The following is a 71,679-nucleotide window of genomic DNA, read 5'->3' as shown; positions in this document are numbered from 1 at the left end:
ATTAATAAAAAATCTATAAACAATGGTAAAGTCTACATTTTCCCATTTTCTAATTTTCCACTTTTCTCTCCCACCTCACTGCCTCTTATTCATTCTAAGAAGATTCCGACTGCCTTGGAATATTACATCACAAAGGATGCCCATATTGTCAAAAGGCAAGGACATTCCACAGATTTGGATGAATCTATTCATTTCATAAAAGCATTTTATTTTATTTTTTAGAATTGGAAGGGACCCCAAGAGTCATCTAGTCCAATCACCTGGGGTTCATCCAGTCCAGCCTTTCGCATGATGAATTCTGCATATAAGTTAAATAAGCAGGGAGACGATATACAGCCTTGCCGTACTCCTTTTCCAATTTTGAACCAATCAGTTATTCCATAACCAGTTCTTACTATAGCTTCTTGGCCCACATAGAGATTTCTCAGGAGACAGATGAGGTGATCAGGCACTCCCATTTCTTTAAGAGCTTGCCATAGTTTGCTGTGGTCGACACAGTCAAATGCTTTTGCGTAGTCAATGAAGCAGAAGTAGATGTTTTTCTGGAACTCTCTAGCTTTCTCCATAATCCAGCGCATGTTTGCAATTTGGTCTCTCTTTCCTCTGCCCCTTTGAAATCCGGCTTGTACTTCTGGGAGTTCTCGGTCTACATACTAATTACTAATTATCACATACTACCAGTAATACCACATGCTAATAGAAACATGAAATAATGTGCAGCACATCAAGGTCAATTCATCTCATATGACCTTCACTTGTATGGAATGGAAAGTATCAATATCCATAGTAAAAACTATAGTCAAATCACTGGTCACTCGTCGATGGATCACTGGAAGAAGGAGAATAATGGGAATTAGAGAGTATTTCATCACAAAGAGCAGCCACATTCTCAAAGGGCAGGGACATTCTGTTGGGAGTGACAAATCTTTCCATTTCAGTTCCTTATCTTTCAGATTTTAGTTCTCCACATTTCCACATCAGCTTGCAAATTCATGTAATGTTTGGCTGGCGGGTATATCTGGCTTTCTAAACCATCTTCCATTGTATTATATTGATTTTATTGATGCTGTGTTATATCACACTTTTGCAAGTCACTGACGGTGCCTTCATTACAGATCTATAGTCACCAGGCGAAAGCCTTCCTCTTCTCCAAGGTCTTTGGCTAATGAAACTATCCATGGCCTTTTAAATACTGGGGAGGGGGGATTTGGGTGTTGTTGTTGTTGTTGTTGTTGTTGTTGTTGTTGTTGTTGTTACTATGCACACGAAAGCTCATACCAATGACAAACTTTGTTGGTCTCTAAGGTGCTACTGGAAGGAATTTTTTTATTTTGTTTCAACTACGTCAGACCAACACAGCTACCTACATGTATTTTTATATTTTTAATATTGTAATCCACCCAGGGATCCTCAGATGAAGGGCGGCATGGAAATTTAATCAATAATAATAAATGAATAAATAATGCATAAAGGTAAAGGGACCCCTGACCATTAGGTCCAGTCATGACCGACTCTGGGGTTGCGGTGCTCATCTTGCTTTATTGGCCGAGGGATCCAGCGTACACTTTCTGGGTGATGTGGGCGGCATGACTAAGCTGCTTCTGGCAAACCAGAGCAGCACACAGAAACGCCATTTACCTTCCCGTCGGAGCAGTACCTATTTATCTACTTGCACTTTGATGTGCTTTCAAACTGCTAGGTTGGCAGGAGCAGGGACCAAGCAATGGGAGCTCACCCCGTTGCAGGGATTCGAACCCCCGACCTTCTGATCGGCAAGCCCTAGGCTCTGTGGTTTAACCCACAGTGCCATCCGCAAGGGAAACTGCTTTGCAAAACTGTGGGAAATTGCATACAAAAATGTGTATATTGGGGTAATTTCACACTAAAGTGTTGGTGAATTTTTGTGGGGACTTAAAAACAAACAAATTTGTAACTGGTGTGAAAATGGGGAGAACTAAGCTTTGAAATAGTGAGAAGCTTTTGAGAAAGACATGGGCAGATGCATTGATCCTTACAGAACGTCTTTGCCCTTTTAGAATGTGGGTGTGCTTTGTGATGGAAAAGGATATTCTAGGGCAGTTAGAACCCATTTGGAATGAGCAAGAGGCATTGAGGTCAGTGAGAGAGGGAAAGGGGCATGCACAGGCAGTTGTTTATAGATCAAGAAAGGATCTTGTGTACACTATGTTTTTAGGCATTATCTGTGTCCTTTTTCACTCTTCTACCCAATCCATTTTAGTGTGCGCACTTCCAATTTGTTTAATTTGCCTGTGCACAAATTTCTGAACACACAAAATATCCTGCAAGGAAGGGAATAAAGTTGAACGATTAGTCCCAATACCACTGGCATTATTGTTATCTAAGACTGCAATCCTGTGCACATGTATATCCATCATCTGATAATACCTGCCCAGGCACAGCCAGAAATCCTTCGGCAACCTCCTCCTCGTCAAATCCTCCCCTCTTTCTCTGTGCCAGTTCTACTTCCATGAGAATAACTGTAGCCTGCACAGGATGCAGGGAGGGAGAAGCTGGCAGGTTGTGAATTCTCCCTCAAAGACAAAACGTTTGGCCTCCTCTCTAGCAACAGTGGCAACCGTGATCCTTACCCTGCTTTGCCAAGGTGAGTGTGATGTGCAGAAAAGTCACCGTAGAAGTCCCGTCACTTTCTGATTTCTCCAAATCATAATAATACTCTCTTTGGTGACCCCACTGCTGTTCCTATCACATTCTCTTCCCGTCTCAAGTGAAACTGATGAGCCTTGTTACATGTTCTGTTCCTGTCTTTTGGGCTTGGTGATAGGGGTGGGGGAGAAATTTGTTTAGAAGAGGCAAAATACAGATTATGGAGGAATTTGTATGGAAGACAGCAGGCAAGTGGGGGGTCAAGCTGGGGACAAACTAAGGTTGATGGGGAAGGGCCCCATTATTCCTAATGGACCAGCCTCCACTGCTCCTGTCTGTTTGCTTTGAGCAGCCCTCAGTAGAGTCTAGGAGAAGCAGACCAAGCAGTGGTCTGGAGAAGATAACTGGATCAGGGTATGGACAGACAGGGAGTGTAAATCCTACCAAAGCGCAGGAAGCAAGAGTGATCAGAGAGAAAAGGTGTTCAGCACCCTGGACAGTTCCCAAGAAAGTTATTATTAAAGCAGTGGTAGAGTGGTTCTGGACTCCAGATCCCATCATGCATGACTATAGGCCATGCCAGCTGGAGTGATGGGTTCAAGAACATCTGGAGGGGACGTATTTTGTATGCCAAGGGTCTTGGTTACAATCACCAGCATCTCTACTTAAAAGGTATCAGGTTGCATACCTATGCCTGAGATCCTGTTGAGCTGTTTCTACTCAGAGCAGACAACAGTGGAGTGGGTGTAGCAGAACTCTGGAGTTCTGCTCAATTTTCAATATGTACTATAATCAAGTGGGGTAAAAAGTGTGGTAACATTTGCACCATCACCAGGAGGTCTAAAATGAAACACTCAGGATTTAGGGAAGGTCTCTTTTTGGTGGCTGAGTATATTCACAACCAGGTGGCTTAGCTGGTGCTCCTAGAGCAAATAATATAAGTGGAGTAAATGCTTTGGGGACTGGAAAAGGTGAGGGAAGGAAATGGTCCTTAGCCCTGTTCTCAGTTACAAAAAATGGGGGGGGATCTCCTCTTGTTAAACCCAGCCAAGGCCACAAAGGTAGACTGTAACGGCAAGAGGAAGTGGTAAAAAGACTACAATAAAATTGGCTCTGTGCACATCAAATGGAGAGGATCTAGCTATGGCACAGAATACAAAATCTGAGTTTTCTTGGTGATTTTTCAGGGCACACATCTTGAGTACCCCAGTTGCTTAGTAAGTATCTGTTTCACAAAACAGTTTGAAACTTGTCTTACTGTCATGGGTTTCTGTAAAGAACTATAGGAATGGAATCTTTGGCGAGGCTGCTGATAACTCTTTTGTGGTATCTCAGACCCTTTTGCAGAATGGCAGCTCCTAGAGGAATGCACAGCTAGACAGAAGCACACTGAATTTATGTTCTCAAAATTTTATTTGGAACCATGAGGGCTAGAAACCTATTGTTTGAACTTTGAAAGCAGAGGTTCTCAATGTTGTAGCACGAAAGTGTCTCAGGAGCTTACACATCAGCTTCATGTTGCCCCCTTATTGTACTAGACCCTACTATTTTGCCCAGAGCTGGGCAAAAAAAAACAATAAAACAATAAAAAAAACAAAAAATTTAGTTCTAAGAAAAAAGGGGGGACAGTGGAGTGTGTAGAAGGCAGCTTCTGTGAATGACACTCACCCCAAAAACATTCTGCTTTTCCTTGCTGGAATCTGAAATGAAGACCAGTGGTTGATTCCTGCAGGCTTCTCTGGTCCAGTGAGTGAGACTACCCCAAGAGGGGACACATAGTGGTGACATGCCCTGTTTTACAGAGGGTAGTCCCCACAATGTAAAGGCATCCTCTGTTTGAAGGGCTGCCTGGTCAAACTTCAGTTTAAAGACAAAGAAGGGAAAGCAGGAGGGCCATTGAAGGGGCAACTGGGCAGCAGACTAAGCAGGCATGCAGCTCACCTGGTCAAAATCCTTCTGTCTATGGTAAGATGCACTTCTGTTTCAGTTACAGTCCTTGTTTCTGCATTTGCATCTATAAATATGCATTAGCACATGCAATTTTGTGCAGAGGAATCTCCTCTTCCGCTCTCTTTCTTTGCCATATTTTTGGAAGTGCTGGATTAATTGGTAGCCTCTGGACGCTAGTTAATTCCCCCCCCCCATGCACACTTTCTGACAGGTATGCTGACCAACAACTTGGACTTTAGAATCACAGTGCCTGACAGCATCTCTGCACAGCGAGGCTTCTGCATCCACATTCCCTGCAGTTTTACTACTCCCGATTGGTACAAGCGCAGCTCTGAGCCACTGTATGGCTATTGGTTTAAGATTACGGATCGGCAGACCTATTTGGCAGGGACCAACATCTGGGTCCCGGGTGAACTTAAGGCCAGCAATGATGAAAGGCAGAGTTCACTTAAACTTCATTCCACTCATATGAAGTTATCAGGGGATCCAGAAGAAGGCGACTGCTCATTTACCATCATCAATGCTGGGCTGGATGACCAGGGCCGGTACTACTTTAGAATTGATAAAGGAGAGAGCTACAGATACTCTTTCAATCCTTCCAGTTCTCAAACTCACACTAATCCTAAGGTTGTGCTGACAGGTAGGTGGCTCTCCTATTAGGGGCATGCATAGGATTCAGACAAATCCCAAAGCCTGAGTTGAAAGCATCCTGCTTCGAAATGATTTGTAGTTTGTCTGAAGCAAAGCGGCGGGATCTCTCCAAAGAGCCCCAAGCCAAAGCAACAAACTCTGAAGCATTTCATGGTACGGTAATTCAAATATCTGAAAGCTGTGCGGTCAGTGTGTCTGCAAACATGGAAACACTTCTCCCCCAAGCTTGCCATATAAGGAAATTGCAAGGCAGGGGAATGGAGAGCGTTTTTGTGACTGACATGTCTACTCGCAGGTAAAGAGGGCTTTCCAATCACAGTAGTTGCAAGGAGTAAGATGTTGATGCAATGTACCACATTGTCCTTGTTTGTTCTCTGCTCTTTTGCTGGTTCTACTCATGGTTCTTGCCTGGGACATGCTGGACATTGAAGTCCTTCTGCCTCTGGGCTCCATGCCCTCCCACCCACTCTGGTGAAATCAACTTTGCCCTTTGATTCCTATCGAGCAAAACACAACCTGGAGCTGTTTCCCATCCCATTTGTCATATTTCTGTACCCTCAGCACCCACAGTGTGAGAAGGACATTGCCCTCATGTCCTGCTTGTGGGAGTTTTCAGAAGCATCTGGTTGGCCACCCTAGGAAATAAGGTGATGGACTTGATAGGCCATTTAGTCTTGAGTTCCACTGAAATTAATGCTGCTTAAGGAAATCACAACTCATATTCACATTTATTTCAATCAAACCAGAGTATGACTAACTTGTCATGGATCCAGCTCAATATTTGTCCCCCCCCCCTTTTTTTAAAAAAGAAAAGAAAAGTTGTTGGTTTCACTTTGATCTGATGTTTTTTATCACAGTTTTAATGTTTGATCTGTCTCTTTTCATTACATATGGTTTTATAATTTTATTGGCAGCTGACTTGTGAGTTCATTGAACGAAAAGACCAAGTAGAGATTGAGTTGAGTTCAAATAATAATAAATATCATTGTCCTGGGATTTTGCTACATTAAGGCGCATTGATGTGCACATAATGGGCTCGCAAATGTGTGGCCAGGAGGCTCTTGAAAACAAAAGGATGACAACCTTGATGGGAATATATATATATATATATATATATATATATATATATATATATATATGAATATACTTTTTATTAATTTTTCATCATATATAAATTTCATTACATTCCACATTGTATATTTTAACATTCTTTCTTTTTACTCCTAAGAGTTTACTTCCATTCTCCTTTCTTCTGTCTCCTTCAGTCATCTTTATCTTTCACTTCATTCTCTCATCATACATCTTCATCTTTTTATCTCACATCTTATCTGTTATACGGTATATATACATACAGCTCTTGTATACAATATATTGTACAGTATATAATGTTATGTATTGTATACACATACCTTAAATTCTTTTGTACATTAATTATACCGGGAATATATATAAAAATAAAATAAAAATTGTCCAGATGCACCTTAGAGACCAACTAAGTTTGTTCTTGGTATAAGCTTTCGTGTTGTGCATGCACGTAAAAGCTTATACCAAGAACAAACTTAGTTGGTCTCTAAAGTGCTACTGGACAATTTTATTTTTTGTTATATATTTCAACTGTGTCATACCAACACGGTTACCAACCTTGATGGGAGTTAAGAATGGCAAAGTGACGATGACTGAGAAATCCCATCCTCAAGGCAGGGCTCATGTGTCTTACTCTATGCCCAGTGAAACTTCTTCTAATTCCTCCCTGGGCATTCTCACTCGTTTAGGTCTGAAGAAGCCCAAGATCATAAAGCCACATGAAGTGATTTGGGAGAAGCCAGCCACTTTCAGATGTATAGCAGCACAAATGTGCCCAGGGACTAAGCCCCAAATCACCTGGCCTACAGAGCCTGATATACACCCTGTTTACACAACATCTTCATGGAATACTCAACAGAGCAATTGGAGCTCGACCTATGGAGTTGACATCACCTTCAAGCCCAGCTTAGCTGATAATGGCATAGTCCTTACCTGCAGCATCAAATACCATTTCTTGAAGAAAGCAGTCCATATAGCCACCCGCCTTTCCTTTGGCTGTGAGTAGCTCTTTGTTTTCTTTCCTCTCCCTGCATCCCAATCCACAAACTCTCAGCAGCTCCCTGAAGATCAGATGCCCCCCCACCCTGTTTTGCCCTTTGGTTTCCCACTTCCCCCTTTTTGGTGCCCTCAGCACCCACATTTTGACAAGGGGGACCTGAATCACAGTGTTGCAGTGCACCTCATCCTCTAAGACATCCCTTGGGCCACATACAAACCTCTGCCTAATCTTATGCAGAAGCAGAATAATAATAATAATAATAATAATCATAATCATAATAATTCTTGCAATTTTCAGTCCAAGTGATTCTTTGAGAAGGCAGAAGGGTTGTTTTTTCTGCCAGTTTTGAACAGGATTCATAATGGCATTTTCTAGGAGAATTCAGATCAACAAGAACACAAGGTTACCTTTCCCTTCCTATCTCAAAACATGAAGGAATGTATGTAGTCATTTGTTCTTGCCAGCAATTTTAGGTAAAGGTAAAGGGGCCCCTGACCATCAGGTCCAGTCGTGTCCGACTCTGGGGTTGCGGCGCTCATCTCGCTCTATAGGCCGAGGGAGCAGGCGTTTGTCTGCAGACAGCTTCCGGGTCATGTGGCGAGCATGACAAAGCTGCTTCTGGCAAACCAGAGCAGCACACGGAAACGGCGTTTACCTTCCCGCCGGAGAGGTCCCTATTTATCTACTTGCACTTTGAGGTGCTTTCGAACTGCTAGGTGGGCAGGAGCTGGGACCGAGCAACGGGAGCTCACCCCGTTGCAGGGATTCAAACCGCCGACCTTCTGATCAGCAAGCCCTAGGCTCTGTGGTTTAACCCACAGCGCAATTTTACACATGCTTAAATGAACAGGGTACATTGTCTGTGCTAAATTGAGATGAAACCATTTCCTTCTCTCTCTTTCTCTGGGTGCCTTCAGCCTGTATCTAGCGTATTTTGTTCAAGGGATTCAAGCACATACCGGTACCAGAAATCTAGGTTTGCACAATTAAAGGGATTGAAGTGTTCTGCCCCCTAGTGGAACAAACACACTTTTTTTTAAAAAAAAAAAAAAGGAAGACTACTTCTGCAGTCCGGAAAATGATGGGGCAGGGGAATGCACTGGAAAATGTATGATGTGTGGGAAGACTTCTAAGGAACCAAAAGCCAATGAGGATGAATGCAAAATGAATGCTCAATAAAGATCAGCTGTAATTTAACCGAACCCTTGCCCACTTCTCTCTTGGGCCCATCTGTGCTATAGATTTTTTTTTAAAAAAAAAACTATGATACCACTTTAAACAGTCATGGATCCCTCCAGAGAATTGTGGGAGCTGTACTTTGTTAAGGTTGCTGAGTATTGTTAGGTGACCCCCCTATTCCCATCCCAGAGCTACAGTTACCACAGCAGTTTAGCAGTCAATCCCTCTTCTCAAGATACTCTGGAAATAGGCAATAGAACAAACAAACAAAAAATACCTCCATCTCTCCCCCCCTCTCCTTTCCCCCACCTACAAGATGTCTATGACAAAAGTGTCTCTCACCAAATGCAAAGAAACTGTGAAAAAGATTGTGAATTGAAAGTGGAGACAATAGGTGTACCTTTCCTTGTTTCTCTGTTTGCTTTGTAACACAAATAAACCTTAATAAAAATAACTTTTTTTAATAAAAAGTGTGATGTGCACATCCACATCTCCACCCCCATCGTTCTGCGGTCCAATACCGAGGGCCTTTTGGCAGTTCCCTCGTTGCGAGAAGCCAATTTGCAGGGAACCAGGCAGAGGGGCTTCTCGGTAGTGGCGCCCGCCCTGTGGAACGCCCTCCCATCAGGAGTCAAAGAGAAAAACAGCTACCAGATTTTTAGAAGACATCTGAAGGCAGCCCTGTTTAGGGAGGCTTTTAATCTTTAATCGATTATTTTATTCTTCTGTTGGAAGCCGCCCAGAGTGGCTGGGGAAACCCAGCCAGATGGGCGGGGTATAAATAAATTATTATTATTATTATTATTATTATTATTATTATTATTATTATTATTGCATTCTCAATACCACTTTAACAGTCATGGCATTGCCCAAAGAAGCCTGGGAACTGTAGTTTGTTTAGGGTGCTGGGAATGGTAGCTCTGCGAGGGGCCTCCTAACAACACATAGAACCCTTAGCAAACTACAGTTGCCAGGATTCCTCAGAGGGAACCATGACCGTTAAAGTGGCATAACAGTGTGTGGCTGTGACCTCTGTATAAAACAAACTTTATTTGCTTCCACTGCCCGGAAGCCTCTCGCGCTCTGTTGTAGCATTGTAAGACATGTTAATAGTTCTGAATTTGGCTCATTCACCCCGGCTTGTGGTTGCTTTTCAGATAGGCCTATAGCCAGCACCATCCTGCCTCATGCTACATGTGAGAATGAGGACCAAGGCCACCTTTGCACCTGTTCTTTCCACTGCTGGCCTCCACCAACACTTACGTGGGAAATGGACGGGGTAACCGTCACTGGGAACAGAAGCACAAGTGACATGGAGGTCTTACACTGGACAGAGGGCAATATGGCTACCAGCACCCTGCTGTGGAAAAGGGCCTCCATTGACCACTATGAGCCCTTCATCACCTGCACGGCAACCAACCCCTTTGGGAACCAGACAATGGTGATCCTACCTGGGTCCAACGGAACAAGTGAGCATCCCCTGCCCCAGACTTCACCTTTAAGTCATGGGCATGCTAACATTTACAAATCTCCAAGACAGGCAAACTTGGGTGGGCAGTCTTAGGCAGACCTTTCCTGGGAATAGGCACCACTGAACATAGCCGGACTTCCAAGGAAACATGCATCCGATTGTGCTGTCTGGCTTCATCCAAGGCAAGGATGGGGGACTTTTCTCAGCCCAGGGGCCACATTGCCTCAATTCAGAGCTTTGGGGGGCCACATGACAAAACTCAGGAAAGCCAGAGGGAGTGAGTTAGGTGGGGCCAAAGTAAAACAAAATGGGTGGGGTTACCATTGTGACCTTTACCATTATTTAGTTGGCTTCTACATAACCACCTCCCCTTTCAGGGACCATATCTTACAGTTAGCGCTGATGAAGTTTGTGTAAGCCTTTCTACAACTGCTGGCAGTGAGGGCAATTCTACTGCCCTCAACAGGGTTTCTAAATTGCAGCCTGTTAATCTGGTATGAAGGTGATGCTTTGTGTGAGATAGAATTAAACATGCCCCCAAATGGAAAACGAGTGAGATCCCAACTAAAGAGGAATGGCAACTTAAGCTGACAGAATATGCACAGCTTACAGACTTAATATATAGAATAAGAGAACAAGAAGAACATACATTTAGAGGAGATTGGAAAATGTTTATTGAATACATGGGGGGAAATTGCGTATACTTGAAAACGTTGGCGGCGTTAAGATAAATTCAATGATGTAAGTAAGTTTGGATGGATGTAATAATGGAATACTGAATGGTTTAGTTTTTGTAAAATATGCAGGAGTTTATGATATGCAAAATGAACCATGGAAAGAGAAGAAGGGAAGCCATTGACATTTTAGCAATCGGTATTCAGAAGCATGACTACCCTGTGAACAGGGAGTCAGAGCATAGCCATTGATAGTCTTCTCCTCCATGAATTGGTCTCATCCTCTCTTAAAGCCATCCAAGTTGGTGGTTATCACTGTGGCAGTGAGTTCCATAGTTTAACTATGCACCCCCATCGTTCAGCCCGGACACTGAGGTCCAGCTCCAAGGGCCTTCTGGAGGTTCCCTCAATGTAAGATGCAAAGTTACAGGGAACCAGGCAGAGGGCTTTCTTGGTTGTGGTGCCCGCCCTGTGGAACACCCTCCCATCAGATGTCAAAGAAATAAACAACTATCTGACTTTTAGAGGACATCTGAAGGCAGCCTTGTTTAGGGAAGTTTTTAATGTCTGGTGTTTTATTATATTTTTAATATTCTGTTGGAAGCTGGCCAGTGTGGCTGGGGAAACCCTTCTCCCTTACCTTTTCTCCAAACTAAAAAGTCCCATACTTTGGAAACCTCTCCTCATGGGAGAGTTGCCCCTTCACCATTTCGGTTGCCCTTTTCTGAACTTTCTACAACTGAGAAAAACTACTCCCAGTGTGCATGCACATGAAATCTCATACCAATGGCAAACTTAGTTGGTCTCTAAGGTGCTACTGGAAGGATTTTTTTAAATTTTGTTTTGACTACAGCAGACCAACACGGCTACCTACCTGTAACTACTCCCAGGTAAAATCTTCCCAGCACTGGAAATGCATGTATATTCGAAAAATGAATCATGAACAGCACATTTCACTGAAAATGAAATGCTTGATTATTCTGCAGTTTTGAAGCCAAACCTTTGAAGTTCATTTAATGATGACAATGAACTCAAGATGATAAATATCTTTCAGACTTTCCAAGATATACACACTCAGATACACAGAGCAGTTATCCCACAGGCTGCATTCAGGGCTCCCCTTGATTTAATGATGGCTTTAATTAATCAAGCAACTAATCATAATTAATTGATAATCAGATTTAACTTGCAGGCAGTTCAGAACACAAGCACAAGATATGTGCAGCTTGCAGGCTTAACATATAGAATAAGAGAACAAGAAGAACATACGTTTTGAGAAGATTGGAAAACGTTTATTAAATATAGGGGCGAATTGTGTGCACTTGAAAAGGTTGGCAGCATTAAGATAAATTCAACGGTGCAAATAAGTTTTGATGGATGTTATAATGGAATACTGAATGGTTTAGTTTATGTAAAATGTGCAGGGATTTATGATTTGCAAAATGAACCATGGAAAGAGAAGAAGGGAAGTCATTGATATTTTAAGGATGTTTAATTAATACATTCCTTCATGGGTAATCTCCTGGGGCATGGTGGCCAGAGGCAAATGTGGGTGTGATCCTTTCCTTTGTACAATGGGCTACATTCCAGCCACACAGCAGTCAGAGGTGTCTACGCAGACATGTGCAGGCACATCTCTCCATCCAGGCAAGCAAGAGGCATTCTCACAATTCAAGCGGCATTGTTGGTGCCCATTGGGAGTAGTAGGATGGAAGGCAAGGAGACCGGCAGCAGGTGGCGCCAGAGCCAATGAGATGCAGAGATAAACTCAGCCTAGTTTTGCTGCCATCCTCCTCCTGGATGGGATTAACGAGGAGGAAGATAACAGTCAGGTTGCAGGTAGGAAGGCAGGACAGCTGAGGGGAAACTGAAGGCAGAGTGAGGCTGATGGGACAGTGCCCCACTTGCTGCAATGAACCGGCCTCCACAGAAGTCAAGGAAACATTCTAGCCAGGCATAAGAACCCAAGGAGGGTTTCAAAGCAGCGTTGGTGAGGATCATGGACTAGGGAGAGCCCCAATGGTGACATCGAGAGATTGGGGTGGAGGGATACATTCGGACCTGGGTCTGAGCTTCCCCTCCCCAGTCTAAACTGCTTTAGCTGCTTTATATTTATGCTAAATTTAGTGGTTGGGACCTTTTGTTGGTTGGCTGGGCTTCCTGTTCGTGATGGATTTGATTCTGGTTTTACAGAGCATTCCTGGAGGCCAACATAACTTACCCCTATTCCAAACTCCATTGAGGGAATCTCTAAGGAAGGCTTGCTGAGCCAGTAGGTGAGCAAAAGCCCATGTTTTGGGCCCTAGGTCAATGTGATCAAGGTTTGGAATAGGTAGAGGTCTCTTCATTTTGTCCCCTATGCCCATTTGGGGAGGACTTATGACAGCATAAGTTGCAGCAGGTGAGCCCCTATGCTGAGTCAGGGTGAGCCCCAACTCAGCATGGAAAGACAAAGATCTGTTAAATCTCTGGCCTCATGGCAGATTTGCATTGTACTGTTATTATTGTGTGAGGGTTTTTTGTATTTTCCTGGTGTATGTCAACTGTCCAGAGAACTTGATTGGATGGGTAGCATATAAACACATTGAATCATCTTCTACAGACAGCTCTCCAGCACCACCTTATGTGAAAATGAAGATTCCTTGGGTCATTTCTGGGATCACTCTTGGCTCCTTTACTGGGCTGACTGTTGTTGTGGCCCTGGTTTACCTTGGCACAGGTGAGTAATGTGGAGAGCAGGCTCTATCCTCTCCTCCCTCAGTTGTGGTTGAGTGAGACAGGCATGTCATCTCCCAGCTTGCCTATCCATGGCATAAAGATCCTTAGTGGGTATTTACCCCTGAGGTGACCCATCTCCTTCTACACCAGGAGGTGTCTATCACCTTCCCCAATCTCCATAAATGTATCACTCTGTTTCCCTGTAAAATATGACTTTGGTTTTCATAGGTCAGAAGGAGCCAAGTTTTGCTCAGTTCCGGGGCTGTCTTAAGCATATAGGGCACCAGGGTGCAAAGATTTGCCTGCCCCCCCCCCCCGGTTGCCCAGTCCCAGAAGTGCAGGAGAGCAGAGCCAGCTGGCCGCCTCAGCATCTCACTGGCTTGGTCGCCTCTGAACTTGTGGCGCAGAGCCGCCCGCAGCAGAATAGCCCACTGCAGCACTCCAACCGACGCTCTTCAACAGAGCGGGCTCTTCCCCGGACTCAACTCTCAGGCCCCGGACTCTCGGCCTGGCGCCCCTGAGATCCCTGCACCCCATGTGCCTATGGGTAAGACGGCCCTGCTCAGTGCAACCTGGGAGAAGGAGCAGCTTTTGTTTTTGACCTCATGGGTCGCTACAGGATGGGAGTAATCACAGGGATGACACACAACAACGGGGGGGGGGGGGACACATAGTCCAGGGGGAACAGACACATCCTCCCCCTTTCCTGGGAAACAAGGACCCTGAGTCAGGCACAGCAAACAATCATAAGAAAACAAAAATAATTAAAACAACAAATCCAAGGACAAAGTTCATACATCCGGAAAAGCATATTACATCAAAACACTAACCAAAAACAAGTTATGCAACCATTACCATTTAAAACACAAATGACATCAATACCCCCCCCCTCCAAAAAAAAAACAACCACAGCAACATGTGACCGGGTCAGCTAGCAGTGTATATAAAAGCCTGAGGTATTTCTGCAGGGTGGGGGGTGGGCCTGAGCATAAGGAATGGATTTAATACCTATGCATTTCTTCCCTCCAGTATCCGGTCGTCAGATTTACAGGCATCGTAGAGATGCGGCTGAAGTTTCTACGATGGATGCTGCCATTTCCCATTCAATGCAGGTGCAGAATTGAGTGGATCATATGAAATTAATTTACCATGACATGCTAGCTATTGTTTCATATTTGCATTCACAGCCCAAATATGCACAGTAGAGTAACTTCCCTGTGCTAACAAAAAAGAAAATCATTCCAGTAGCACCTTAGAGACCAACTAAGTTTGTTATTGGTATGGGCTTTCGTGTGCATGCAGACTTCTTCAGATACACTGAAACAGAAGTCACCAGACCCTTATATATAGTGAGAGGGTGGGGAGGGGTATTACTCAGAAGGGTGGTGGGAAAGGGTGATTGACTGATAGCTGTTGACGACTGTTAACGACTGCAATTGGTCTTACAGGAAAAAGCAAGCGGTGAGATGGCTAAAAATAGCTTTATCGTGTATAACAAGATAAGAATCCAATGTCCCTATTCAGACCAGGTCTCTCCATGGTTTTGAGATACCTACCTGTATCTATCTATCATCTTTCTATCTATCATGATGATGACAATGAGGAAGTTCTTCCAACATATTCCACTTGGAATTTCCACCTCATGTCTCTCAATTTTCTCTTCAGGCTCCACAGCAGCAAGACAACGAGGCCTAGATCAACAGGCCTTGGTGGCGACAGAACCCACTGAACTATTAGCACTGATTCTCTTGTTTCTTTCAACGACAATAAAAGAACCTTTCTAGCCCTTATTCAAGACACTAGGGACTAGCGCCCTTGCCCTGGAAATGTTGCATGTACAACTTTCCTTCTTCCTTCAAATAAAACCTTTTGGTTATTCATGTATAACCTCTTCATTTTGCCTTTCAAAGCATTTGAGGCATACATTCCCACCATGTGTTGGACAGACCCAGCAACATTACAATGAAGGAGGGAAGGCCAGCAAGACCTGAAGCAAAAGACCTTGATCCTTTGAGGGCTGTATTTTCTCCCCCATTTCAGTCACTGCAAATTCTAGAGAAAGTTATTTGCTTTGTGTTTTGCCCGACTTCCTTTTGCCCTTCAGTCTTCAGGCCCTGGCTCCGCCCACCCTCAGAATGTGGCCCTCAAAATGTTGGTCACATAAAATCCGCTCTGTGGGCTGAAAGGCATTATCCACCTTTGCTGCCCAAAGCACCACTGCTAATACATACAAACCTGCCTTTCTTCCACATAAGGGACTGGGGTATTCAGGGTGAGCCACGTAGGTGGAATCAATCTCCACGACCACAGTGTTGTGCAGTACTGCTGAGACCACATGGGGTGACAGATGAGGTCCTTGTGGTGCAGACCAGTGGTTGGAAATACTACGGTGAACCTCTCCAGAGTCATGGAGGACTTGACAAGTCTGCACATACCTCCACTGAAGAAAAGTCCACTATCTTCATTACTCTTAGACTCGTAGACTTTTCTTTAAATCAATTTTTATTAGATTTTCACTTAGAAATCAATCATATCAAACCAAGTATTCCAAATTATACAAATATATATCTATTAAACCAAATATTATGCCAAATTATAAAAAAATTACTTCCCCATGCTTCAAATTCTGAGGGTTCTGAATATCGATAATTGCTGCCATTCTAATCAAAGCCTCTCCTGGTATGCCCTACAGAGGACATTAAGGTCCACAAACAACAATACTCTGGAGATCCCGAGCCATAAGGTGGCTAGATTGGCCTCTACTAGAGCCAGGGCCTTTTCAGTATTGGCCCCAACTTGGTGGAACGCTCTTTCCCAGGAGACCAGGGCCCTGCGGGATTTGTCATCTTTCCGCAGGGCCTGCAAGACAGAGCTGTTCCACCTGGCCTTTGGGTTGGACTTAGTCTGACCCCTGTGTTTTCCTCCCTCATGGCCTGGATTTATGGACTACTTGAAATGAGGCTGCATTTTAAATTTTAATACTGTATTTTCATCTGTATTTTAATTGTTTTTATGTTTTATTGTGGTTTTGTTGGTGTGAGCCGCCCTGAGCCCGGTTTTTGACTGGGGAGGGCGGGGTATAAATAAAAATTTATTATTTATTATTATTATTATTAATTCCTCCGGTTGCGGATTTGCAGTCTTTCCAGGCAGGGTCAGCCAAATCCATATATTAACACACATCTTATAACAAACCCAAGGCTCCCCCGCCCTTTGACTGCTTTCCACTCCCCGGCCTCCATTTTTAGCGAGCTCAATTAAAAGTGTGCCACAAGTCGTAAATCTTCTTAAAACCGTCCACAAAGAATTTTAACAACCTCCAGCCGTTGATATAACCACCCTAGGGAAGCTTTCATCTTACAGGCTTATCTAAACAAATTCAAATAAATCCTCTATTGTATATATTTCAATGTCCACACAGTTTATATTTTTATAACTTCTCGCTTGTTCTAGGTACTTTAGACAGTCCATCCAGGGAAGGTGTTAAGTGTAATCTTGAAACATAAAAATAAAAAGTTCGCTTCCCTTTCTGTTTGGTCTAACATAATATTTTCTTTCTTTAATACAATATTTCCTCGACTCTTTTATCATTCAAAAGCTGGATTTTCTGGCAGTGTCCTCCTCCTCTGCATTTGAAGCATGTCCATGAATTTAAATCCAATTATTCCTCTTAAATCATGGACTCGTGCACGAACAGGGTGGCCTCCAGGAGTTCCGGCCCCCACGGGTGCTTGGCCCAGCCCCCCCCCCGCCCAAAGGGTCGGAGTGGGTTAAGGGGCACCTGCAGCCCAGCGGCCCTTCCCGTCATCCCGGGAGGGTGGGGAGACTGCCTACTCCCCAAAGCAGCCGCCAAATTTCCCTGTGGGAGTCGGGAGAGATGTTACGGGTCAGCCATTTCTCCCGACGAGCACAAGCGGAAGTAGACTCGTAGACTTTTCAGCAGCTGTTACACCTAGAAAGTTCTTGAGCTTTTTTAAGGAAACCACCGAAATTGTTGAGCTTCTTTTAGACAAACCCCAAAGTTGTTGTTGAGTTTTCTTTTACAAAAACACCAAAAAACATACAAACATGTGATTTTTCAATTGACTTGCCTAAGATCCAGGACAAAGCACCTTTCAGGAATTCCTCCCCCACCCCACCCCCCAACATCAATTACACCTTTGAAATCCCAGTAATGTCCAGGAAACTCCAGACACATGGCAGCCCTATTTACCATTCATTCACAGTTAGTTGTTGTTGTTGTTGTTGTTGTTGTTGTTGTTGTGTCGTTTAGTCGTGTCCGACTCTTCGTGACCCCATGGACCAGAGCACGTCAGGCACTCCTGTCTTCCACTGCCTCCCGCAGTTTGGTCAAACTCATGTTATGTATAGCAAATTTTTACCTGAGTAGAATGTGTGCTTTTATTTAAAATGCATCTCTGGGTTATTTGTGGGGCATAGGAATTCATTCATCCCCCCCCCAAAAAAAATAGTCTGGCCCCCCACAAGGTCTGAAGGACAGTGAATCGTCCCCCTTCTAAAAAAGTTTGTTGACCCCTGCTCTACCCCTTCTACAGGCACGTCACATAGTTTGATTCCCTATGGCTCAAAGAATACTGGAGACATATGTCTTTGTAATATGTCTTTGTAATATGTACTTGATTTAAAAAAATACACAGGCAGGCCATGGGTGGAGACAAACAGGCACTCTTGCAGGCGCGGTAGCATTTATCTATGTCTAGTATTTCATGGGCTGATGAGATTTCACACTTGACTCCTGAGACAAATCGAAATGATTAAGATGTACCTATTAATTCTGAGGCAGAATTTCAAATCTTTTTGCAGATTCATTGGGGAGCAAAATTTCCCCCCACTGCTAATGCAAAAGAACAGCTTTCATACATAGTGGAGGTCCCTTTTTTAGCACCTGAAAGCTGCTGCATGCAGACCATTACTCAGAATGTGAAGCCATTATTCAATCTTGTATATGGAAACAGAATCTCAAAACCCCCTTCTCCAATGTTGAGAATCACCCCAGATTTGAATGGATGAGATGGTCTATATGCAATTTTGTAAGGGTGTCCATTCCACAATGTCCTGTTCTTTCACACTTTAATCTGCTTTGCAGCTTTACTTCCTGTTTGATCAGAGAGTCAAACCATAGTTCTGCCCTTGAGGGCACGGCTTTCCTCCTTAAGAAATAGCTGGGAAGAGAGGACAGCAATCTAGATTAGCACTCTGGTGTGACAGTACATTTCTGAGCACAATTCAAAGTGTTTGTGTTGATCTTTAAAGCCCTAAACAGGCTTGGCCCAGTATACCTGAAGGAGCAGCTCCACCCCCATCGTTCTACCCGATGACAAGAAGCCAAGTTAAAAGGAACCAGGCAGAGGGCCTTTTCAGTAGTGGCGCCCACCCTGTGGAACACCTTCCCATCAGATGTCAAAGAGATAAACATCTGACGTTTAGAAGACATCTGAAGGCAGCCCTGTTTAGGGAAAATTTTAATGACTGATGTTTTGATGTATTTTTAATCTTTGTTGGAAGCCGCCCAGAGTTTCCCCAGCCATGTTGTTGGACTACAATTCCCATCTCCCCTAGCTAGCAGGACAAGTGGTCAGGGATGATGGGAGTTTTAGTCCAACAACACCCAACAGTTTGTACCTGGGTGAGGCACAGGGAGAAAAGGGAGTGGTTATGTTGCTGTATGATATTCTATTGCTCTAGATTGGGAGCATAGGTGCCGACAATGCGGGGCCCTGGGTGCCTGGGCACACGAAAATTTTAAATGAAGGGGCTGCCCCCCACCCCTGATTCCAATTGGTAGCATGTGCATGCCATGGGGCGTGTGTGTGTCATGTTAGCACGCCCCCCCCCCCACGATGTGCACACAGGGCAATCCAAATTAACATATAACAAATACAAATATCCAAATTAGCACATAACATTTAAAAACAATTCGAAGCAACCCCACCCCAAATAAAACAACACCCACCCACCCAAGTATTTCAATGCAATTCCTCGCATTGGTTCATTCACCCAGTGCAGACACTTTGTAAGGAAGGGCTGTGCTTAAGGGCAGAATTATGCCATGTAGGTCACACGTGGTTTGGTTCTCAGTTCAATAAAAATGAAACGTGTTGTGGCTATTGAGGTCTTGCAACTCACTGTAGACATGACTGCATGACTACCACCCCACTTCCAGTACTTGGAACTCACTAACAGATAACTAACTGCCTGTGCTCTCTCTGATCATTGCTCCATACTTTTCCTGCAGGAGGGAAGGGCCATAGCTCAGTGGCAGAGCCTCTGGCTTGCATGTATTCAATCCCCAGACTCTCCAGGTAGGGCTGCCTGGAACCCTGCAGAGCCTCTGCCAGTCAGTGTAAACCACACTGGCCTGGACGAGGCAATGGTCTGGCATGGTATAAGGCACGTTCCTTTGTTTCTATGAATCTCCTGGGAACTGAGCACTCGGATGTCACAGCTACTGATTTCCCTGCCTCATTTGTTGCATCACTGTCCGGGTTGTGCAAAGTGAGGAACAAACTGTTGTGTACCTCGGTCTTTGTTGCAACCGAGATTTCGCTGTCTCCCTCCTTGTATTTCTATAATTCACTGGAGAGGAGACGGTCATTGAATACATCCCTGGCTAAGAACCAGCTTGTCCTGAAGGCATTTGGAATCTGCACATGGTGAGCCAAGGTATGTGCAGGACCTGTGGCATGTAGTGGGCTTTTTTCCCCTTTCTCCTCAAACTTGAAGGCGGGAGGAGAGAGCTGTTGTTGCACCCGTGATTCATTTCTGCTCCCCTGTGGCTCCTGATCCAGCAGGTGCAGAAGGCTTTTGCAGTCTTTCAAATAATTAATTATGTGGATCACAGATCCTGATCCTCATTCCCTGCTTGTGGGCTTCCCAGAGGCATCTCATCAGCCACTGAGGGACACTGTGCGCTTGACTGGGAAACACATTTCATCTGTCCAGTTCAGTCGCATTTTCCGAACTGCAGGGGGTTGGACAAGATGACTCTTGGGGGTCCCATTCACCTGTACAATTCTATGGTTCTGTTAAAACAAGGGTGCCGCAGGATTGGATCCTCTTGCTTAACAGCTGTTAGACAGGAGGCTCTGATCCTGTGTAGCACTGCATCACAAGTGGGTTTTTTGGGGGGGAAGCTGTTTATCAAGCAGCACCCACACCCCACAGAATTGGTGCCTCAGCAATTGTTAAGCAGAGGCTTCGATCCTGTCGAGAAGGAAAGAGAAGTATCTTCTCCTGAGAAGATGCAGCCCCTCCGGTCAAGGAGGTCACAGACTCTCCCACTCAGTTTTCCTGCCCTGTCTGCCTCTCCATCTTGCCTGGTGGCCTGCGCCCTGATAGTCACCCTGGGCATAGTTGTAACTTTGTAAAGGTGGCATGCAAATAAAATGGTTGATTTGTTGATTGAATTTCACCAGAATCTACCTTTTTTTCAGTAGCATCTTAAAGACCAACTATAAAAAAAGCTTTATCATGTATAATGAGATAAGAATCCAATGTCCTCTAGGCTCAGCCTAGAGATTAATCATTGGATTCTTATCTCATTATACATGATAAAGCTTTTTTCAGCCATCTCACCCCTTGCTTTTTCCTGCAAGACCAATTGCAGTCCTTAACAGTCGTTAACAGTCGTCAACAGGTTTACCACTCCTATCAGCCAATCACCCATTCCCACCACCCTTCTGAGTAATACCCCTCCCCACCCTCTGACTATACATAAGGGTCTGGTGACTTCTGTTTCAGTGTATCTGAAGAAGTGTGCATGCACACGAAAGCTCATACCTATGACAAACTTAGTTGGTCTCTAAGATGCTACTGGAAGGAATTTTGTTTGTTTGTTTGTTTGTTTGTTTGTTTGTTTGTTTGTTTCAACTACATCAGACCAGCACGGCTACCTACCTGTACCTTCTTTTCAATAATTTTCAAGTGAAATTCATCCTCCCTCCCCACCGGTTAATGTATACCTGAAGGAGCATCTCCACCCCCATTGCTCCACCCGGACACCGAGGTCCAGCTCCGAGGGCCTTCTGGCTGTTCCCTCCCTGCGAGAAGTGAGGTTACAGGGCAGAGGGCCTTCTCGGTAGCGGCACCCACCCTGTGGAATGCCCTCCCATCAGATGTCAAGGAAATAAACAACTAACCAGTCAGGTAAAGGTAAAGGGACCCCTGACCATTAGGTCCAGTCATGACCGACTCTGGGGTTGCGCGCTCATCTCGCATTATTGGCTGAGGGAGCCGGCGTATAGCTTCCAGGTCATGTGGCCAGCATGACAAAGCCGCTTCTGGCAAACCAGAGCAGCACATGGAAACACCGTTTACCTTCCCGCTGTAGCGGTTCCTATTTATCTACTTGCATTTTGACGTGCTTTCGAACTGCTAGGTTGGCAGGAGCTGGGACCAAGCAACGGGAGCTCACCCCGTCACAGGGATTCGAACCGCCGACCTTCTGATCAGCAAGCCCTAGGCTCAGTGGTTTAACCACAGCGCCACCTGGGTCCCATAACCAGTCAGGTGGGCAGCATATAAAATTGTTGTTGTTGTTGATGATGATGATAAAAAAAACCGGGGAATGGTCGCAAAACTGCACAAGGCATTTTTGGTTCTGCACCAGCATTGGGTGGCATCTGCGTCACCACAAACTTTGACTCAAGGACTCATTTTGGACCAGCTCCTCTGACTTTTCAGAAGATGGGGAAGCTGCCCTCTCAGCCCACGAAGGGGAAGTTGTGGTCTCTTCTGAGCTCAGTGTTGTCGCTGGTTTCTCAACTTCCAGAATGTGTGGTGCTCCAGGCATGGGGTGAAGGGGGGCCTTGGGGGAGCAAGACACAGTCAAGCTTGGCAGCCCAAAGAGAACATCACATCAAGGAGTTGTTGTTTTTAAAGAGTCAGGCACAGATTGTGATATTGGAAGCGTTTAGATAGCTCAGCTTGTATTGTGTTTGCACGTTAGTAGCCCAGGCATGGTGAGTCCTCACAGATGCTCAGCCTAGAGATTAAACCAGGTGATCACTGCCATCTCAAGAGTTATTCTTTAGGCCAGTTGTTAGAAGCTGCAGGATTGGAGAACGCTCTTGTTTTCAGTTCCTGTTTGCTGGTTTCTCGCAGGGACCTAGCTGACCATTGTGAGAGCAGAATGCTGGACTTGACGGACCATGGCAGGCTCATCCAGCAAGCTCATCTTATGTTCTTATATGCAATTGTTCTGGCATTCCTCATCCAACATACCTCATTGAATTCAGGAGGACTTACTTATAAGTAGTAATTCTAAGATGCCATTAGAATTGTTTCAGTGGTTTGCTTCATTACAGGGTGTGGGCCTTGCATTGTAGCATTGTAGAAGTGGGATTGAATTTAGGCCTACAGTTCTCAGGCAAATTCTCCTAACACGTTTTCTCCCCCCCCAAAAAAAAGTGTACATCAGTCAAAATGGCATAAAAATGTGTTAGAAATTCACACTAAAATGCTCGAAAATTGTCATTTTTAAAATTGCTGCAGAAATGTGGAGAACCAAATTCAGGACCAGAAAAATAAGAAACAAAAAATGCCAGATTTGGTATAGCCTTCCATCCCTAGTCATACCTAACCTGGGGCCATTCATTTCAATGGGTCTACTCTGAATAAAATTTAGTTGGATACAACTCTCAGTTGGCACATGTAAAATACAGTGGTACCTCGGTTTTCAAACGTCTTGGAAGCCGAACGTTTTGGTTTTCAAGCACCCAAAAACCAGAAGAAATTGCTTCCATTTTCAAACGTGCCCCAGAAGTCGAACGGCTTCCACTGTGGGGGTTTGTTTGTTTGTTTCCCAATTTTCTCCATTGACTTTGCAGACTGCCCTTTGCGCCTCGGTTGTCGAACGTTTCAGAAGTTGAACTGTCTTATGGAACGAATTACGTTAGACAACTGAGGTACTAGATGATAGATAGATAGATAGATAGATAGATAGATAGATAGATAGATGAGAGAAGCCTAAGAAAGAAATCAAAATCTAAGACTGAAGATGCTCAGTGATCACAGAATGCTGAATGTCCACTGTAGGGAGAGGGGAGCTGGAAGGAGAGGAATGGAAAATCTTGAGAGAAGGAATGGCCAGCTGGCTGGAACACTGACCAAGGGCACTCCACACTACAACTGTTCTCACAGGTCCCACTCATTCCCATTGATAGCATATTGAGGGTCTCTGCACTAACTGGTACCACAGCAATATGGCGGCCCCCCACAGATGTTAAGTCAGGTTTGTTTGTTTTAGCGTATTGCCAGTAATCCAAGGTGTGAGATTTAAAGCGGGGAGAAAGACACTAAATATGGCCTGTTTCCTTTTCTGCAGACATCATGAACTCCTCAGCTGACCAGGTTGACACCACATCGGTGGAAGCCTCCATGCGCCACATCGCCATAGTAACCAACGTCATCATTCTGATCCTGGGCGTTAGCGGCAATGGGCTGGTGGTGTGGGCCGTAGCCAAGCGGGAGAAACGCAAGACCTTCACATCCACCTGCTACCTCAACCTGGCTGTGGCAGACCTCCTCTTCTCTGCTGGCCGTATCCCTGCCCTTGTGCAGGAGATCATGCACGGCAGCTGGCCCTTTGGCCTCGCCTTGTGCAAGCTCCACACTTTTGCCCGCTACCTCACGGTCTTCACCAGCGTCTTTGTCCTCACCGTCATCAGCGTACACCGGTGCCTGTTGATCGCGAGGCCCATCTGGGCCCGCAACCACCAGGGCCCTCGCTTTCAAGTCCTGGCATGCGCTGGGGCGTGGATCCTAGCTCTCGCCTTCAGCGCCCCTTATCTGGTGGTGCGCCATCTTGAAATAAAAAATGGATTGGCCTACTGCGTCTATCGGGGAGATCTCAAGAGAGCCACAGACCTGCCCCTGAGGCTGAGCAGGTTCTTTGGAGCATTCCTGGTGCCCTTCATCATCATCGCTGTGGCCTACTTGGTTCTGATTTGCAAGCTCCGCGGGCGGCGCTGGGAGGGCTCCCACCGCACCTTCGGTTTGGTGGCCACCATCGTGGTGCTCTTCTTCGTCTGCTGGCTCCCCCACCACATCTTTGTACTTCTCAGCACCGTGTCAGAAGAAAAGCACATGTGGGGGATTGGGCTCAAGCTGTCGAATGCTCTGGCGTACCTCCACAGCTGTGTCAACCCCGTGCTGTATGGCTTCGTGGGGTATGTCCGAAGCAGGGGTCTCCGTCGGCGGGCTTCTTTCTTGGGACTCTTCCGCAAAGCACTAACTGAAGAGGATGAAGTCTCCGCTGGGGCAGAAGCATCACGGAGCCTTAGTCAGAAGGTCTGAGAAGCAGTGAAAGGTTGGGACATTCTTGCAGGGAAGGCTTTGCCATGAAATCCCCTGGCTACTTTACTTTCAGAAAAGATGGGAGGTTGCAGTGCCTGTAACAAGAGATCTGGTGATCAGGAGAGCTGACTTTGATTCTGTACCTGTGACTTCCTTGATACTCAGAGCTGGATCTAGGCTTTAGTGTGCTCTCGAGAAAGATGACCTCTGCAGGCTTCTTGCCTCCACCTAAACACTGCCCAGTGCCCATTTTCCTCTGCATCTGGGCCTAATTTCAACCACTACCTAGAGCAGTAGGCAGACTAAGGCAGCTGCCTCCAGAAGCAGACATTAGGTGTTATGAAAACTGTGTTATTTAGTTTAATCGTATTGTATTTTTCTGGCAGAGAGGTGTGAGATAATTTTTGTTTTTTTTGCCTCTGGAGCCAAAACAACTTGACTAACCTTGGAAACTTTGCACCTTGATTTAGAACTGAGGGGTGTGAAGCATCTGCCTTGGGCCACCAGGTGTCTTGGGCCTGCTCTGGCCCAGAAAATAATGGCAAATATATTTGAAGATGACTATCATATTTCCACCCAGTCTCCTCTTATCCAGGCGAAACATACCCAGCTCTCTCAACCATTCCTCATAAGGCATGGTTTCCAGACCCTTGATCATCTTGGTCGCTCTCCTCTGCACACGTTCCAGCTTGTCAATATCCATCTTAAATTGTGGTGCTCAGACCTGGTCACAGGACTCCAGGTGTGGTCTGACCAAGGCAGAATAGAGTGGTACTATTACTTCCCTTGATCTGGACATTATACTTGATGCAGCCTAGAAGAACATTAGCCTTTTCTTTTCTTTTCTTTTTTTGCTGATGCATCATGCTGTTGACTCACGTCAAGCTTGTGGTCAACTAAGACCCCTAGATCCTTTTCACATGTACTACTACCAAGCCAGGCGAGCCCCATCTTATATTGGTGCAACTGGTTATTTCTTTCTAAGTGCAGAACCTTACATTTGTATCTATGGGAAAATGTTTCATTACTTTTGGCCCAGTTCTCCAATCTGTTAAGGTCGTCTGGCATCCCAGTTCTGTCTTCTGTAGCATTAGCTACTGCTTCCAGTTTGGTATCGTCTGCAAATTGGTCATAGGGCTTCAGTAAATTTTGAAATCAAATTGAAATTGGATTTGAATTAACTCTTGGCTTTAATAGGATGCATTTGATGTGAATTTAATTTTGGCTTGTTTTATATTTTGGTATTTGCTACATTCTGTTATATTGACTTCCATTCCAATCTGCTAATTGAGTTGTTTTCTGTTTTGCTGTCTTATGCTATGGGCTTCCCTAGGGAAAGCAAAAAAGCAGGATATAAGCAGCGAATAAAATGGAAGAGAAAGGACATTCTGGAAATTTCAGCTTAGTGTGAACACGTGCAAAATTGCCTTTGAAGAAGTTGTCTGTCCCCACCGCCACCTGGTTTCATTATCCCTTGGCCATCTGTACTCAGGGAGATGTGCGTTACAGCTTTCTATCCTCTAAAGGTCACTCTCCTATCCTTTCAGGACTATCTCGTAAACAATACACAGTCTAGACAGTCTCTTTCCAAAGAACAGATATATTATATTATCCATCAACCTAATTTGTCATCCTTTTTCTCTTTCTTAGAAGGTTCAATTACTGCACACATAAATGTCCTACTCCAACTACATTCTGCCTCATGAGGCCTTTCCATTCCTTTTGATAAGGCTTGATCCTGACCTGCATTTTCCTGCTGCCTAATCCCTGGGTCACTGCAGGGCCCATCATGGATGCAAGGATATATCTTTGGAAATGGCAAGGCAATATGTTTAGCAAGAAATGCTTGCTCAAAGGCATTTCTGTTATCTCACCAAATCATCTGGGGCTGTACTCTGAAACATTGGCAGGAGGTTGAGAATAGATTTTTTTAAAAAAAAATCACAGAATTTGATTCTGTGGGGACCTTGGGTGGAGGAATCTATCCGTTTCAGTTTCTCTCAGTTTCTCATTCCCACCCCCAATCTTAAATTAAGATCTTCACATTTCCACCGTAGCTTGCCATTTTTTAAACACAAGAATGCCCCTGTCAAGGTGGCCAGTATTCAGGGGTCATGTGGGGTTGCCATATTTCAAAAAGTAAAAACCAGGGCACCCCGAAAATTGTTGAGTTGAGCTTTTTTAAGGAAACCCCAAAAAGGTGTTCTGCCTTTGAAATCTTGGGAAAATCCGGGTGTATGGCAGCTCTAGGTGGGGGCAACTGAAGACCAACATATGGAGACCATGGGATGGGGGGAGCACACTGCACAGACCAGGTGCCCTTCCCTATACCCTGGACTTCCCTAATTCCTCCAGCCCCTTTTGTAAATGTCAGAGTAATCATAACACGTTCTCTGAAAATGCCAGCTCAGCAAACGCTCTAATCTCCTCATAATTGCTATTATACAACCTCACCAGCTAGGTAGAGTGCCTGCTTTCAGAACTGGGTTCATATTGCCACCTAGAGGCAAGAAGGACCAAGGAGAAATCCCTTCTGCCGGTTCTGTGTTCCTCGTTCATGGAGAAAAGTATTTCTGTACAACCACATCGTGAACTAGAATACACCATTACAAACAGTGCGGGAAATCGTTCAAATGACTGGCTAATTAAGCAGCTGCAAAGGTCTGTTGATTAAAAGTATTCAAGGTGTGCCCACAAGTCAATAGTGAGCATGCATGCCAAATCTCTGCTGGAAGAGTCTTCCACAGCGTTGAGGCCAGTGACATCAAATGCCCACCATCTAGTTGAAGCCAGCCGGACCTTTGTAACATGGGACACACACACACACACACACACACAAAACCCTCCAACATTCCTCAAATCAACTTCATTAGTGTAACAGAATGAACTGTGTTGATGGTGGGTAATGTACCATTCTTCCTGGTCAATGGCGTAAAGGTAAAGGCACCCCTGACCATTAGGTCCAGTTGCGGACGACTCTGGGGTTGCAGCGCTCATCTCGCTCTATAGGCCGAGGGAGCCGGCGTTTGTCCGCAGACAGCTTCCAGGTCATGTGGCCAGCATGACTAAGCCGCTTCTGGCGAACCAGAGCAGCGCACGGAAACGGTGTTTACCTTCCCGCCGGAGTGGTACCTATTTATCTACTTGTACTTTGTGCTTTTGAACGTCTAGGTTGGCAGGAGCAGGGACCAAACAACAGGAGCTCACCCTGTCACAGGGATTCGAACCACCAACCTTCTGATCGGCAAGCCCTAGGCTCTGTTGTTTAGACCACAGCACCACCCACGTCAACGGTGTAGCCTGACTAATAAAAATATGCAACTAGAAGGGCTAGAGGAATTCAACTGTTGCAAATCTGGGATCTTGACAAAATATCAAATTTCATTTTTTGCAAATTAAACAGTGTGCAAAGCCCCTGTCATTTTTAAAATTGCTGCAGAAATGTGGAGAAACAAATTTAGGACCGGAAAAATAAGAAACAAAAAAATGCCAAATTTGGTATAGCCTTCCATCCCTAGTCATGCCTAACTTGGGGCCATTCATTTCAATGGGTCTACTCTGAATAAAATTTAGTTGGATACAACTCTCAGTTGGCACATGTAAAATACAGTGGTACCTCGGTTTTCAAACGTCTTGGAAGCCGAACGTTTTGGTTTTCAAGCACCCAAAAACCAGAAGAAATTGCTTCCATTTTCAAACGCACCCCAGAAGTCGAACGGCTTCCACTGTGGGGGTTTGTTTGCATGTTTCCCAAGTTTCTCCATTGACTTTGCAGACTGCCCTTTGCGCCTCGGTTGTCGAACGTTTCAGAAGTTGAACTGTCTTCTGGAACGGATTACGTTCGACAACCGAGGTACCATTGTACTAGATGATAGATAGATAGATAGATAGATGAGAGAAGCCTAAGAAAGAAAGACTGAGTTGGTTTGGGGCCCAGATCCAGGTTAGGCTGCCCTGGATCATCCCATGTCACATCAGAGCCACTCCGAAGCACTGGATCATGCCCTGAATGGACCTGTGGGGGGCAGACATAGGACATATTGATATTCACGGCCTAATAGGAAAGCTTCTCAGCAGATGTTTTCCTTTTCTGCTAGTGACGAAGAATTTTGTGTTACTCAAAACTAGACCAATATAAGTTTAATTTCATGGTCCCTTATAGAACTCCTTTTATTTTTCAGTGCCTTTGTTCCAAGTTAGTAAAATAATTCCAAGTGAAGTAAATTGGCAATGCATAATGTAGAACTTCATAACTTTGATAGTTATTTCTACTCCCTGTGCCATATGTTACCATGTTTCCTTTGCCAAAGACCAAGGTAGCTCTGACCCATCGATCCATAGCTGTCAAGTTTTCCCTTTTCTCGAGAGGAAGCCTATTCAGCATAAGGGAATTTCCCTTTAAAAAGGTGAGAACTTGACAGCTATGCTTCGATCTCTTTCGGAGCCAAACGCCCTGCACTTCTTTTTCTTCATCATCAACTCTCTGGGCTCCAAGGTTGCCCTTGGCAACTCAGAAGAGGAAGAGAACTTAACCTGTGAAAAAGAAGTCCCCTGTGGGACTCAGATACAAGCTGCCTGTGCTGGAAACCATAGCTGCCAAGTTTTCCCTTTTCTCGTGAGGAAGCCTATTCAGCATAAGGGAGTCTCCCTTAAAAAAAAGGGAGAACTTGGCAGCTATGCTGGAAACTGCTTACAGGTGGCCTTCCAGGAGAAGCAACAGCCCTTCAGAACATTTGCACAAGAGATGCTAGGAAGGACGCTTTCTTGCCCGGAATGCATCGCTTGGAAACCGTAGAGACTGAGCTGTCCAAAGAGCCTAAGGGGTGAGGAAACATTGGCCCTCCATATGTTGCTGGACTATCAGTGGCTGCTGGCCAAGTTGACTATGTTCCACCTCCACTGTCAGAGACTGAATAGCAGGTCCCAGGCTGTCACTCTAACCACTACACTACTGCTGCCTCCTAGGGTACCTCATCCTTCCCTAAAACATGGGGTGATGGCAAAGGGCAGCTTTCCCCAGAATGCTTATGGGCTTTTTGTACAGAAAGGGGAGGCAAGGGTTCGTTTGGAAGCTCTGCTTGCAAATCAACAAGACAGAATTGATTGTTCCAGGGGTGAGAAGGAGCAGCCACTTCAGGTCAACAGGGTCACTGGTGGAAAACCAGGCAGGAGCCATTAGCAAACGAAAGAGATCCACGCCGTTGGTGTTCCAGGCCTATGCAGTAGCCTCAGGGCCCAGAGACCTCCTTTTGATCTGTAGGCTTTCGAATCCAGCAGTGCCATGAATTCAAGCAGCTACGTGCTCCCACTGTTAATCTAAGCGAAGGCAGGTCCATCATGTCAGATGAGCTCACCACCTCCTCAGCACACCAGCATCCTCGCCAAGCCCTCACAGGAGGCACTCGTAACGCCTGGCTTCCTTTAGTTGTCCGCGGCGTTTTTCTGGGAACAATGCCGCGAGATCGTTTGCTCCCTCTCAGTTGGAGAGACTATTGTGCTCACATTGGCAATCATCTCCTGCCGCTTTTAGCCCCTCTGGAAGCTGAACGCAAAGGATGCAGACGATGGCTCATAGCTAACCCCCTCCTCCTCCTCCTCGCCTCCCCGCATCCATGCACCTTTCAGATGGATTTGCAGGGAAATTAAGACTGAAATGGGACACTCTCCATTTCAGAAGCTAATGAAAGGAAGGCAAGAGAAAAATCGGGGGCCGTTTGTGTGAATGCAGGGTCTTGGCGTTCTGTCGTGGATGCTTTAGTTGTGATTCCTGCATTGCACCTAGTCAAACAGTTCTTTTGTTCTATGGGATGGTGCAGCGACTATCTCTGAACAGTTTTGCCCAGAGCAACGAGGGATGCATGTCACCATTGTTTTGCAATCTGTGTGGCAAGTGTAAATGATTAAAGCATTAGTGGCAAAGGTGAGTTTTAGAGCAACTGTTTAGCATGCAGATTGTCCCGGGTTCAGTCCCCAGTATCTCCAGGTACAGCTGGCAGGGACCCTGGGCAGTGGCGAAGCTGCATGCTCCGCCACCAGGGGTGGAGAGCAGGCGGGGGGTGTGGCGTGCGTCCTGGGAACATTGCACGCTGCCTGTGGGGCGTGGTGCCCGGCGCAAAGGGGTGTGTGCGGTGTGTATTGGGGGTGGCTGTGATGGTACACCCCTCCCCGTTCCTCCACCAGTGACCCTGGCCTGAAACCCTAGAGAGCACCTGCCAGTATCTGTACCAGTGTAGACAGTACTAAGCCAGATGCTAATAATAATAATAATAATAATAATAATAATAATAATAATAATAATTTATTTATACCCCGCCCATCTGGCTGGGTTTCCCCAGCCACTCTGGGCGGCTTCCAACAGAAAAATAAAACACAGTAATCTATTAAACATTAAAAAGCCTCCCTGAACAGGGCTGCCTTCAGATGTCTTCTAAAAGTCTGGTAGTTGTTTTCCTCTTTGACATCTGTTGGGAGGGCGTTCCACAGGGCAGGCGCCACCACCGAGAAGGCCCTCTGCCTAGTTCCCTGCAACTTGGCTTCTTGCAACGAGGGAACCGCCAGAAGGCCCTCAGTGCTGGACCTCAGTGTCCGGGCAGAATGATGGAGGTGGAGACTTCAGGTATACTGGACCGAGGCCATTTAGGGCTTTAAAGGTCAACACCCACACTTTGAATTGTGCTCGGAAACGTACTGGGAGCCAATGTAGATCTTTCAAGACCGGTGTTGTGTGCTCTCAGCGGCCGCTCCCAGTCACCAGACTAGCTGCCGTAGTTTCCGAGTCACCTTCAAAGGTAGCCCCACGTAGAGCGCATTGCAGTAGTCCAAGTGGGAGATAACTAGAGCATGCACCACTCTGGCTAGACAGTCTGCAGGCAGGTAGGGTCTCAGCCTGCGTACCAGATGGAGCTGATATAGACAGCTGCCCTGGACAGAGAATTGACCTGCGCCTCCATGGACAGCTGTGAGTCCAAAATGACTCCCAAGCTGCACACCTGGTCCTTCAGGGACACAGTTACCCCATTCAGAACCAGGGAATCCTCCACGCCTGCCCGCCTCCTGTCCCCCACGAACAGTACTTCTGTCTTGTCAGGATTCAACCTCAATCTGTTAGCCACCATCCATCCTCCAACCGCCTCCGGGCACTCACACAGGACCTTCACTGCCTTCACTGGTTCTGATTTGAAAGAGAGGTAGAGGTGGGTGTCATCTGCATACTGATGAACACCCAGCCCAAACCCCCTGATGATCTCTCCCAGAGGCTGCATGTAGATGTTAAAAAGCTCCAATGGTCTGAGTCAGTATAAGGCAACTTATTTTGCCCCTCTGGGAAGCAGACAGGGTAGAGCCTGCAGCCATAAACAACGGGCCAGAGGGCAGCTTGGGTCTGATCACAAGGTGTGCAAATAAGGAAGGTTAGTTACTTAAACGTGCCTATTTTCGTCTGTGAGTTGCTGCGGGTTGGCATGCGAGAGCTACAGGAAACCAAAATAAACTGCAATGGTCTCGTCTCATGGTGTGCCGCTTTGACAGCTGGAGAGAATGAAGGCGCTGATGAGATGGTGAGATGGATAGGCACCAAGCTGTGTCCCAAAATGCTGTTGCTGGTGGAAAGAAGATGCACCACTTTCAGGGTCCACAGGAGAAGAGATGCAACAAAACCATCATTCAGTAAAGGTAAAGTGACCCCTGACCATTAGGTCCAGTCGTGACCAACTCTGGGGTTGTGGCGCTCATCTCGCGTTATTGGCCAAGGGAGCCGGCGTACAGCTTCCGGGTCATGTGGCCAGCATGACAAAGCCGCTTCTGGCGAACCAGAGCAGCACATGGAAACGCCATTTACCTTCCCGCTGTAGTGGTACCTATTTATCTACTTGCACTTTGACGTGCTTTCAAACTGCTAGGTTGGCAGGAGCGGGGACCGAGCAATGGGATCTCACCCCATCGCGGGGACTCGAACCGCCGACCTTCTGATCAGCAAGCCCTAGGCTCAGTGGTTTAACCCCCAGCGCCACCCCCAGCAAACTTTCACAGCCTTCATGAATGACTTTCAGTTTCATACATTTTATTAATCTGCTTTCAATATATACTCTTATGAAACTGGAGGGTATTACAATAATCCTGCCAGTGTTCTTATCTGTTTACAGTTTGTTTGTAAATATTCAATAAACCATTTCTATTATTTTATAAAAAGTTTGTTGTCTTGATTTCTCATTTTTCTGGTAAGTTTTGCCATTTCTACATATTCCAAAAGTTTTTGTATCCATTCTTCTTTTGCTGGGACTTTTTCTTTTTTACATTTTTAGGCAAGTAACATTCTTGCTGCTGTAGTCGCGTACATTAATAAATTTCTATACAGTTTGGGTAGTTCTGTCCCTATAATTCCCAAAAGGAAAGCTTCTGGGTTTTTTTTTACAACCGTTAATTTAAACATCTTTTTCAATTCATTATATATAATTTCCCAGCCTTCAAAATAGAGCAGAAGTGTTGGTTGATGGATATCAACATAAATTTGGCAGTTCCGTTATTATTTTCTTGTTGCATTTGTTGGTCACTTCTTACACAGCAAGGTTTCTAATCAACGTACAATGTGTTTTAAAGCAGGAAAAATCAACAGGAGCAAACATACATTTTTTAAAAAAGTACAATGGTACCTCTCGGATCCGTTCTGGGGTGCCGTTCACACCCCAAAAAGTCCGCAACTAGAGCGGTGCTTCTGCACACGCGCAGTGAAATCCGGAAGTATACACTTCTGGGTTTGCCATGTTCGCAAGCCAAAAAGACGCAACATGAACCTAACGCAACACGAGGTATGACTGTGCTTATGAAAATGCAGTTTTGTCGATATGTGCATTTATATGCACACACTGATATTTTTATTTTTAAAAAAACCTTGTGAAAATTCATTAGCATTTTAGTGTGAATTTCTTCTAAAATGCAATTTTATATGCATTTTTGCCCAATGTACACAGTCTAGCAGAATGACACATACAAAATTATTATTATTATTATTATTATTATTATTATTATTATAGCCTGTTATTTTCACCTGCATGTTCTATCTATATCCGCTTTACCCTTTACATGTTTTACATGTGTTTTGGGGGCAAATTACTTGACTGGAGCCCTGTATTGCAAAATTTGGAGGCATGTGAATTTCAAAGGAAATTCACATTTTCATAAGTACAGTAATACTCATGAGAAGAGAAGACTCCCTGGAAGAGACCCTGATGCTGGGAAAGCTTGAGGGCACAAGGAGAAGGGGACGACAGAGGAACGAGATGGTTGGACAGTGTTCTCGAAGCTACCAACATGAGTTTGACCAAACTGCGGGAGGCAGTGGAAGACAGGAGTGCCTGGAGTACTCTGGTCCATGGGGTCACGATGAGTTGGACACAAGAAAACAACAACGAATTTCAAAGGATGGCTGTGTTTTGGTACTCGGGTTCTTTCAGAAAGTGCAAATTAGGGAGGCCTGCTTTAAAATGCAAACTGAATCAAACTTCTCCCCCATCCTTATCACCTGCCTCCAAAGTCATACCCTGACAGTGCCACTCCAGAGAAAACATGTCTGCGTGCCTCTGAGGCCTCCTCTCTACACTGATGGCCCTGATTGTGGTGGCAGATGTTTCAGAAAGATGGCAGAGAAGGAGACAGCCGGTGATGAGCGTGATAAGAAAGACAGTTGGGGACTTGGTGCATTCTGCATAGCAGGAGAGCAAAAGAGAAGAGGGCTGCTGAAGAAGACTTCAGGAAGCTGGAGAGAACAGCCAACAGTTGGGTAACTAAGACCCCCCCCCCAATGTCTAAGGTATGATATCCAAGGGTATGGGAAAAGATGGAAAGGGGGGGGAGGCTAATGTGAGGTGTCTCGGTACTCAGAATGTGGAGGGTAGCAGAGGGTAGTAGCTGGATCTAAGCCCAAGCCTGGTTTCCCAGGCCAGATTTAACATAAGAATCTAGTAAATGGGTCAGATAGTCCAGTGTTTCCCAACCAGTGTGCCTCCAGATGTTTTGGGACTACAACTCCCATCATCCCTAGCTAGCAAGACCAGTGGTCAGGAATGATGGGAGTTGTAGTCCCAAAACATCTGGAGGCACACTGGTTGGGAAACACTGAGATAGTCCACCAACTTGCCACAGGAGCCTCCCAGATGCCCATGGGAGGCCAGAATGCAGGGCCTGAGTGCAACATTCCTCTCCTTGCTTGCAATTCCCAGTGACTGGCATTCAGAAATATACTGCCTTCATTACGCAGAAGGTCCCAGTTCAATCCCTGGCTTCTCCAGGTAGGACTGGAAGAGATTCCTTGTCTGAAATCCAAGCTGCTGCCAGTCAGTGTATACTAGTCTGGATGGGACCTCTATAAGTCCCTGTAGAAATTACATGGAATTGTTCCAGGCCATCTGGGCCTCTGTGAATCTCCCTTTCGATTTATAAGTGTGAAATAAATAACAACAACAACCTGTGATTGTAAGTTGCTTTAAACTGCTTTTAACATTGTGTTTTAATTGCTGTAACCTGCCCTGGGACCTTAGGACGAAGGGTGAAGGCATCTTACTATGATGGTCATGGGAGAACATAGGAATCACTGATAGTCTTCTCCTCCATGGCCATCACAACATCTTCTGGAAGCTTGTGACTTGTGTGCCTGCAACTCCAGGTTTCTTGGGGATGGGACTGTCAACTATCCACCTATCAGTTTAAATCAGTGTTTCCCAAACTTGGGTCTCCAGCTTTTTCTTTTTCTTTTTACTACAGTTCCCATCATCCCTGACCACTGGTCCTGCAAGCTAGGGATGATGGGAGTTGTTGTCCCAAAACAGCTGGAGACCCAAGTTTGGGAAGCACTGGTTTAAATGAATATTATTGTGGACGACGCTGTGCCAAAAAAATTCTGCTATGTTCCCCCACCCCCGTCCAACCGTTCTCCAAACTTAACTCAGAAATTAAGTCAAATGTCAAGTTTCACACCTCTGATTCAAAATATGACTTGGGAACTAGGATTTCTTCATGAAAATCTGATACCAGTTTGAAATCTGTACACACACCCTTGCCTATTCATTCCAGTTCTGTGATACCAATATGGCATTTGTGTGGGTGTTTTGTTTTGTTTTGTTTCAGGACAAATAGAGAGAGAGAAAGAGAGAAGTGGTAAGTGAACCTGAGAAGAGATGGATCTTCTCCCCTTCTTTCAACTTGACAATGACACAGACTTTCCATCACCCACCAACAACAACATGTTTGACTACAACTGGACAGAAGAATGGCTCCTAGACCCTCACTCTGATGATGCCCACATTTTGCAAGCAATGAGAATCTTTTCCTTGGCAATTTACACCATCACCTTGCTCTTGGGGGCCATGGGCAATGGCCTTGTTATCTTCCTCACCGGTTTCCACATGAAGAAGACAGTTACCACCATCTGGTATCTCAACTTGGCTGTGGCTGATTTCATCTTTGCCCTTTGCCTCTCCACCGAGATAGCTTACGTAGCTCTGGGTTATCGCTGGACTCTGGGGAGGCTGATGTGCAAACTCAACACCGTGGTTCCCCTCTTGAACATGTTTGCCAGCGTCTTCTTCTTAACAGCCATCAGTGCCGACCGCTACGCTGCTGCGGTCCACCCGGTTTGGGCCTTGAACCACCGTGGTCCCCAGCTTGCTTCCCTGGTGGCAGTGTTCATCTGGGTAGCAGCCTTGGCTCTCAGCATCCCGTACTTCAGCTTCCGCGACACGGAAGAGCTAATGGATGGCACTATACATTGCATCTACAGCTTCCATTTGCAGGATGAGGGCAGCCTAAGGACACACCGTCTCATGGTGCTTGCTGAATTCGCGCTCGGCTTCCTAATCCCCTTCGGCGTCATTCTGGCCTGCTACTGCGCCATCATGATCAAGCTAAAGGGGAAGATCTTTGGCCAATTTGGACGATCCTTCAAGATCATAGTGGCAGTGGTCATGGTCTTCTTCTGCTGCTGGTTCCCCCACCACCTCTTCTCCATTCTCGAAACACTGGAAGACGATAGCCTTCAAATGCAAACCACCCTAGATATTGGCACCCCAGTGGCTGAGGGCCTGGTCTGCCTCAGCAGCTGCCTCAATCCCATTCTGTATGTCTTTGTTGGGTCCGACTACAGAAAGACCAGTCGCCAATCCCTCTTCCTGGCCTTTAAAGGAGCGGTCAGCGACAAGTGGGCCTTCACACCTTCTTTCCCCAGCAACAGAACCTCCAGCTCCACTTCGGGAATGGAGTCCTGCATGGTTTGAGATTTCCTTTTCGCAAGTTTATGTGTAGTCCATGTTCCTTACCCACCCACCCACCCACCCACCCACCCAAAAAACCTCTGCCTGGTTTTGCAAACTAAATAAATTAGGGGAAGGGGTGGTGCTTCCAGAAGACCTGTTTCTTGAGCATTCGTCCTGATCTGCTTGCAGGAAGATATGACAACATTGGCTATTAAATGAGCATTCATTCCCATTTGTTTGCGGAGAGGTGAAATGATGTTGCGTCAAGGCAAGTGTTACCTTTGTTGTCCACACACACACACACACACACACACACACACACACACACACTTTGCAGGCTGTCTCCCCAGCACTTTCCTTATCATAAAAAGTCTGATCTTTTGGGGATAGGGGGTTGTTGATTGCACAATTTGAATTTGCCTGTTTGTGATTGACTCCATGGGCGTAGCCAGGGGGGGGACAGGGGGCAGCTGCCCCCCATCAAGTAAAACAGTAGAAATACTTAACTAACTGACCAAGCACATTGGTTCTGCCCCCAGTAACAAAAGTCCTGCCCCCCCCCCACACACACAACAAAAATCCTGGCTACACCCATGATTGATCCCAAAGTGCTGTCATTTTCCGGTGGAAAAGCCCTATGCAACTTGACAGTTATCTCTGTTAGATTCCAGAAATGGCCTTTTTTGGTGAGTTGCACCCAGATTTGGGAACTCAATCCCATAGCACCCTCTCAGCCAGCCACCAAACATTGAGTTCCTGGCAAGTCTTCCACCTGTGAGGTTAGCTTGTTTTATTCTGTTTTGACTCTGTTGCAACTGGCTTTTAGTTATCATTTGCTGCCTTTTAAAAATACCAAAGTCCTTATTTCCTTCTTGCAATATTCATGTTATATGATTTTATGTGAGGTTATGCAGTTGTCAGCCATCCTGAGCATTAAGTGTGGAAAGGCACGATATAAATATGTTTAATTAATCCATGAATGTCTTTTACACATGCTGTTCCCAGTGCCGGATTATAAGCTAAACAAGCTATAGTTTAGGGCCCCCCAAAAAATTAAAGGAAAAAAAACTGGATGTACATTTCCAAAATATAAGATGAAAAACAAATAAAATAAAACCTACATACAGCAACAGTGTTTTGTTTTGTGTAGACACCTGTGATGTAAGCAATGGGCCCCGCCTGCTAGCCTGCTCCCTAAAATATCACTGGTTTTCTCATTACTATATCAATTACTTTGATAAAATACATATTTTGTTATGTGCAAATGGCTTTAGATACCTATTATATCCATAAATTACCATATAACATATATTCAACACAAAAAAACAGTGTTGTTGACAAAGGACAGCTGGACATATAAAGGGCCCCATTACCTTCAGTAGCTTAGGGCCTCATCAAACCTAAATCTGGCCCTGGCTGTTCCACTTCTGCTAGCTGGGTGAAGCAGCAAAGGGCTACAGCAACCTGAGGGCCACATTCCCTCTCAGGCAACCTCCAAGAGGCCACATCTCAGTGGTGGGCATAGCAATGAATACAAATGTTGCCTTTGTACTGAAGTAAGCAGGGGTATTCTGATAAACAACAAACAGAGTTCAAGGAAAATCACCTTTATTTCATTACTGCAGTAATGGTCCCCAGTCCAGGCAGACTGAGGCAAAGTATGCAGCTCAGTCCAGACTTTTATACATTTTGAGAGGTACGCCCACATGATACAAGAGCACTTACCGTAGATCCATCTCTCTTATGATACCGGATGAGCAGCAGGTCAAGAAGGTCGTTACAGCATGTGTCCTTTAGATCTTTTGCCGAGAGATAACATACTTCCCTACTTGGGCATCTTCCCAGATTTCTTGGGTCATACTGACCTGACTCTGACCCAGCATGTGAGGATATCTAGCTTATGAGCGCATCAGGCCCTTGACAAGATTCTCGCCTGTTCAACTGGTCAGGTGGGCTTAGTTTACTCACAGTTGATTCCTCACAAGTTTCTAGCCTGGGTCTGCATAACCTTTCCATAAACCTTTTACCTTCAAGTGAACTGCAAGAGGGAATGTCTCTCTTTTTACATCCTTTTATTTTTACAGGCTTGGGGGTCATTTGCAAACTTGGTTATTTTCTACTCAAATTGGTGATTTAGAATAAATTCTGATTGACGCTTCCTACAGTACAGCACACCAATTTCCACAGACATTCACATCTTCCTATCCGTCCTTCAGCCAAGCAAGAGGCACCATCAGAGTTTAAGGGCACATTCCAGCCAGGCAAAAAAAAAACATTCAGGGAAGGTGCACAGTGAAGCCAAGGAGGAATGTGTCCAGGGTGAGTCCCAAGGGCCAGGCAGAGGGGCCTGAGGGCCACATTAGGTCCTGTGATTTCCTGAGCCCAGTGCTTTTTTAAAAAAATGTTTAGGGGTACTCTCATTTTCCTACTCAAATTGAAATACTGCCCCTCAATGAGGCTAAACTTAGATTCACAAAGTGCTTATTGGTGTACGTACCCCTGTGTCCCCCCAGAAAAAAAGCACTGCCCGACCCTGAGCTGTTGATTACCCCTGAAATCCATCTTCCTGGCAGACAAAAGTTCTAACCTGACTTCCACTATGCCTCTGTCAGGCACTACCAAGCCTGCACCAGATGCCCTGTGCCCCTGTGGCCCTTGCCCTTTGCTCCAGCGCCACTGAGCCGCTAGTCAGAGAGATTGAATGGCAGACACATGGAACTGAGATCAGAGCCCAGACGGAGACAGCAACATCCATCAATGGATCCTTGGCATGGTGACATCAGCGCTCCGCCTCTGTGCTCTCCCTGCTGCATGCTTTTGCCTGGGTTAACAGTCATTGAACTGCCATATTCCATCTTACTTGCCTGGATGGATGGAAGTTGGAAAGGTCGGTGGGTGTAGAAAAACTTTTGTGTAGCTGAAATGCACCATCCATTGCTCCACCCGATTTTTGCCTCTGGCTCCACCCCCCACTGGCATGTGCCCCCCCCCCGAAGGTTGCCCACGGTGGAATTTGGCCCTCAGATTCACAGTGTTTCCCCCTTCCTGGTTTAGACTTTGAGAAGTCTCTATGAACTTGTTGCTGCTGCAAACTTAGATGAGTGTAAAATGCCCCAAGGCACTCTTCTAACTTGAAATTGGCAGATCCTTCCACCCATCCATACTTGCACCCCCATGTGGATGGGGAAGAATAGAGGGCACAGTGGGATCCCACTGTTGGCTGTCATGCGCTCGTGTGAATGCCTACCAGGGCAGTTGGGGGCCCTGGGAAACTAGCCTGCTTTTCCTAAGTTCCCAAAGTCTATGTGCATGCAGTTGTGGGCTGACAGGCTTTGTTCAGGCATTCAGATGAGCACGTGGAAGTTGGTGTCGGGCTAGTGGGCCTGATCCAGCTTTTCCACCTCCATGTACCTGCAATGCAAACATGCTGCATGGGAAAGGCTCCAAGGCGTTAACACCAGCAGGGGTGGCTTCGTGGATTTCTTCACCCCCTCCTTAACCTTCATTCGCCTCCCTCTTTCCCTCATCAACTCAATGCCACCTCCTTTTCTCTCTGGGGAATTGATCTTTGAGTTTCAGGGTTCTGGCGATGTTCCTGGACTCCGACTGCCATCAGCCCCAAGGCAGCAAAGCCACTGGTCAAGGATGATGGGCATTGTAGTTCAGTAACATCTGGAAGGCCACAGGTTCCCCATCCCTGCTTTTTTATACAGTGGTCCCTCGCTAGACGAATGCCCTGCTAGATGAATTTTTCGCTAGATGGATGGGTTTTGCGATCGGAGGTTGCTTCGCAAGACAAATTCATTTTGTGAAAAATTCATCTAGCGAATCGCGGTTTCCCATAGGAATGCATTGAAATTCAATTAATGCGTTCTCATGGGCAAAAAAAAAAAAATCAATGCATTCCTATGGGATTCGCAATATGAATTTTTCACAAAACGAATTGACTCACAGAACGCATTAAATTCGTCTTGCGAGGCACCACTGTATCCCCATTTGCTCCAGAGTTGGTTGATAAGGATCCACTGAAGGGGGCATGCTTGAAAACTAGGACCTCCAAGGACATCTGCCTTTCAGGGTGGCAACATACAAAGCAAATTCAAATCCAACAACAACATCAAAGCAAATACTTTTATTTAGATACAGGGATACAAGGTCAATGCAGAGTTAAGACAGTCTTGTTTTTTTAAATGGCTGTCCATAAAACTTTTACAAAGAGACCAATATCAATTTTTTTGAAAAAAAAGTCCACATAGCATAGCATGAAACATCAGGTCACAAAAGAATGATATATGCACCTACAGTGCTATTTTTCTAGAAAAAGAGGTGCAGGAACTCACCATGAAAGCCTCCCTTGTTCTCCTATAATGGCAATGAGGTGCCAGAACTGAGTTCCAGTGAGTTCCGGCTGGAATAAAAAAACACCGTATGCACATACTGTAGATCTGCCTTCACCCAGCTGGTTGCTTCCAGATGATTTGGACTACAACTTCCCCAGCTCTAGCCAGGACTATAAACAGTGCAGGGTAGATTCTGAATGGATGCATTTCACAATCTTGCCCTGGAGGGTGGGGTTTGGAAGCAGAAAGTTTCATACACCCTGGGAGTCTAACTCTACTGAAGATCTGGTCTTGTTGGTCACCAAGCTCTGGCTGCTGTCCTCAGCGAAGGCACTCTCAAATGCAGAGAAGAGTGAGTATCTCAGCCTCTCCTTGAAATCATGCCCCATGAAGGCATACAAGATGGGGTTGAGGCAGCTGTTGACGAAAGCCAAGCTGGTTGTCAGCGGAACGCCGATGATCAACACCAAACTCAGATCTACACCTTCGTGTGCTTTCAGCTCAATGAAAGAGAAGACATGATAGGGAATCCAACAGACAAAAAGGCCACAATCACTGCTGTGATGACCTTGAAGGGCTTGTTTGATTGGCTCAACTGGTTCCTCCTCAGCTTCAGAACAATCGCCCCGTAGCAAATGACGATGACGCTGAAGGGGATGACGAAGCCAAAGATGAACCGGCTGATGCTCATCGCACGATGCTCCTTAAGGCTACCATATTTGCTGTAGCAGTTGGTCTTCTTTGGATCACTGTGAGCTGGGGCTGTATTCCTGAAATAGAGGTTTGGAGAACACAGCACCAATGCCAAGATCCAAACACCGAAGGCCACAAAGGAAGCAAGCCGGGGTGTCCGATGATTCTGAGCCCACACAGGCCAGAACACAGAAATGAACCGGTCGATGCTGATGATCATGAGGAGGTAGACACTGGCATAGAGGTTGAGGAAGGCAAGGGTAGTGTTCAACTTGCATATTGCCAGGCCAAAGGGCCAATGAAAGTCCAGGGCTAGGTAGACAATGCTCAAGGGAAGGAAGAAAGTGAAGGCAAAGTCAGCAATGGCCAAGTTGAGAAACCAGACAGTGTTGACTGTCCTCTTCATACGGAAGCCGGCAATGAATATAACCAGCCCATTACCAATGACCCCCAGCAGGAAGGCAAGGCTGTAAATTATCATAGGGACAATGTTCAACCTTTTTCGCAAGGTTTCTTGAAATATATATGCTTCCTCGTCATATTCATAATCATAGGGAAGACCTGTGGGGTCTGGAAAAGAATTATCAATGGGAAGGTTTGTCAGTGCAGTTGTGCTCTTCATTCTTTTTGACTGAGAGTCTCCTTTATTGAAGTCTTCTCCCTTTTCTTGGCTGAAACAAAGCAAGAACATTAGGCCCAATGTGCAGGAGAAGGTCCAGCATGCTATTCGCCACAGCAACCCAACCAAACACCTCTGGAGGCTCACAGGCAGGACAGAGATGACCCATAGAACAGCCTTGTCCCCAGCATGTGGTATTCAGAAATATCCTGGCATAGGTTACCGCAGAAAGGCAGAATACAAATAAATGTTGATGGCGACCAGGAAATGAGAATTCTCAGCTTTCCTCCCAAGCCTTTAAAAAAAGTCAAGACCAAATACTCACCCTTCAGCTCCCAGCCTGTCCTCTCCCCTCTGAACGTCGATTGCTGCAGCCCCGTGCCTGCAAGGTGGGGAATGAGGTGTTATTATGGAGTGAAGGCTGCCAAGGAGATGCTCTGCATTTCATTAGCCCACACAGGGGGAAAAGGTTGCCTCTGTGTCACTCTTGGCCCAGGGGAAAAAAGTAGTAGCACAGTTGACAAACCTTTGGGAGCTGGGAGCCATTTGTCCACGGTGACAGCAGTTGCCGTGTTCTCTGCCACAGTTCCTTTGCCTCTTAACGGCACAGGAAAATGTTTTGAGGAGGAGGAGGAGGTGGAGGAGGAGGTGGAGGCTTTCCCCTGCAGGCTTCACCTGTTGAATTTCTACCTGCTAGGCAGCTGTCAAAGGACCAGAGTCCCAGAGGGAAGCAGAAGTGGCTACTAGCGGGTACAATGGCACCCGCAGACAGCATCTTGGTGACCTCTGAACTAGAGGTTCATAGGAGCCCAAAGGAAATGCACACAACCACACACACCCTGCACGTTTGCAGCATGCCTCGGGCGACACAATTTACTGGCCTGGGCTCTCTTGCTAGGGAGCCTTACTCCTGGAACATATGGAGTAACAAGACAGAAAAGAGAAAATGTCCCTGATCATGTGAAGAAAACCTGCCCTGCTTCACCACAGAGTGAGAACAGTCCTCCCTCGCCGACCCCGCAAGCGAGACAGAGCATCAGCGTGCACCATAAGTCATGCTGTCAAGGGGTGGAGAACACCCAGGCATTTACTGATAAAGCCTCTACGACCACCTACTCAGTCCCCATCCCCTGTGCCCCAGAATATGCACTTGCTTAGCCAAACAGATGGGAAAGAGAGGAAAGAAGAAACTTCTCCATTCTCCCTTCCTTGTGCGCATTCAGGGTTGGCCAGGGGTTGCCACTGTTGGGCAGTGGCCAGGGGCCCCCACCACTGCAGCTTCTGCTCCTCATTGCTATCACTGCCTGTTCAGCAACCCTCTTCGATCTTGCAAGCAGTGATAAGGGCAAGAAGAGAAGATGGAGCAGTATCTCCATCTGGGCAGTTGTGCAGACTGGGCCAGGATGGAGAGGGGCAAGCAGTGCCTTGGACAGGAGCAAGGGCAGATTAAGACCTTTAGAGACCCTAAGCACTTAAAAGGATTTTGTTGCTTCCATAAATGCCAGATTCAAAATACAGTGGTGCCTCGCTAGACAAATTTAATTCGTTCCACCTCCGCTAGAAAAATCTCTTCGTTAAGCGAAAAATTCGTCTTACAGGGCATTCATCTAGCGAGGCACCACTGTATAAACAATAATAAACTGTAAAATAAAATTTTATCTTTTGAAATGAAACAAACCCTAAAATAATGTTTCTTTTTGTATACTTCCACTTCATTTCATGACATGAACAAATTAATTGCTAGCTTACAGATGAATCTCGTGATTTAGTGCTTTAATTAATAGAGACAGAATTTTTTTCTCAGAATTTGTAAACTGAAAAGTTGAGTTGCTGGTCCATAGAAAAACCAACAACGGAAAATTTCATGCCCTCCAACATTTCTCCGATGAAAATAGGGAAATCCCATTCCATAATGATATTTTTGCTATTTATACCCCACACATCTTACTGGGTTGCCCCAGCCACTCTGGGCCACTTCCAACATATATAAAAACATAATAAAACATTAAACTTTTTTTTAAAAAAAACAAAAACCTAACTTATACAGGATGGCTTCAGATGGCTCGGGGGTCAGATAACTCCATACCCTCCAACATTTCTCCAATGAAATAGGGACATCCTAAGGAAAAGCGGGACATTCCGGGATCAAATCAGAAACTGGGACGGCTCTTCTAAATCAGGGATATCCAAGGAGAATAGGGACACTTGGAGGGTCTGAAATTTCTGTGGTGGCCCCCTTCCCTTGATGCCCTAAGCACATGCTTATTTTGCTTAATGGTTAATCTGGCTCTGGACAAGAGACCTCAAAGTCCCTTCAAGACCTGGATTCAGCATTGCATAGATTAAGCAGGTTCTCCCCTTAAGGAGAACATGGGCTGCAGAAGGGTTAACAAGACATTTCCCTGGTTTGTTGGGTGGGTCAGTTTGGATGGCCACTGGGGTATTGTTGCTGGGGGAAATGTTATGTTGCAACTTATTTGATTGACAGCCACAGCCTATATATACTGAGCAAGCAGCTTACGATTTCACTTTTGGTGCTTGCAACGGATCTCCCTCCCTCCCTATATTTAGGGGTTTTGTTTGCGCATGACGTTGCTGTGCCTGTCATGGGGTCGTCCGTTTTGATGCAGGGGCCTAGTAGGAATTTTGCCACTTGGCTGATTGGCTGGTGCCTTGTGGTTTTTGCCTACTACATAGCAAAATGTCACAACTTGTAAGGTTGCGGTTAGGCATTGGTTCAAATTGGATGGTGGAGGGGTACGGATTTGGCTGGGCCTGCCCCTCAAAATTGCTGCTGCCTTTAGGGGTATTCCATTAAAGGAATCCTGGGGCTCCACATGTTTGTCCGTACCCCCGGTAGGGGCTAGGACTGCGCATGAGCCTCGGGGAGCATCTGGGGGAGAGGTCAAGGGCTTGGTGGCCCTGCCCCAGCCTCCCTCAGAGGGTGCTTACCTATCCTGGCTTCCCCAGTACGCTAGGGGAGTCAGATCTGTCCCAGGCGGGGGACAGATGGCTGGGGAACCAATGCCTAAGCAACCACTCACATTGTTGTTGTTGTTTAGTCGTTTAGTCGTGTCCGACTCTTCGTGACCCCATGGACCATAGCACGCCAGGCACTCCTGTCTTCCACTGCCTCCCGCAGTTTGGTCAAACTCATGTTCGTAGCTGCGAGAACACTGTCCAACCATCTCGTCCTCTGTCGTCCCCTTCTCCTAGTGCCCTCCATCTTTCCCAACATCAAGGTCTTTTCCAAGGATTCTTCTCTTCTCATGAGGTGGCCAAAGTATTGGAGCCTCAGCTTCACGATCTGTCCTTCCAGTGAGCACTCAGGGCTGATTTCCTTAAGAATGGATAGGTTTGATCTTCTTGCAGTCCATGGGACTCTCAAGAGTCTCCTCCAGCACCATAATTCAAAAGCATCAATTCTTCGGCGATCAGCCTTCTTTATGGTCCAGCTCTCCCTTCCATACATCACTACTGGGAAAACCATAGCTTTAACTATACGGACCTTTGTAGGCAAGGTGATGTCTCTGCATTTTAAGATGCTGTCTAGGTTTGTCATTGCTTTTCTCCCAAGAAACAGGCGTCTTTTAATTTCGTGACTGCTGTCACCATCTGCAGTGATCAAGGAGCCCAAGAAAGTAAAATCTCTCACTGCCTCCATTTCTTCCCCTTCTATTTGCCAGGAGGTGATGGGACCAGTGGCCATGATCTTGGTTTTTTTGATGTTGAGCTTCAGACCATATTTTGCGCTCTCCTCTTTCACCCTCATTAAAAGGTTCTTTAATTCCTCCTCACTTTCTGCCATCAAGGTTGTGTCATCTGCATATCTGAGGTTGTTGATATTTCTTCCGGCAATCTTAATTCCTCACATTAATACACTCACATTAGTTGTATTTAAATAAAGTTGTGGCCAAAATTAATGCCAAAAACCTTAAACTTAAATTCTGTGTGAAGTGTGTGTTATTGGTGGGAAGTCTTGGTACCTCGGCACGCAATGCCAATGGTGGGGAATGTCAGGCCTTGGAGCCCAAAGTCAACCCTCTAAGCCTATCCATCTGCGCCTCAGCCCTCTCCCCAGGCCTGGCCCTCCTTCAAGCTCCTAGCCGAGCTGGAGTTTGTCTTTGAACCCTGACCACGCGCCTCGCTCCTCCAGAGTGGAGGATGGAGAGTGGGGTTTGAGTGTGTGCAAAAACTAAAGGTAACATTTGTTGATCTGCCCGCATTTGTCTCCGGACCCACCCCAATTATTATTATTATTTATTAAAAATTAAAAATCACTATTTTTTTTTAAAAAAAAAACAACACAACACAACAGCAGGTCAGAGCAAAAGTTTCTACATTCTCTCTTCCTCTTTGGAGATCAAGAGCAATTGCCACACTGTGGTAACTTCCTGTCAACCAGGAGCCTGTTACGTACCTTGATCTGAGGCAAGACCAACATTTCTCGGGTGAAAATAGGGACATTCTATTCCAAACCAGGAAGCTTCTCCCGCATTTGATCTTGCCACACACATGTATGTCATATCTGCATGTCACCTTGAGCCAATGGCAACATCTCCGCCGAAGCTGCCTCATGGGATTGTTGTAAAGGGGGGAAAGTGTGGTGGAAGGGATCGTGTGTGACGCCTTCCGCCATAGCTGTCAACTTTCAGATTTGAAAATAAGGGATCAGCAGCCTCACCTGTCCCGGGGACAGTCTACGCTATGGTATATCTAACAATCTAGGATAGCAGTGGGAAACAGCGCTGGAAAAAGGGAATTTCTAGCAAAAAAGGGGAAGGTTGGCAGCTGTGGCTTGGAATAAGGGAGTTTCCCGCAAAAAAGGGGAGGGTTGACAGCTATGCCTTCCGCAGATAAATGGAATGTAACAAAACTTTAGCTGTAAGCTTCCTTGAGTCCCTGTCAGGGGGGAAAGGTGAGTAATAATAATAATAATAATAATAATAATAATAATAATAATATAGAAGACATTGTGAGAATGATCAAGAACCTACCAGAGAGGAAATCCTATTGAACTCAGTGGGATTGCAGTGTAAGGCTGCACAGTCTTTACCCAGTTACCTGGGAGTAAGCTCCATTCAATACAGTGTGACTTCTCAATAGACAGCGCAAGGCTCCATTTACAATGAAGGAACAAAGACTCCACACATTTCCTTTAAACATTGCAATTAAAGAACTGAAAGCGTATTGGCTACAGTTTCCTTCAAAATTATAAGAAGGGGTTCGTATGCCACCTTCACCGCTACCTTTGTTTGGTGCAGGCATTTCATTTTCAGTATGAACGTAACTCCGTTTTCTACCTGCACACACAGCGCAAAGTCTCCTGTTTCCAAAAAGGACAGAAGGTGGTTGGATTTTTCTGGAGGGGGGTGTCTGAACTCTCTACCACTTCTTATCAAGATGAGGAAGCGAGGAGAAAGGAAAAGTGGGACATTCCAGGATCAAATCAGAAACCAGGGTGGTTTCTGTAATTCCGGGGTTGTCCCTCCCTGGAAAACCAGGACACTTGGAGGGGATGCAAGCAGAGGCAAACAACTCACCATGTAGACCTATTAGCATTTTCTTCACAGTACCTTTTAGCTGGCAACCAGGGCAGTATTTCTCCACCTGGACATCCAGTGACTGATGATTCCCATTCATCATCCAGTTACCACAAGGTACAAAGCCTGAGACCACCTGCACACATTTAAAGCACTACGATAGCACTTTTTAAGTGCCCACGTAATTCTGGGAACTGTTGAGGGTGCCGAGAGGTGTCAGGAGACCCCTATCCCCCTCCCACCGCTACCATTATTCCCAGAATTCCCTGGGGAGATGGATTGATTGTTAAACCACTGTGGGAACAGCAGCTCTGCAGCTATGACTGTGTTATCCTGTTCCGATAATGGTTCTATACACATGCACAGAGAGAGATTTTATCCTCACAAAAATCCTGCAAAGTAGAATAGGCTGAGCAATAACAATTGCCCCAGGCCTGTCCAGTGAGCCTCGTGTGGCAGAGGGAAACTTGAACTCGGGTCTCTCTGGTCCTAGGCTAACATTCTGCCCATCCTGACATCCTGCTGCCCACTTTGTTTCCTCCTCTCTTTCTTTCAAAGCTGCAGTAATCGGTAGCAGGGGTGGGGAGCTCTCTAGCTTAGTGGTAGAGCATCTGCTTTGCATGCAGGAGGTCCCAGGTTCAATCCCCCGCATCAGCATCTCCAGGCATAGCTGCCAAGTTTTCCCTTTTCTCGCGAGGAAGCCTATTTAGCATAAGGGAAAATCCCTTAAAAAAGGGATAACTTGGCAGCTATGTCTCCAGGTAGGGTTGGAAGTGACTTCTACCTGAACCCATAGAGAGTCACTGCCAGTCTGACAATCCTGAGCAAAATGGTCTGATACAATATAAGGCAGCTTGCTGTGTTCCTAATTCTAACCTGCAAGAACAGGGGCAGGAAAAAGCAAATTCCAAAAGACAGAAAGCAGCAATCCCACAGAGTTTCTTTTAGGAGATGATAGATAGATAGATAGATAGATGATAGATAGATAGATAGATAGATAGATAGATAGATAGATAGATAGATAGATAGTCTGCCACAGGACTATAAAAAGCACAGAGCTTCCATCAAGGAGGAAAAGTATCCCCTGTTCCTCCCAATCAAGGTGGTGCTTACCTTAAAGAGAAAGAAAATCTGTGCTGCTGCCTCAAACACAAGGAGAATTCTCTAAATGCAAAGAAGAAAGCAGAAGTGGGAGGATATGTAGATATGAAAAGTGGGGTGTGTCTTTGTGACACAATCCCCTTTTACACCATGAGTGGTTCCTATAGGAGTTGCAGAACAGGGTGGCGGGGAGAGTCCATCCACCCATTCTCCTCCACCTCAACAGTTTAAAGTGGAAGGCTGCGATGGCCACCATCTCGGATGGCTTTAAAAGAGGATAGGACAAACCCATGATAGAGAAGGCTATCAGGGGCCAGGAATGCCTGGTGCTGGCAACTGCAGGCGTGGAGAGTGCCCTGCTTGCAGTGACTCTGCAGTAAAGCAGTAGCTATGCATGCAGAAGGTCCCTGGTCAGATACCCAGCGTATTCAGGTAGGGCTGTGAATGCCCCTTGCTTGAAACTGTAGCAACCCATTGCCAGCCCGTGGTATTTCTTAATTCCAGTGCCTCCGTCAATACGCATGGCACACACAGAGAGAATGAGATCAACCCCTAGCTCGAGAAGCTACTAAAAATAAAGAAGACCTGCGACAAAATGTCACAGAATCGAGTGCTCTGGTGCATCGTTCTTGCCAGCCGGCCATACCCTCCTCAGATTACTCCATTCCGTTCCATCCCTTTCCCTCTCTCGGCGTTCCATGGCCACTAAGCATGCTCAGCCTTCTGGGGCTGTTTCAGGAAAGGGACTTGGCTTTTTCTTCTTCTTTTCCTAAGAAAGAAAAGAAAAACTTCTGCCAACCTTGCGATTCTCCCTACACAATGATACCTCCCCCTTGTACTTCAGTAGTTTTCACTACCTGCCCATCCTAACTCCTGAGTTTACTATTTGCTTTTTTTAAATAATTAAATCTCCCATATGATTGCAAACTCCAATCGTATATATCGGGTTTTTTGTTACACATTTTCTTCTTGACTTCCTGACCCTCTGTCCCTGATGTTTTTCTCCTATTGTTATCCCTCATTAATAGCTGCATCCACATTTATTTTCTAAGCCCTGCAAAATCCACTCTTTACTTTCTTCCAGTGCTCATATCTCAAATCCTGCACGTGATTTCACATAAGAATGATAATTCGGTAGGCAGTCCACCAATGGCAATTAAAGGCACAGAAGTCCTGTCCTCTATTGAGTCTGGCAACCCTACTGGCGCATGCTAGTTGTGGTTGAGCCTAGAGGCAAACATGGGTAGGCCTCCCAATGTGAATTCAACCTTGGTACAGTAGGTTTGTTTTGACATACTCATACGCCTCTCACTGTGTCCTCTAAGCACACAAGCAAGAGGCATCATCAGAGTTCAAGGCTTCATTCCAGCCAGGCAAAAACGTTCAAGGAGGATGCAGAGCTCTGCTGGGAAAGGGTCTGGTTTGGGGGAAGCGGGTGTGCCCTAGAGAAAACTCCAATGGCCAGTCAGAGAAGGCTGCAGGGCCACATTTCTCCCTGGGGCCAGAGGTTAAACCTACTTGCTGGAAAGAATTGTCATTCAGGGAAGTGAAAATGATGTCAATTGTCCACCAAGGCTGGTCTTGCAGATGTCAGCAGGAAAAGGAAAGGAAATTTACAGAAACCTTATGTGTTGCATGGGGAAGAGCTGAAGAAACGGCAGGCAAAAATAAATAATAAACATGTTGCAATCCGTTTTATAAGGTTGTCTTACAGCAATGATATTACCGCCACATGCAAACCGACTTTCCCCTTTATCTCAAGGCCTTCATATTGTGCAACAGGGACGGGCAGAAAGTAGATTTACCGGCACTGGTAGATAACTGGGGGGGGGGTGTGGCTTTCAGTAGATCAGAAAGGATCCAGAGGATAACTTTTAAAGATAGGTCCTTAGCTTATAGCAACCTATCTGCTTGGGCCTGGCTGTGTATCTGTACACAAGGCACAATCCAGACAAAGTTGAATTCTTTTAGGAAAGCTTTTAATGGTTAATAGATTGTATTTTATTTTAATATAAATTGTATTTTAATGTCTGTTGGAAGCCGCCCAGAGTGGCTGGGGAAACCCAACCAGATGGGCGGGGTATAAATAATATAGTAGTAGTAGTAGTAGTAGTAGTAGTAGTATTTCTGGCTCAGAAGGACCCTCCAGAAGTCCCTTTTATAGCACGCTGTGATTATGTGTGCTCATGGTGCTATCAAGGAGGTGACTATTTGTAATACTATTTGTTCCTGCAAAAATCTTGGGCTGGTCACACTGCTCCACTTCCAAGCAATGCAATCAATCAATCTGCCCCAGAGGCTGAGGCAACCTGGTAGATTCCTGATTTATTGGGCAGTCATATTCAGTGGATATATCCCATTTAAAAAAAATGAATAGCAGCATGGTGTGCTCTGGTCCATGGGGTCACGAAGAGTCGGACACGACTAAACGACTAAACAACAACAACAAAACTAGTTTTTAAATAAATAAATACCCCATAGCTTCCTGCTGAAATCCCATAACTTTTTATACCACGGATGTTCTGCTTTTCGTTTTGTTCCACTTTTGTTGTGCTATGGCCTGTCCACACATTTGTAATGTGTTAGCATTGGGGAAGCATTGCTGAACAAACTAAAGCATGAGTTTGCAACCAGTTTTCTGCTGTGTAAAGGGGGAATGAACTCTGCTAAGTAAAGGAACTTGCTAGCACAAGTTAGGAAGGATATCAATAAACAATATATCCTCTCCTGCCACCCTCAACATTCCCATACATGGGAGGGGGGGGGATGAGGAAGGGTATGAACCCTTTGATGAACCATCATCTCCAGATCCCCAGGTTCCATTTTTTTTAAGGACATGTAAGTTTCTGGCATATGTAGAACCTAAGGCAAAATGTACAAACATGTTTCTTCTCATTTGTGAGCGTGTGTGTGAGAGAGAACGATAAATTTGCCTGTCCCAGACATGGCTTTAGAGTAGCACAACCAGGGCAGCTGCACTTACTCGGTTCTGTGCTGTAGGGGGCACCACAACAATGCTGTAGAAAGGAGTGTGAGAGGCAGAGGTTGCAAAATTCTAGGGTAGCACAGGACGCCATTGAAATTTAGCAGCCCCAAATCCACCACGGCCAGCTCCCGCTTTCAGCATTTTACTTTCCCCGTCTGGGGTGGGGGTGGGAATCCTGCAGGTGTCCTTCGAACTTCCTCCTGCCTTGAATTACCTCGCAGAAACTTGGAGCGGGACCTTTTGTGTGGCTGCCCCTGTTTTGTGAAATAGCACTCCTGTTGAGATACAGTGTGACAAGGGTCCACTATCTGCACTTTACAGAAACAACTGAAGACAGTTTTTGTTCCGACAGGCTTTCCCAGCTGGGTAAATGTTACCACAAGTAACCATTACCACAAGTGTCCATTTGTTAGGGTTTTTATTTTAGTTTTAAATGCACCAGTTGCTTTTGTGTGCTTTAAACTATGGTGTAGTGGTAGACTCGTAATCTGGGGAACCGGGTTCGCGTCTCCGCTCCTCCACATGCAGCTGCTGGGTGACCTTGGGCTAGTCACACTTCTCTGAAGTCTCTCAGCCCCACCCACCTCACAGGGTGTTTGTTGTGGGAGAGGAAGGGAAAGGAGAATGTTAGCCGCTTTGAGACTCCTTCGAGTAGTGATAAAGCGGGATATCAAATCCAAACTCTTCTTCTTCTTCTTCTTCTTCTTCTTCTTCTTCTTCTTCTTCTTCTTCTTCTTCTTCATATTATCCAACGTCTTTGCTACATTAGAAGTGTTGTTAAAATCCTGCTAATGTTTTCATTTGCTTACAGGGGTCTCTTAAATACATTATAAATCTTTCCCACTCTTTCTTAAAACTTCTGTCTTCTTGGTTCCTGAGCCTTCCAGTCAGTTTTGCCATTTCAGCATAGTCCAACAGCTTAGTTTGCCATTCTTCTCTGGTAGGGACTTTATCTTCTTTCCATCTCTGGGCTAGTAGCATCCGCACGGCTGTCGTTGCATACATGAAAAGTCTTTTCTGCTCCTTTGGAATCTCTGTACTTACAATTACTAATTAAAAAGCTTCTGGTTTCTTTATAGAGGTTCTTTGAAACACATATAAAATTACACACATATTCTATGCACTAATACTCCTAAAGTTACCAGTACAGAAAAAGAAACGTACAATACATAATACAGTACAAAATAAGCCTTCAAAATGTACAAACGTGGGATCCAAATGCACGTACCTTTAAAGAAGGCCATGCCACTTTAAACAGCCATGGCTTCCCCCAAAGAATCCTGGGAAGTGTAGTCTGTAAACTGCTGAGAGTTTTAGGTAACCCCTTATTCCCCTCACAGTTACAATTCCCAGAGGTCCCTGGGAAGGGGTTTTGGTTGTTAAACCACTCTGCAAATTGTAGCTCTCTAGGAGGAATAGGGGTCTACTGACAACTCTCAGCGCCCGTAACAAACTACAGTTCCCAGGATTCTTTGGGGGAAGCCATGATTCTATGACTAAAGTGGCATGGTACTGCCTTAAAGATATAATGTGGATGGGGGGGTCTTGGTTTGTCCCTCTGGGGTTTCCATAGACAGGGGCGGAGGAAGGGGGTGCAGTGGGGGCAGGCTACTCCGGGTGTCACCAATGAGGGGGGTGACAAAATGCTGGGCAGCACTCACCGCAGGGCCTGCAGTGCGCCCGAGCCACGCATCTCTCCTGTCCAAAACGGTCCACCCACCACCTCCCCCTCAGCTGTAGGGTGGTTGAGTGGGAGGAGGCAGGCAGACTCCTTTGAGGCCCCGTGGAGCGTCCTGCCCTGGCTTGCCTTGCCCCTCTGGCAGAGGGCCCCACCCCTGGGCGCAGGGCACACACGCCGCCCCAGGTCCCCAATCGGCTTGCTCCGCCACTGTCCATAGAGCCAGCATAGAGTGTAATACTACACTCTGCAGGATAGTTTTAGAGTAAATAATATTAGCTTCACATACCTGAAAGGTAAGATTTGTATTTTGATATGCAGGCCATCCCAGCGTACAGCTTACAAAACAGCATAGACCTTGATTACCTCCAAGTGCTAAGCAACCATTTTGCTTCAGGCCATTCCCAACCCTCCATCCCAAAACCACTGTTTTGTACTTGGCTGTGAATTGGGGAAGGAGAGGGAAGACTCAAGGATCAGGGCAGAGAAAAGACTAAAGCAGGGTTTTGCAAACATGTGTCTCCAGCTGCTGTTGGACTACAACTCCCATCATCCCTAGCTAGCAGGACCAGTGGTCAGGGATCATGGGAACTGTAGTCCAACAACAGCTGGAGACACAAGTTTGCAAAACCCTGGCCTACAGTTTGCCCCTTCTGCTCTAGACAAGGTGACACTCTATCTCCAAACTGGATTTGCTCTTGGTTAACACCTGTGCTGAGGTCTCACTGAAAGCATTCTCAAACGCTGCAAGGACCGACGTCCTCAGTTTCTCCCTGAAGTCATGCCCTACAAAGACATACAGGAAAGGGTTCAGGCAGCTGTTGACGTAGGCCAGGCCCGAGGCCAAAGGTACCCCCACCACCAGAATGGTCTGCAGCCAGGGCGTTACTGTGGTGACTGACATCTCCAGAAAGGAGAAGACATGATAGGGGAACCAGCAAATGAAGAAGGCCAAAACAACTGCCACCATGATCTTGAAGGGTCTGCCTGAGCGTGTGAGGCGGCTGCCCTTCAGCCTGGCCGTGATGATGCCATAACAGAACAAGATGATGGTGAATGGCACCAGGAACCCAGCCACGAAGCGGGTCATCACCATGGCTCGGTGACGATCCTCTCCCAGCTTGGCAACCTCCTCCGTGTCCAGGTCATCCGACAAGGCAAAGTTGTTGTAGCAGTGGGTGATATTCTCCTCGCCAGAGGAGCTCCCAGTGTCCCGGAAGAAAAAGTATGGGGAGCTGAGAGCCATGGCTGCTAGCCAGATGCCCAGCGCCACCATAGAAGCCAGCCGGGGTGTGCGATAGTTCTGGGCCCAGACGGGACAAGCCACAGAGACACAACGGTCCATGCTGATGACAGTGAGTAAGAAGACGCTGGCAAACATGTTGAGGAAGGCCACGGTGGTGTTGAGCTTGCACAGAGCCTTCCCGAAGGGCCAATGAAAGCCGAGGGCCATGTAGGCCACACTCAGCGGGAGAAAGAAAGTGAAGACAAAGTCGGCTAAGGCCAAGTTGAGGAACCAGACAGTATTGACAGTCCTCTTCATGCGGAAGCCAGTGACAAAGATAACCAGGCCATTCCCTATCACCCCCAGCAGGAAGGCCACGCTGTAGAGCACCATGGAGAGCAGGTGCATGGAGTCACGGAGGCCGCTGTTGTCGTCAAAGTCAGGATAGTCCTCATAGTCTCCATAAAGGCTTTCTTGTGAGGTGGCATTGTCAGCCATTTTGGAGGAGGAGAACTTGAGCGAAATTGGGGTGAAGGGTGACCTGTGGGAAAAGAAACTACTGGTATGATTTGAAAGACATGGAGTAACATTATACACATACTGTTTGTTGAATGAGTTGGCTTAAAAAAATAAAATAGCCAGGGCATAAGGTCTTAAAACAAGGCTGGAGAATCTGTGGCCCTCCAGGCGCAGTTGGACATGGATTCCCATCGGCCCTACCTAGCATGCAGAGCACAGATTCCACACTCTTGACCTGAAATAATTTACTCAGGCTTGTAAATGCTAGCTGCTGACTGGGTTGTTTATGGTGATCAACAATCACTTCCAGAGAATTGCACAAGGAAAATCCTTTCACCCCACCCTGTTAAGTCATAGATGACTCATGTTGGCATATTTGTTTCCCCCAGAACACCATTTACTGAGCCACTGTTTTGGACTGCTGCCATATTTCTAGACTTTTTCAGCAGCCATGAGGACTAGCAACTTGGGGGTTGCTTTTAAAAAACCTACTAGCATCCTCAAGAAGCCAATTTTTCAATCAAGCATTAGACCATGTCCACATGTGCCCAGAATCCTGTTGGATATGCACACTCTTTTATTACCTAACTTCTTAACAGGGGTTGAAAATAAGGACAAAAACTACATACAACAGCCATGTGCAATTGGTCCTCAATGGGTTTTTATCTGCTTCTGCTTCTTTCTTTTTTTTTTTTACAAAATGCAGCCTCAGAGGAGGCATATTTGTTGGCGGCAAGATGCCGTAAGTGGCACCCCTCCCTGCACCTGTCCACCTCCTTGTTTTCATTACTACTGCCCATTTATTTCACATCTCCTTTTAGGAAAAGCAAGTGGAAGCTAAGAAGGAAGAGAGGCATTCAATTTTGTTTGCATTTTAATACAAAAATTACCTAATTTGTGGTTCTCAATACAATACACCAGCAGCAGCCAGCAATGTGACCTCCAAATATTGTTGGATGACAACTCTCATTTAGCCACAATTACCATGGTCACTTGTCAGTGATGATGGACGTTGTAGTCCAATGGCACCTGGAGGGCTCCACATTGTTTACCCATGCAATATGTGAAACCAAACTGCAATTGCCTATTGAAATTTGCACTTTTCCAAATTCTGTGATGCAGTTCTCCAACCAAACCCTCCGTACAAAATAGCAGGCATCAGGGTAAGTGTTCATAAAAATCTGTACATTGGTGAAAATCACATTCAAAAATGTATTACAGTTGGGGAAATTGCTTGCAAAAACATGCATGTTAGTCAAAAACTACTTTACAAATGTGTGAGTTTAGGACAAATCCACACAAAAAGGCTGTTGAATTTTCATGAGGATTCTTTTAAAAATCCAGAAATTGCTGCAGGAAAATGGTGAACTGAATTTAAGATTGGAAAAATGAGAGACTGAGAAACCGAAAAGGACAGGTCTGCCCTATCTCTAGGGGAGACTGTTTCCCCTTCTATCACAGCTTCATGCTCAGAGGGGCACAGTCAACATGTCTCCACAGCAAGGCAGAGCAAGCCCTAGGGGCTCCGGGGGTTGGCCACTTCCTCGAGTATAAGCCGTGTTGGGTACCCAAGAATATTGACCCTGGCTACACTTGCTCTTCCCCAGAGGCTACAAACTCAAAATGTAAATCCTGCAGGGGGGGGGGGCTTTGAAACTCTTTCCACGGATGCCAGTTTCCATTTTTTAAAAAAGCCCACATAAAAAAATGTTTTTGGCCCTGCAAGGAAAAGCTACAGGTTCCTAACACACTTAACATTTTCAGAACTGTGTTTTTTCTGTCTGCTCTTCCCAGTGTTTGAGATTTATCCAAAAGCTAGAGGATTCGGCGCAGCTCCCAGAGAAGGAAGACGAGAAATGCCACAAGCAACCATACATGGTTTAGCCACTAAGTGGAAGTAGAGATTTAAACTAGCAGCAAGTTTCTCTCCAACTTCTGCGATCTGCGAGTGCTGCACACCTTCCTAGCATCTGCCTTACGCTTTCCAACAGAGCTGGGTATCTTACCAGTTTCACTTTCAGGAGAAAGATCCATTGGTCTCCCATTCTGTAATTCCTTTTAATTTACCTACATCCTCTTTCCTCATATTTTTTACAATTATTTTCGTTTTCTTCCCATTAACCCTGAATCCTGCTACATCTCCATACCTTAATAATTTCTCTTTCAATTTATTTATTGTTTCTACTGGTTCCTCCAACATTATTATAATATCATCTTCAAAAGCCCTAATTTTATATTTTCTCTTCCCAACTGAGATTCCCTTAATCTCCTCATCCTTCTTAATGTCCTGTAATAAAAATTCCAGCGATGGGATAAACAGTAATGGAGACAGTGGACATCCTTTAGATATCTCAAATTCTTCTGAGATTACCCCGTTTACAATTAATCTGGCCATTTGTTTCTTATAAATTGCCTTAACTCCTTCCAAGAATCTATCCATTGCCCCAATTTTTTCCAACACTTTTTTCATGAATCCCCAAGCCAGATTGTCAAATGCTTTCTCCACATCAAGGATACACTCCTTTCACCTAAAGCTATGTTCTCCAACTGAACTCTTCCTCTAACCCAGGGTTCCCCAAAGTGCGGCCCTCCAGATGTTTTTGCCTACAACTCCCATGATCCCTAGCTAACAGGACCAGTGGTCAGGGATGATGGGAATTGTAGTCCAAAACATCTGGAGGGCCAAAGTTTCGGGATGCCTGCTCTAACCCATGGGTAGACAAACTAAGGCCCGGGGGCCAAATCCGGCCCAATCGCCTTCTCAATCCAGCCCGCAGACGGTCCAGGAATCAGCGTGTTTTTACATGAGTAGAATGTGTGCTTTTATTTAAAATGCATCTCTGGGTTATTTGTGGGGCATAGAAATTCGTTCAATTTTTTTTCTTCAAAATATAGTCCAGCCCCCCACAAGGTCTGAGGGACAGTGGACCGGCCCATGGCTGAAAACGTTTGCTGACTCCTGCTCTAACCTATGGATGGGGTAATATGGGACTTACAGCTCCCATCAGCCCCAGTCAAAGTGGCAAAACAGGACAGGGCTCCTGTTCCTTTAATACTTGTGTAGATGGGGGAGCTTCAGCAAGTGTATCTCTGTAAGCACAACTCTTAAAGGTACAGGAGCCATGTCCCATTTATTTCAGCTAGGGTTGGGCAAATTGATCAATTTCAGGTTTTTTGCTTTTCCAAAATTCTGTTCTCCACATTTCCACATCAATTCACGAATTTCCATTTTTGAGGCGAAGGGGAACCCTCAGGAAAATTTGCCAACATTTTAGTGCGTATTTCTCCTAATGCACACATTTGTATGGAATTTTGACTAATGTACGCATTTTTGCAAAGCAATCCCCCCCCAATATAATGCAGTACACTTTACCCCAGTATATGCATCTTTGCACACATCACTTGGCTGAGCATAGCTGCCAAGTTATCCCTTTTTTAAGGGATTTTCCCTTATGCTGAATAGGCTTCCTCACGAGAAAAGGGAAAACTTGGCAGCTATGCTTGGCTGAAGAACTGCACTGCAAAATTCAGAAAATACACATTTAGTCACTTCCGTGCTTTTTCTTTTTAGAGCTTTGGTGGGCACACGTGCTACCCGCAAGTAATTTTTTTGCTGCCACAGCTGCCCTTAGGTTGGCCTGGTTGCTATGAGTCTGCCTCCCAGTCCAAAGCCCTTACTAAATGGGCTGACTGGGAAGCCAGTAATGGTGAAGCTGAAGTGGGGAATGGAATACAAAGGCTACTTCGTCTCCATCAATGGCTACATGAACATGCAGCTTGCAAATACAGAAGAATATATTGATGGTGCATTATGCATTAGCTGGACACCTTGGTGAAGTTCTGATAAGGTGCAATAATGTCCTTTGTATAAGGAGAGAAGAAGAAGAAGAAGAAGAAGAAGAAGAAGAAGAAGAAGAAGAAGAAGAAGAAGAAGAAGAAGAAGAAGAAGAAGAAGAAGAAGAAGAAGAAGAAGAAGAAGAAGAAGAAATGAGAGAATAACTATTTTGGGGGGAAGTTGTTGTTTTTTAACTGTGCTAAGAAATTAAGTTATCCAGTTTTGTTGCTTTGCTTTTTAAAGGTTTTGTCAAGCAACATATTTAATGGCCAAAAAACAAACATTGCCATTGAAGAAAAATTACCACTATGGAAGAAAAATAAACATACTATTTCTGACAGTAAGAAGGAAGGAAGGAAGGAAGGAAGGAAGGAAGGAAGGAAGGAAGGAAGGAAGGAAGGAAGGAAGGAAGGAAGGAAGGAAGGAAGGAAGGATCTCATTTCAAAGGATTTATGTGTTTCAGTTCGCTTATCATTTTAGAAAGTGATAATTAGGTGGGTACACCTTTACATTTCAACTGAATCAAATTTCTCCTCCACTCCCAGTTTCAACGGGGCTTGCTGAAAACTTCAATGTGCATAGATTTTTCCCCTGGAAAAAAAGGACAAGAACAGCAGAGGAACACTCGGTTCAGAGCCACAGCCCCCAAAATATCATATTTAGCCACAGCAAAGGGATTTGTTTTGCCCATGTCCTGCAGGAGTTCACATTTCTTTTTCTTTCTTTTCTTTTTTGGTCTGTCAGTGCACCAGATGCCATGCAATTTGAAACTTTCCTTTGGCCAAGTCCAAAACTGCAGTGCATGTGCCGTGGTTGGGGTGTTCTATGGATTGCATAGTCCAAGTGATCATTTTACGAGGTTCTCGCCAAATTTATTTTCTTCATATGTTTATCTAAAATATTTTTAGGATGCCTTTCTGGGCAAATGCCTATCCAAAGTGGCTTAAAGACAAAGGCAACAACTGAGGAATAGAATAATAATAACACAAAAAGATGTCCTATTTTCTAGGTGTTGGGAGGTTTGAAGAACTGGTGGGTCAGAGAAAGAGGAGAGGGAAAAGAGGGCAGGGCAACATCCGAAGATGATCATGTAAGGGTTGTAAACATGGTGCCCACTGTCAGCGGCAGAGCTTCATGCTCCGCCACCGGAGACGGATAGCAGGTGTGCTGCCCCCAGTGACGTGGCGTGCGTTTTGGGAGCAGGGCATACCGTGCGCAGTGACATGACATGCGTTTTGGGGTGGGGCACGCCATGCACAGTGGCAGGGCGCATGTTTTGGGGCAGGGTGCGCAGGGGCGGGGCATGCATTTTGGGGGCGGGGCGGGCAGCGGCGATGGCGCCCCTATCTCCCTACACCCCTGCCCACTGTAGAATTATAGAACTGCAGAGTTGGAAGGAACTACAAGGAACATCTAGTCCAACCCCTGCAATGCAGAAATATTTTGCCCAACATGGGGCTCGAACCCATGACACATCCTGTACCAACTGACACATCCTGTACCAACTGAGCTATCCCATATGCTGGGGTTGGGTGGGGCAGATGTCACGGACTCCAACTTCTATCATCCCTGATCATTGGCTGTGCAGGCTGGGGCAGATTGGAGTCACAACTCAGAATCTTTGGAGGGTCCTGGCAACCCCTGCTGTTATCCATCGATGTCCCTGGAAGAATGCTCATAGCTCCAGGGTTGCACCATCAAGAAAAAGAAAGGAGCCAGCAGGTGTGGTTTGCCCTCCCCTGCCCTACAGAAACGAACAGAATTATAGCAGAGGCAGACAGAATTAGGATGATCAGATATCCTCCTTTACAGATGACAGTCTGTTGAAACCAGGACAAGTCTGGTTGAAAGATACAGTACTGGGTTGTCCCCAACTAAGTTCTAATCAGAGTAGACCCCAAGGAATGAATGGACCTAAGTTCTTGTTTTTTGTGGAGCGGGAGAAAGGAGGGAGGGGGTTTAATGAAATCTGCAGTGTCCTACTGCCGACTTCTTCCAATTTTAGCCAAACCGCACACCTGTTTGCCTTCTAAGAAGAGATGCCAAAGGGTCAGGCACCACAGAAGCTAGGGGGGCTTGAGCTGCCCTTATACCTCCCTCCCTCCCACCCCATGTTACAAGCACCAATTGAATCCTCCTTCTCAGCCCCTTATTTGACCCAGAGCTATATGGGTAGCCTGAGCATGATAAGAATGAGGATTTCAAATGATTATCACTTTTCACCCTACAGTTCCAGAATGGATTAGAGCAATTTTTAAATGCAGGTAACTCACAACTCACACGGGTGGCGCTGTGGGTTAAACCACAGAGCCTAGGGCTTGCAGATCAGAAGGTCAGCAGTTCGAATCCCTGCGATGGGGTGAGCTCCTGTTGCTCAGTCCCAGCTCCTGCCAACTTAGCAGTTCGAAAGCACGTCAAAGTGCAAGTAGATAAACAGGTACCGCTACAGCGGTACGGTAAACGTCGTTTCCGTGAGCTGCTCTGGTTTGCCAGAAGTGGCTTTGTCATGCTGGCCACATGACCTGGAAGCTGTACACCGGCTCCCTCGGCCAATAACACGAGATGAGCACCGCAACCCCAGTGTCGGTCACGACTCGACCTCATGGTCAGGGGTCCCTTTACCTTTAACTCACAACTTACAGACATTTTACTTGCACGAATTCAGCTATACACTCTTGGCAAAAAAATAATTAAAAGAGGATGGAAAGGGGCTGAATGTTCAGAGGGGCTGCTGCAAAGAATGCCCCACCGTGAGCCATCATCCCTCGAACACCTGATGTCAGTGGAATTGGGCCCAGAAACAAACTGGCAACCAAGGCACCTGTTTTGAAACAGCAGCTAGTCACTGCATTTTGGGCCACTTCAAGGGCAGCCCACATAGAGATTTGCTGCACTCCAAGCCTGAGCGACTTGAATAAGGGACTCTGGGACTTCAAGACTCTCATACACCACTGGGGGGAATAAGAAACTGGGAACAAGGAGCCAATACTAGCCTCACGGGGCAAAATGAGGGGGACGTGCAAAGCGGTTTGGCAATCACAATTCGATTATGGTGATTGTGCCACATTATGGCACTCAAAATTGGGAGGCATGTCAACAGCACTAAGTGCGTCTGTTGCGCTTTCATTTCTCGCCACAGTATTTTTTTTTATTTTTAGTGTTTTTTTAAAAAAGCATGCATTCTGCTTCCACAAGGCAAACTTCATTTATTTTGCATTCAGAAAAATTACAGGCAAACAGCATCAATAATAGACTTCCGGCTTATTACAGGCGGAGCTCAGGAAATGCAGCTGTGCCAGCCCCTAGAGCAGAGATGGGGAAGCTGTGCCTCCCCCAAACTTTTTGGACTGCATCCCCCATCATCCCTGGCCACACTGGCTGCAACTGATTGGAGCCCAATAACACATGAAAGGTCACAGTTTCCCCACTCCTGTCCTAGAACCTCAGACTATGGCCAGGAAGACCTGGGTTTAGGATTGCATGAATCTCACTGGGGGACCCTGACTTGGTCAACTTGCACTTTCAGCCAAACCTCCCTCGCAGGGTGGTTGTGAAGGTAATAAGGGAGGGAGTTGTGTGCTGCCAACTTGCAGTGCCCCCACAAACCACGGACTGTTCTCAAGTCAGATCCAACTTCCCTGCCTTATCTACACCCAATCCAGGGGGTGGCATTGCCGGCCAGCTTCCTCCCCCTTAGCCTCAGTGTTGTCCAGTGTTTTGCCCCTCAGCATGGAAGAGGATGGAGATGAAAAGTAGAATTAATTGGCTCCACCAGCCTTAGCTCTGGCTCCACCTACTCTTAGGCTCCTGTTTCTGGCCCTCCCATTCTCCAGTATACACCACCCATCGCTGCATGCTGCAATGAGAAGGAAGGAACAAACAAAGGAGGTGAAATAACAATCTATAAACTTTCTGAATGGGTGTTCAAACCCTGCATACCACTCCACCAAAGATAGGGAAATTATATCACTCTTACCTTTGAGCCCTTATCTCCCTAAGTCTTTCTGCTTTTCTCACCTTCCTGGCCTCCGTACCTCTGGTTCTGGGGTTCTTCGGGGACCTCTCGTCTGTCTCTGAGCTCTCTGAGAGCTACTGGTCCCTTGCAGGCTAGAGAAACTCACAGGTTGGGTGTGTGCATTCCTAGGGAGATGGAGAGTCCGGACGTGTGGCTTGAGGGATCGTCCATTACCCGCAAACCATTGCTCAATCACATTACTTTGGCAGCCTGCAGAGAGCTGGCACTGGGATCGCAGCAGGGGCAGGCTTAACCCTTTCACCCCTGGACTAAACAACGGCTCGGTGCAGCACTGACGTTCCTCGCAGCCCACCTCAAACATATTGGGAAAGTCTCGGCACTCCAGAACAGGAGCTAGTATTATATCAATAATCCAGCCCAGTTAATTGCTTCCAGAGGGTGAGGTGAGCTAGAGGTCGTAGCCCATACCTAGCATAAAGCTCCGTTCCCAAATGATCACCTTTCAAGCAGAGGTCCCAGAGTAAAACTCAGACTTGTTTGGTTGGGAGAGCTTTGTTCTTAACTTCAGCTTGCAAAAACAGAGTAAATTTCAAAAGTAAAAAAATAAAATAAAAGCAGTGTTAGGGTTGTGGAATGGATTTTCATATGTACTGTATTGGATTAATCTTAAGGAGTTTGTGCATGTTAGGACTTCCTCTGTGTCAAAGTTCAGCATAGCTTAGTTTCAACTTTAAAGAAATGTACAGTACGTGTCCCACCGAAGGAGGGAGGTAGACCAGAGCAACAGACAGTTCTTGTGTTTCTAGAGATGATGAATCATGCTTCTTCCTCCCAGAAGGTCTTGCCACAAACTGATCCCACATATCAGCCTTGTTTCTTCTCTCTCTTTTCCCACCATTGTTGACCATCTAGCCTAGCAGAGGGGAACCTCCAACCCATGGGCTGAATTAGGCCCATGGGGCCATTTGCCCCAAATGACACTCACCTGCCTAGGAATGGGGGTGAAGTTCAGTTCGCATTTAAAGTCAGTGCTACCTAAAAATGATTGACTTGCGGGATCCGAAACCAGGGAGAGACAAAGTTCCAAAGGGAATGGAGTAAATTCATTGACTAAATGGAAAGGAACTGTAGAAGTTTAAAGACACTTGCAGGACTGAAATAAATCCTACGAACTTGATTTAAACATGTTGGTAAAAAGGAACTGCGAGATAAGAGTGAGAAATAAAGCCGAATGGCAGGAGGGGGGAAGTCATAGCTCAGCAGAGCGAAATGAACTGAGATGGGTGAATATAAGATGGAATGTATTAAAGAAAAATTGTTTTTGATTTCTTGTTTATTTGGAAAAATCAATAAAAAATCATTTGAAAAATAAAATAAAGTCAGTGCTACTTAATTCACACTTCCTGAAATGCCAAACCAAACCAAACCATCCTTCAGAAGTCACCCTTCTCCGAATTTTGCAATGCAGTTCTCCAGCCAGAAACAAGTGCAAAAAGAAGAAGAAGAAACATAAAAATGCAAATGTTGGTGAAAATAACCAAAGAAATGCATTGTATTAGGGGAAGTTGCTTTGCAAAGATGTGTCCATTAGGGCAAATGCACACCAAAATGCTGGCAAATATTTATTTAAAAATATATACATTTAAAAATGCCAACAGATTTGGAAAAATGCGGAGAAATTAAGTTAAAATTGGAAGAATGAGAAACTGAAATAGATAGGCCTGCCTATCGCTACCCACAACCGATCTTAAAGGGAGCCTTCAAATGTACCAATCCCTGCCCAAAGTGATTATATATATATATATATATATATATATATATATATATATATATATAATTGGTGCTAACTACAACCCCTGCTGGAATCAAGACCCCCTGAGTGCAGCCAGACCCTGTAGAAAGTGGGAAACGCAATCAGTGCCAATCAGTTGAACAGCACTTGACTGCAGCTCCCATTGCGATGGACCACAGGGATTGTCCTTTGAAGCTCTGTATGAGTTCAAGGCAGGCTGCAAAGGAAGGAAGGAAAGGAATCGGGAGCACACTTGGAATATTCTCCCAACTCTTTCCTTTGAAGCCGGTCCTCCTGACGTCATGGTGGCCCACGAGGGCAGGGCTGCTCAGAATCTACCCTGCCAGCTGGATCTTTTCCTTCGCCCCTGACGCAGAACTCTCCTGGAGAACTCAAAAAATTGCACTCTATCTTTTTGTCTGTATTTTGGCTGGCCTAAGAGAAGTATTGATCTAATATGGGTTTTGAAATTTTACTTATGGCCCAACACAAGCAGATGGTTGAATCAGTCTTATTACTCGTCCATGTCAGTTTTGCATGTGACAATTTCCACCCTGTTTTTGCATTAACCTGCCATTTAAAAAAACAACATATCAATACAATGCTTCATATTTAAATCCAGTCATGGCTGTTTAAAGAGGAATGTATAGTGCGTACATCCCTCCTAATATGCACATTTTTAATGCACTTTTTCCTAATGTTCACCTATTTTGCAAGCTATTTCCCCTAATGGAAATGGTTTCGATGTATAAATTTGTTTTAATTGCTTTAATTATGAGATTGTTTCACACATGTTTTGTTCCTGGCATTTTTACAGCTAAATCACTTTGTGATGTTTCATAGGAAGTGATTCACAAATGGAATGCAATAGTATAATGCTTTCATGGATGTTTCCTTTACTAATAAATGCATTTCAATGCACAATTTACCCTGATCTGCTCATCCTTATACACATTCTCTTGGTTAGAGACCTGTGTCACAAAAGTTCAAATTTTGCAGGGCATTAAAATTCAAACCAAACTGAATTTCATCCCTATCCCTACTAAGTTCCTAGCGGAAACAAAATTGCTTATGCCAATGGCCAAACGATGGGCTCGGCATAACACCTGCAGTGGAGACACCTGGGCAATTGCAATAGGAACTTTTGTAATGAAGCAGGCAATCCTATAGACATGAAGCTGGTATTAGTTAAGCAGGCATAAAGTACATCAAATCAAAACTCCACTCACTGCTGGGTGAGTCCCCCTAAGCCTGGCAGAGGGGAAACAATCATTTAAAATAGTGTTAGAGTTACGGTACACTACCTTTTCAGTGGCTTAGCAGGTCATGTGACTGAGCTAAACAGGTTCAGGATCCAGCCTAAGTCCCTCCTCTCTGGTCCCAGAATGCCATGCCCCTGCAACACCCCCTTTTCAGAGCTTATACTTCCAAAGGAGGGGAAATATATGTTGGTGCCTCTCCAGTCAAGCTGAGGGTGGGGCATTAATGCCAACATAGCCCAGCTCCACAGGGAATCTTCCAGCTCTACTGGAGATCCATGGGATCCTCACCCCACTCATCCCAGTGGATCTTGCTGTAAGATTGGTGCATACTCTAGTTATCTCCCACTTGGACTACTTCAATGCGCTCTACCTTTGAAGGTGAGCCAGAAACTGCAACTAATCCAGAAAGTGGCAGCTAGACTGGTGACTGGGAGCGGCCGCCAAGACCACATAACACCGGTCTTGAAAGACCTACATTGGCTCCCAGTACGTTTCCTAGCACAATTCAAAGTGTTGACCTTTAAAGCCCTAAATGGCCTCGGTCCAGCTCTGAGGGCCTTCTCTCACTGCGAAAAGTGAGGTTGCAGGGAACCAGCCAGAGGGCCTTCTCGGTAGTGGCGCCCACCCTGTGGAAAGCCCTCCCACCAGATTTCAAGGAAATAAATAACTACAGTGGTAACTCGGGTTACAGACGCTTCAGGTTACAAATGCTTCAGGTTACAGACTCTGCTAACCCAGAAATAGTACCTCGGGTTAAGAACTTTGCTTCAGGATGGGAACAGAAATCGCGTGGTGGCAGTGCAGCGGCAGCGGGAGGCCCCATTAGCTAAAGTGGTACCTCAGGTAAAGAACAGTTTCAGGTTAAAAACGGACCTCCGGAACGAATTACGTTCTTAACCTGAGGTAACACTGTATCTGACTTTCAGAAAACATCTGAAGGCAGCCCAGTTTAGGGAAGTTTTTAATGTTTGTTTTTTATTGTACTTTTAATATTCTGTTGGGAGCTACCCAGAGTGGCTGGGGAGGCCCAGCCAGATGGGTGGGGTATTATTATTATTACTATTATTATTATTATTATTAAGATTGCTCCCTTGGGGGACAATCACAAGATTTCTTTTTCTAGAAACAGGTGTTTCTAGAATCACCTCCTCTCCTCCTTCCAAAATGGTAATTTCAGCATCAACTTCCCAAAAATGCCATGCAGGATTATTGGGCTCTTATCCCTGGCCCCAAGAAGACAGCAACGCCTGGCGGCTAGAGCTGGGGCTGGTTGCCAGGATACGGGCCCACTCACAAACAAGGCAAACAGAGCGGCCACAAGCTCAGAGCATTTCTGACCACAAGCCACAGCTGTGACAAAGCCAGGCTTCCCATGGGTAAAGTGGCAAGCAACACCCATTTGAGGCTCCGTGGCCAGAATGGCTCAAGCATTACGATCAGTTGTGGGGTTGCTGGTTTTTTGTTTTGTTTTGTTTAAGTGGGAAAAATCCATCATTAAGAAAATAAAGCCCAGGCATATATAACCTCCCGCAATTTGCTGTGCCCAAGGAAGTTCCCGGACGTTCAAAATCAACCCCACGCTCTAGGATAAACAGTGAAGCCACCAGCTACTTACTGAGTTCCCATCCCCAAGCCCAGACAGATGAATTTTCACTAGGGAATCAGAGGGTGGCAGATGGGTAACAGAGAGTCATCCCAAACTAATATTGTTCTAACCCAGTTTATCGGGAGTGTTGTGGGACCTTAAGGGATGGAAAGGGGGGAAGCTGGGAGTGAGCAGAGGAGAGCAATAGCTGAGGGTGGGAAAGGATGAGAAAGCTACCCTTCAGAGACAGTGTGGAGTAGTGGTTAGAGTGCTGGGCTAGGATCTGGGAGACCAGGGTTCAAATCCCCACTCAGCCCCAAAGCTGAGGGTGGCTTTCAGCCAGTCACTGTCACTCAGCCTAGCCCAGTGATGGCGAACCTATGACACGCGTGTCAGACGTGATACGCAGAGCCCTTACTGCTGGCACGCACCCCATTGGCCCATTCGCGCTGTTGTTGTTGTTTTCCCCCATTTGTTCTCCCGCTCCTCCTACAGCTTGCCTCCACTGTTGCTGGTAGCCAGAGATTGGTTTTTTAACCCTTTCTGTGCTGTTTTTTTCCTGGCACTTTGGCAGACTATGATTGGGTGTAACAGCGTTCGTTTTTTAACCTGTTCTGTGCTGGGTTTTTTGGCGCTTTGGCAGACTATGTTGGTGCTGCGTGTTAGTTCCAGCGAAGGTATTATTCGTCATTTATTTCTGCTCTCTTCCCCCCCCCCCAAAAAAAGCGCAGCAGCTTTGGGGCATCCCCCCAAAAAAAGCAAAGCAACTTTTGCACCCCCCAAAAAAACCTCCAAAACTTTGGTTATTAGCAGCTCCCCAAAAAAGCTCAACAACTCTGGGCACTTTGTGATAAATAAGGGGTTTTTGGTTTGGTTTGGTTAAATAATTAGTTTTTGGTTTATTAAATACAGTTATATATTACAATTATACATTTTTGTTATTTAAACTATAAATATCGCAAAATTATGGTTTTTTTCCTCGAAGTGAAACACCACCCGAGTTATGCTCGGTTTTTTTGGCGAATTTTGACACACCAAGCTCAAAAGGTTGCCCATCACTGGCCTAGCCTGCCTCACAAAGTTGTGAAGATGTTGCCACAAAGATAGAATGGAGAGGAGGGAAAACCAAATTTGCCTCATTGAGAAAGGGGAGGAGAGATATAAATGTAATGCTTTTTTTATTTTAAAAAAAGGCATTTTGACGTTTTCTGCAAGTCTGCAAAAGCTTCTACCCCATAACGATTATTAGGTCAGTCAGCCATAATTATAATACATGATGACGTCACTAAAAGCATTGCATTGATTTATTCATATTGGGATGCCTGCTTATTGATTCTTAGCCCCTCTGTGGTGAGAGGCTTTGTTTGATATTCTGTACTGCACCGTCCCAGGGTAATACTTTTCTTATTTTCTGTCTCGTTGAAAATAAATTTTTAGACGTTTATTTATTTATTTACTTGTTGGAAAGCCTAAAAGGACAAAGAGCCGTCTTTGAGCATAGAAAAACTTCCCAGAGGGGTCGCCCAGAGGCACATCTCACTCACCATAGGTGAGCTACTGCTGACATACCTATTTTAAAAGGCATCACAGGCAGGTGCAGACTGGGCTTGCACTGCAGGCTGCAGGATGAAATTGAAGCAGTGGCTGGAGAAAGAAAGCATTTGCCCCGATTCCAGAGATTAATCTGGGCGAATCTGTTAAGCAAAATAACAAATACAAAGGAGTCCCCTAGCACATTAAAAGATTAACAAAAGCATTTCAGCCAAAAACTTTACGTGGACCGTTGCCCATTTCACCAGATGTAGTAAGTGTGACTCTTGGTTGATGCGCACACAGAAGAAAGTTATTATGCAGCAAGATCAGATGGCCCAGCGGCATAAGAGAGTAGATCTTTAACTCTTCCCACTGGACCGCCTTTTCATTTGTGTGCTTTGTAGGGATATGATTTTCACATCCTCTCTTGCTGGCCTCGCTTTGCAATAACATTTTCCCTGGCAAGCCCGCGTTTCCCCTGCCTGTTTGCCCATGTCTGCCAACCTGATGCCATAATAAATTTGCCAGCTTTCAACATTTTCCAGCTGGTGGGCCTTCATGGGAGGAGTAGCATTGCCAGGTCCTTACCTGAAGGCCATTTTATAATTCAGGGGTCAGCAACCTTTTTCAGCCGTGGGCCGGTCCACCGGCCCTCAGACCATGTGGTCGGTCGGACTATATGGGGGGGGGGGGTTTGAACGAATTCCTATGCCCCACAAATAACCCAGAGGTGCATTTTAAATAAAATGACACATTCTACTCATGTAAAAACACAATGATTCCCAGACTGTCTGTGGGCCGGATTGAGAAGGCGATTGGGCCACATCCAGCTCCCAGGCCTTAGGTTGCCTACCCCTGCTATAATTCTTTTCAAAGAGGGATGACAACTACGTATTCTTTTTGCAAACCGCTTTGAGTTGTTGTTGCTGTTGTTGCTGTTGTTGTTGTTGTTGTTGTTTATGATCAAGCAGTACAGACCCTCCAAGTGTCCCTATTTTCCAGGGACATTCCTGATTTAGAGAAGCCGTCCCAGTTTCTGATTTGATCCTGGAATGTCCTGCTTTTGCTTAGCACGTCCCTATTTTCATTGGAGAAATGTTGGACGGTATCCAACCCCTGAGCTGTCTGAAGGCAATCCTGAATAGGGAATATTTTTTTAAAAAAATGTTTCATGTTTTATTATGTTTTTATATGTACTGGAAGCTGCCCAGAGTGGCCGGGGCAACCCAGTAAGACGTGTAGGGTATAAATATTAGAATTATTGTTATGGAATGGGAGAAATGTTGGAGGGTATGGCAATATATAAATTAAATAAATAAATACCTTATTTGCCAACTGAGGCTATAGGGTACCCCCGCACTCACTCACTCACTCACACACACACACACACACACACACACTTCCTGAATACCTGATCTGGACTCCACAAAAGTTGTTTTTGCTGCTCCAGTGACAAAACCAATGTCTCTATGCTGCCATTACTGGCACAGACCATAATTAGAGGGCTTTAGTGCTGAGAAGGCAGAAGGCAGGGAAACAAAAACATGAAAATAAACCAGTCTTCCCCCTTCGCTGCTGACAACCCTAAATGTAAACCTCTTACAAGCACCGCTTCCTCATACAGTGTCCCTGTGTTCAAGCGGGCCTGATCCCCAGGTAGGCATTACCTAGGTCTTCAGCCTGCTGCTGCAGTCCTGTACCCACTTACCTGAAAGCAAACTTTGGATAAATCAATGGGTCTTCCTTCTGAGCAGATTGCATGGATAGTGCGCTATATTCCAACAAGTCTCAGGGAGACGACAGCCCAGGTAAAGGTAAAGGGACCCCTGACCATTAGGTCCAGTCGTGACCGACTCTGGGGTTGCCCGCTCATCTCACATTATTGGCCGAGGGAGCCGGCGTATAGCTTCCAGGTCATGTGGCCAGCATGACAAAGCCGCTTCTGGCAAACCACAGCAGCACATGGAAACGCTGTTTACCTTCCCGCTGTAGCGGTTCCTATTTATCTACTTGCATTTTGAGGTGCTTTCGAACTGCTAGGTTGGCAGGAGCTGGGACCAAGCAACGGGAGCTCACCCCGTCA

General features: G+C 45.6%; 3 protein-coding genes and 2 pseudogenes across 4 annotated transcripts; 3 read left to right on the top strand and 2 right to left on the bottom strand.

The window, feature by feature from the left end:
* Positions 1–19,849: 19,849 nt before the first annotated feature.
* LOC118087645 (C3a anaphylatoxin chemotactic receptor-like) lies at positions 19,850–26,046 on the top strand. Its single transcript, XM_035120489.2, has 2 exons — positions 19,850–20,035; positions 23,697–26,046. Exons 1-2 carry the CDS (start codon positions 20,023–20,025, stop codon positions 24,665–24,667), a joined length of 984 nt encoding a protein of 327 aa, XP_034976380.1. The 5' UTR covers positions 19,850–20,022; the 3' UTR covers positions 24,668–26,046.
* A 9,789-nt stretch (positions 26,047–35,835) lies between these two features.
* Positions 35,836–36,930, top strand: LOC118086239 (chemerin-like receptor 1). The gene has a single exon (XM_035117634.1). The coding sequence runs from the start codon at positions 35,836–35,838 to the stop codon at positions 36,928–36,930; it is 1,095 nt and encodes a 364-aa protein (XP_034973525.1).
* A 4,090-nt stretch (positions 36,931–41,020) lies between these two features.
* LOC118087222 (chemerin-like receptor 1) lies at positions 41,021–49,259 on the bottom strand (annotated as a pseudogene).
* A 4,054-nt stretch (positions 49,260–53,313) lies between these two features.
* Positions 53,314–63,498, bottom strand: LOC118087344 (chemerin-like receptor 1). 2 transcript variants are annotated; one of them, XM_035119902.2, is made up of 2 exons: positions 63,425–63,498; positions 53,314–55,635 (listed from the first exon to the last, which is right to left on the bottom strand). In XM_035119902.2, exon 2 carries the CDS (start codon positions 55,590–55,592, stop codon positions 54,528–54,530), a length of 1,065 nt encoding a protein of 354 aa, XP_034975793.1. In that variant the 5' UTR covers positions 55,593–55,635; positions 63,425–63,498; the 3' UTR covers positions 53,314–54,527. The 2 variants fall into 2 exon arrangements, with proteins under 2 accessions (XP_034975793.1, XP_060132502.1); XM_060276519.1 differs by lacking the exon at positions 63,425–63,498 and adding an exon at positions 59,959–59,974.
* Positions 59,261–59,519, top strand: LOC118087345 (small nuclear ribonucleoprotein F-like; annotated as a pseudogene).
* Positions 63,499–71,679: the final 8,181 nt, after the last annotated feature.

Source organism: Zootoca vivipara, chromosome 6, assembly GCF_963506605.1.
Source record: "Zootoca vivipara chromosome 6, rZooViv1.1, whole genome shotgun sequence".
Lineage (NCBI taxonomy): Eukaryota > Metazoa > Chordata > Lepidosauria > Squamata > Lacertidae > Zootoca > Zootoca vivipara.
This window is presented reverse-complemented; position numbering and strand designations above follow the sequence as displayed.

Bases quoted from the DNA above. Each gene is read 5' to 3' on its own strand.
- LOC118086239 (XM_035117634.1), top strand. From the start codon at position 35,836: ATGGATCTTCTCCCCTTCTTTCAACTTGACAATGACACAGACTTTCCA.